This window comes from Babylonia areolata, chromosome 29 (genome assembly GCF_041734735.1).
Source record: "Babylonia areolata isolate BAREFJ2019XMU chromosome 29, ASM4173473v1, whole genome shotgun sequence".
NCBI lineage: Eukaryota > Metazoa > Mollusca > Gastropoda > Neogastropoda > Buccinidae > Babylonia > Babylonia areolata.
In genome coordinates, this window is record NC_134904.1 from 18,580,860 (window position 1) to 18,652,948 (window position 72,089).

At 42.6% G+C, this 72,089-nt stretch overlaps 2 protein-coding genes across 3 annotated transcripts; one reads left to right on the plus strand and one right to left on the minus strand.

Annotated features, from left to right (window-relative positions):
• Nucleotides 1–5,180: 5,180 nt before the first annotated feature.
• Nucleotides 5,181–21,012, minus strand: LOC143302348 (TBC1 domain family member 10A-like). The gene is made up of 9 exons (XM_076616986.1): nucleotides 20,536–21,012; nucleotides 18,119–18,218; nucleotides 17,319–17,426; nucleotides 16,726–16,832; nucleotides 15,942–16,122; nucleotides 15,451–15,525; nucleotides 13,513–13,627; nucleotides 7,483–7,643; nucleotides 5,181–6,246 (listed from the first exon to the last, which is right to left on the minus strand). Exons 1-9 carry the CDS (start codon nucleotides 20,706–20,708, stop codon nucleotides 6,130–6,132), a joined length of 1,137 nt encoding a protein of 378 aa, XP_076473101.1. The 5' UTR covers nucleotides 20,709–21,012; the 3' UTR covers nucleotides 5,181–6,129.
• Nucleotides 21,013–26,518: 5,506 nt separating this feature from the next.
• Nucleotides 26,519–57,673, plus strand: LOC143302279 (uncharacterized). 2 transcript variants are annotated; one of them, XM_076616878.1, is made up of 19 exons: nucleotides 26,519–26,831; nucleotides 32,266–32,323; nucleotides 32,527–32,604; nucleotides 33,600–33,671; nucleotides 35,331–35,469; nucleotides 36,541–36,716; nucleotides 37,708–37,796; nucleotides 38,025–38,231; nucleotides 45,004–45,314; nucleotides 45,867–46,400; nucleotides 47,981–48,254; nucleotides 49,172–49,214; nucleotides 49,640–49,859; nucleotides 50,378–50,532; nucleotides 51,617–51,722; nucleotides 54,019–54,416; nucleotides 55,401–55,614; nucleotides 56,122–56,241; nucleotides 57,526–57,673. In XM_076616878.1, exons 1-19 carry the CDS (start codon nucleotides 26,734–26,736, stop codon nucleotides 57,636–57,638), a joined length of 3,405 nt encoding a protein of 1,134 aa, XP_076472993.1. In that variant the 5' UTR covers nucleotides 26,519–26,733; the 3' UTR covers nucleotides 57,639–57,673. The 2 variants fall into 2 exon arrangements, with proteins under 2 accessions (XP_076472993.1, XP_076472994.1); XM_076616879.1 differs by having other exon boundaries at nucleotides 57,539–57,673.
• Nucleotides 57,674–72,089: the final 14,416 nt, after the last annotated feature.

Below are 72,089 nucleotides of genomic sequence, written 5' to 3' on the forward strand. Positions count from 1 at the left end.
AACTTGACTAGATATAAATTTGATCTCACACACAGGTGGTTTCATTGTATATGCTATACCAAATTCTTTTCTTCTTTTTTTAAATTTTTGTTCTGGTACTGAGAGAAAATTCATCTCTGTTCTTCAATGTTCACATTTTGGGGTGGTATGAATATTAAAAAGTAATATTATTTGATTTTCAAGACCTCTTTTGAAAAAAACAACAACAAAAACAGGTGAAAACTGGAACACACTGTAAACTCTCTCAAAGTCAAATCAACTGTAAAAGCAAATATGATAAAAAGGAATGAAAACATCATGTTGTTCACAATAAAATAGTTCGGCTTTCTAATAGCCTAGATATTTCGAATGAAATAGCTTTAGATATATGAACCAACATTAGTGTGTATTACACATGCACACTCACACACACACAAAGAAACAGATGACAACTCTCCATTCTTTCCCTCTGTATCTCTCACTGACTTTCGATATATATCACATATATACAAATGAAGTCTCTGCGCACTACACTAATGTCAGCATTATCATCAACCACCACAAAACATTACATTAGATATGTCAGCAACCTTGGTTCTGATTAGGAATGTGATTATGGTCAGTTATCAATAAAATGACGTTCTCCCACAGAGCAACAGTCATTTCATACAGTGCTGATTAGTGCATTGCATAATTAATGTGGATAAAATAAAGTTAAGGTCCCATAGCTTTATCAGCCATCTGGGCAGTGATTTGACATCCACTGGACAGGTCCCATCGCTTTATCAGCCACCCAGGCAGTGATTTGACATTCACTGGACAGGTCCCATCGCTTTATCAGCCACCCAGGCAGTGATTTGACATTCACTGGACAGGTCCCATCGCTTTATCAGCCACCCAGGCAGTGATTTGACATTCACTGGACAGGTCCCATCGCTTTATCAGCCACCCAGGCAGTGATTTGACATCCACTGGACAGGTCCCATCGCTTTATCAGCCACCCAGGCAGTGATTTGACATTCACTGGACAGGTCCCATCGCTTTATCAGCCACCCAGGCAGTGATTTGACATTCACTGGACAGGTCCCATCGCTTTATCAGCCACCCAGGCAGTGATCTGACATCCACTGGACAGGTTCCATCGCTTTATCAGCCACCCAGGCAGTGATCTGACATCCACTGGACAGGTCCCATCGCTTTATCAGCCACCCAGGCAGTGATCTGACATCCACTGGACAGGTCCCATACCTTTATCAGCCACCCAGGCAGTGATCTGACATCCACTGGACAGGTCCCATCGCTTTATCAGCCACCCAGGCAGTGATTTGACATCCACTGGACAGGTCCCATCGCTTTATCAGCCACCCAGGCAGTGATCTGACATCCACTGGATAGGTCCCATCGCTTTATCAGCCACCCAGGCAGTGATTTGACATCCACTGGATAGGTCCCATCGCTTTATCAGCCACCCAGGCAGTGATCTGACATCTGGCAGTGATCTGACAGTGTGTCCAGCAATCAGCATAGGAACATGGCGCCCAATCCTCTCCTTCCGCCGATTGAACCTTCCCAAACAAAGTTATGTACCCATTCCCACCAGGGTGGAGTGAGGAAAAGCAGAGTACAGCACCTTTCCCAAGGACACAACACCACGTTGAAACGGGGCCTTGACCCTGATCACTGGTGAACACCGCATCAGAAGTCCATCGCCTTACTGATCTGTCACGGTGCCAGCCCATAACTATGGTAACGACAAACCGTGAAACGTGTAGGGGACTCTTGGAAACAGTCTGAATGAAGACAAAGCCCATGAGTGCAGAACAAAGCCCAGGAGTGCAGAATGAAGTGCACAAAGAAAGTCAGTAGTCCATGCACATCACCGTGGAGCCCAGTTCACACACGTGACCAAAAAAAAAAAAAAAACCCAAACAAATCCATACTTTTTCCAGACCAGACTGAAAATGTTCCATACCCAAAACAAAGCTAAACCCAAGGAGAAATTCATCTGCTACACTTGCTGATCAAAGTGATCAGTGGATATCCTGATATTGATGTTCAATTTTCACTTTTTTAATTTTCCATTCTTTACTTATTTTTTATTATCATATATACATGTATATATTTTAATGCATTAAGCTCTTTGAACAGCACTGGTCAAGACTTTTATTCGAATTCCAAGATTTTTCCAGACACTGAAGGGTAAGACTTTGTTCAAAGGCTTTTCCAGTCATGGAAATGGTTCTCTTTTCCCTCAGCCTTCCAGACTTCAGTGCCCACTGACACTGGGACAAGATGATTGTGGCTGGAACTCCACTGATGGACTTTACTCTGGCTTTTTTGGGGGTGTGTGCTAGATTCTGGTTAAGGAAAAAGGAAACAAATACCTTCAGAATGTGGGATGGAAATTAGAAATTATTATTTGCAAAAGAAAATCAAACATAATTTGTTGGGGTGTTTTGTTCATTTTTCTGAAGTATTTGTACTGGCAACACAGGAAAATGTGAAACAAAACAAGAAAGAGCTGTTTTGATCACTGAAACTAACAAAGTTGTTTTGATTACACTATGTATACTGTTTACATAAAAATGTGTCAAGTACCACTTCACATCACTCCCAACAACCAGTTAATTCCTGAAAGCACCCCAACCAAAACCCTCTCTACTTTCTTGCTTTTGTGTTTTTTGCAGGTGTTGTTTTTCTGTTGTTGTTTTTTTTGGTTTGTTTGTTTGTTTGTTTTTTTATTAAATGAGAGATAAACTGCCTGTTCTTCATTGTGGCAATTTTTGTTTTCCAGGTGAATCAATTCTGAAGCCAGCAGCAAGAAGCAAGGTAAGCAGTTCAGACCTTCTACCTACATCTATTATCATTATCAGTACTTGGGGGGGAGGGGGAGAGAGAGAGAGAGAGAGAGAGAGAGAGAGAGCCAACTCAAATCAAATTATGGTGTTTAGAGTCTCGCCGACCACAAAGGCCATCTCAAGACTATCCCTTCATTAGAGAGAGAGATTGAGAGAGAGAGATTTTCATTTAAAAATGGTCAAAAGAGGATGTGGGAAACACAACGATAACAAGAGAAACCTGCTTCCCATCACCACAGTGCATCTATTAATTGTAACAACAGCAAAAATAACCGTATCCACATTTTCAAGCACTTATTTTAGTAACAATTAAAAAAAGACATGGAGCTATCGAAAAAAATATAAAATAAAATAAAATTTAAAAAAAAAAATTTTTTTTTTTTTTTTTTAAAAGGAAAGAAAAAGAGGTACTCTTCAAAATGTGAAATGTAACTAGATCTATCTGTACCATCAAATGCTTGCCTTCCAAGCTCCGTTTGAACTTTTACAGATTTACGCTAAAAAAAAAACTAAAAAAAACAACAACAAAAAAACCACATTCTTCCATTTACCCCGATTCTCATCCGTCCAGTCTCTCTCTCTCTTTTCCACAGGTAAATGCACAAAAACTGTCAAATAGGCTTACTGACATCTAACCACATCTATTTACAAAAGCATTGCTTTTCACCTACAAAATTTGTGCATCTTTTATATTGTTATATGTACACACACACTACACACAAGCGCACACACATAGGCACGCATATACATACATGCACACGTGCACACACACACACACACACAGTGATCAAGGTAAATGGACTAAATCACAAGTGTAACGTCCTTAAAGACGATGATGATCTGTTGATTTCTTTCTTCAGTGATGCATGATCATCAGATTCACTCACTGACCAGTTCTACTCATCATCTCTCACTCAGAAGCACACATGAAAGGAATGACTAATAACAACAATCAGTAGACACACAATAACTCCCACGTGTGTTTCTTGTCACAACGTTCTCCTTCGTTCATCACATTCAGTCCAGACCCACAAACACTGTGTGATAACCACACTCAGATATGTGTCAGGGAACATGCATGCATCACAACATTGCAGAACAGTTGTTTTGGGGTCTTGTTTGTTTCTTTTAACTCCAACCAGTCTACATGCGTTGCTACACCACTAAATCAATGCTAGACACTTTGTTGTAAACCCCATAACTACACCACTAAATCAATGCTAGACACTTTGTTGTAAACCTCATAACTACACCACTAAATCAATGCTAGACACTTTGTTGTAAACCCCATAACTGCGCTACTGACTCACATCATACGACATCAAAACACATGGGGCCGATGCCGACGTATGCTGTACGTCCAAACAGCACGCTCTGTTTCACTAAGCACAGCAGAAAAGTCCTCTGCTGGGCAAGAACGTGAAGAAGAATTAACTCCCTTGACCTTCCGTGGTGTGGGATGGTGGTGAAGTGTGTGTGTGGAGTGGGGGGTGTTTCACAGCGAGTGAAAGGGGGGAGGTGCACTGTGAGCTGTTGTTGTTTTTTTTTCTCTCTCTCTCTCTGTTGTCTGTATGTGTGTTGTAACCAACTTGAAGGGAGTACGTCATAATCAAATGTGTGTGAGTGGAAGTGTCCTGTTGTCTGTGTGTCTGTAATGTGTGTTGTAACCAACTTGAAGGGAGTACGTTATAATCAAATGTGTGTGAGTGGAAGTGTCTTTTCTAAGTTCCATTGTATGATGATTATTTCTAAAAACTTTGATGTAGGAATGTAACAAAGTGATATATACTTTATTCATACTATTGCCTTCAATAGTTTGGGTAATAGGACAGATGTTAAAAGTCTTATTAAGAATTTGTAAAGAGTGACATGCCCGTGTTGGGTCTGAAAGTCAATTTTTTCCCCATAAAATTACATTCAGTTACTTATAATATACCATGACCCAGTCCTGCAGGCAGGGGTCTGAATCTGTCCTGTACAACATAATTCTCTGCTCAGGCGTATAAATCAAAAACAGCTGCTATGGCCTCAAAAAATTACCAAGGTTTGTACAAGGTTTTAATTTTAACTCTTGGTATTACTAAAGGAGAAAAAACATCTTTTTGGTTAGCAAAAAAAATGAAGCTCAGCCGCAAAATATTCCAAGCCCTTAATAGACTATCAAATGTTTCTGAAAGGTGGTTGAATATTGTGATATAAAAAAAACAAACCTTGCATGAGCCATGGAATAGAATCAAGTCATCTCTTGGAACTCCTTACTGTTAGAGCTACAGCTTCCCAGCATGGACATTTTCTGTACATTGTAAGGAAGAAATTCTGTACAATGTCCCTTCACACACACTGGTGATTGTAGGCATCTAGTTAAAGTATTGTGTGATTGTAGGCATCTAGTGAAAGTACTGTGTGATTGTAGGCATCTAGTTAAAGTGTTGTGTGATTGTAGGCATCTAGTTAAAGTATTGTGTGAGTGTAGGCAGCTAGTTAAAGTACTGTGTGATTGTAGGCATCTAGTTTAAGTACACTGTGATTTCAGGCATCTATTTTAAGTATAATGTGATTGTAGGCACCTAGTTAAAAGTCTTATGAGATCGTAGGCATCTTGTTAAAGTATTGTCTGACCGTAGGCATCCAGTTAAAGTATGTGATTGCTGGCATCTACTTATTACGTAAATGTTGGGATCTAGTTACAGTATTATGTAATTGTAGGCATCTAGTTAAAATATTCATTATTTTCAGATGTGAGTGTTATCAGTTAAAAACATATATACATAAAAAGAGGGCAGAAGGCAGGAAGTTGTATGGCGAGTTAGGGGAAAACAGGATTGATGGAGAGTTGTCTAAATACCGTATCTATCTAAAATATTCAAAAGAACTTGATAGAAAAAATATAAATACATGTAAAACTAAAATACATTAAAAAAATAAAAAAAAGAAAAGAAAAGAAAGAAAAAATATCAACATGGTAAAATTTGCCCATAGTGAACAAAAATGACAATGAAATGAACGAACTACCTTTCATGATAAATGGTTTTTTTTGCTTTAGATCACTGGATGTTAACAATGCACTGCAGTACACTTTTTGAAACGGCACTGACACATAGTGCCTCGACAAACGCACACAGACTATAACAATGTCTGTGGATGGGTCTCTTTGATCCAGCAGCGTAAAAAACACTCCCTTCAGGAGCGTTCCCTTTCCGACACAGGTAGGAAGGAAGCTTGAAGCTGACTGATGGCTCTGGGGAATCTCCCCTTTTTGGGGGGGGGGGGGGGGTGTGGCGTGTGCATTTTGTCAAGTTTTCTTTTTCTTGTCGCTCTTGCCTCCCTTCTCCTTGGTGGACCGGCGTCGCAATATCTGCTTTTGATGCTCTCTGGCCATGTCTCGGTCCGTGAGGTTGATTCGTAGTGCCTGCAGAACGGACATGGAAAGCAAGAAGTCATTTCAAAGAAAAATAAACAAAAACAAAACAATATAGATAGATAGATAATGATCACCTCATCCTACTCCAGGTAAAAGTTAACTCATACCAAGGTTACTTCCCCTGTGGACCTGGAAGAGTATTCTCACACCAACACACTATTCTAATTTCATTTATTCTTGCTTGGTACAGTTGATGCTATAAACTGAGCTGTTTACAGATTCCGTGAAGCATGAAAACGAAGCTTTGACCAATTAAATCAACAATTCTCCACTGATTTTCACCATTTTAATGAACAACACTACTTCTGCAGTGGTCTCATGTAGTGTTGGTCCAGGAGAGTTGTAGCAGACATGTAGCTGTGGGGAAGAATGAGCTTAGTGCTCTTCTACAGCCCTGTTCCCTCGCACAGTGGCTCACAGCACTTCACAAATCAAATACAACACGAAAGAAAAAACAATTAAGTGCTCTTCTATAGCCCTGTTCCCTCGCACAGTGGCTCACAGCACTTCACAAATCAAATACAACACGAAAGAAAAAACAATTAAGTGCTCTTCTATAGCCCTGTTCCCTCGCACAGTGGCTCACAGCACTTCACATATCAAATACAACACGAAAGAAAAACAATTAAGTGCTCTTCTATAGCCCCGTTCCCTCGCACAGTGGCTCACAGCACTTCACAAATCAAATACAACACGAAAGAAAAACAATTAAGTGCTCTTCTATAGCCCTGTTCCCTCGCACAGTGGCTTACAGCACTTCACATATCAAATAACACGAAAGAAAAAACAATTAAGTGCTCTTCTACAGCCCTGTTCCCTCGCACAGTGGCTCACAGCACTTCACAAATCAAATAACACGAAAGAAAAGACAATTAAGTGCTCTTCTATAGCCCTGTTCCCTCGCACAGTGGCTCACAGCACTTCACAAATCAAGTACAACACGAAAGAAAAAACAATCAAGAAAATTCAAATAACAACCAATCACACTCATGGATATATCAATATGAATATCTCTATCAATATATATATATATCAAACACTGCTTAGAACGCTAAAAGCAGTCTAACAAGAATAACCCTATCAACTACCAAAATAATGAATACAACAGCACTCAACTGTCATACCTAAAACAAAAATATTTGCATGTTAACACTTCATCCTCATCCCTCCCCCCCCCCCCCACACCCCATGATCCCCAACCCTCACCCCCCATCAACCACCCACCTCCCTGGTGATGTACTCTTCATCCAGAAGTTCTGGAGGCATCTGTCGTAGCCGCAGTTTCTCCAGCGTCTCGTAGAAGGACGGGCACTCGGCCAACTTCTCAGATGTGCCCAGCACTGTGCGTAGAACCAGCAGGGCGGTGCGGAACAACACCTTGACCCCTGAACACACAGACAACACAGCGACGCTCACCACCTCTCATGTAGGAGAAAAAAACAACAAACAAAAAAATTAAAGTCTCCACCTGTGATTCAAAAACAACAACAAAAAACAAAACAAACTTGAGTTTCCACTTTTGATGTAAAAAAAACACACACCCCCCCACCCCCCCTTAACCCCCCACCACCCCCTTCCTAAAAAATGTCTCAAACTTTGTATACCCCCCACCCTGGCCCCCCTCCACACTCTTAACCTCTGATTCAGATTTACAACAACAAAAAACTAATTCGAAAACAAACAAGAAACCTGTCACTTTTCAGATTTTCTGACCACTATAACCAACATATGAGATATTGAATGCAAAAACAAACATAACAAGAGAGGCAAGGCCTTCAAGACTCACTTGTGATACACTTCGTTAAAATGTGTTCTGTATTTGTTATTATAAAGCTTCACATTTTAAAAAAAAAAGAAAAGAAAAAAAAGTCCTAACCAGATTCGAACCCCGCGTGTTTGGGTGAGAAGAAACTGCCTTATCCATTACACTATCGTGGCTCCTTAACTGACGTTCTGAAATTTAATATTTGATAAATCAATTGCGGTATTCGCAGTGAGAACGCTGTTTAAATCATATTATTCTGGTGTATCTTGGGCATTAAAAAAATCTTTAAGGGCAATTAAAAATTCTTTTTAATGGCTATCGCCGCAATCACACTGCAACATTTAGCCGTTTTCACTAGATCTAGATAGATGCACAAGTTTAGTTACACCCGCCAGGAATGTAGTACGACACGGTCGATTCAATTTCTCTTTTATGTTCATTCTAGTTTTATAGTTTTAAAGTTGATATGAAAATTTAGTATTTTGTTAAACTAATAACATGTAGAGCCAAGTACAAGTACTTCTAAATGTCATAAGAAGTGAAAAGGACTTCATTTTGAGAAGTCAGACTGGAAATTTTTTCGTTTCATCGTGATCAATTCAAGGGTATTAACTCGCATGATTTACAATTTTTAACTGTGAATTCCGACTGATTCTGTGAATATTTTTATGGCAGTTTGGGGCATAATCCAGTAAGTGATGAGGCGTTCACAAATCTTTCTCTGAATAAATATTTAACGGTCTCCTTCTCCAACTTTCCATCACATGTTATCGTGTATTGTCCATTGAATATAGGATTGAACGGGCAGGTCAACAACTTGAAACAAAATGGCGTCGTTCGCGTTCGCGAAGAATATGAGCAGGCGCTTTGAATGTGTATAAATATGTGTACACAACTGATTTTTGCCCATGACCTTTAGGGCTCAGCCAACAGATCTGTAAAGTCCACTCGTCGTATTGATTTTAGTATTTTCCGAAAAAGACCACTTGGGCGAATGAACATAGTGAAAGCCCTGTACACTGAGAGTAAAACACACAAGCTTTTTATGTATTGAGTATAATTTCAAAATGTAATGTTTAAGATAAGATCAGTTTAAAGCAAATTAAGTCCCCTAGCATTAATTACAGAGTAATTTCCCTTCTTTACTATCTGCACCAAAACGTTTGCAAAATAAATAAAACTTCCATGCTTAGCAAAAGAAGTTCCTGTTTGAACAAAAAATGATAATAATGACTGCTCTTGTTGTTGTGTCAGAATATCAGATCAAAGTGCCAAGTTTAGAGAATACAAAAAAATATAAATATAGCAGTAAAAGCAGTTTGCAAAAAATTAGGCTTCATTTCTTATTTTTTTGTGCCCATCCCAGAGGTGCAATATTGTTTTAAAAAAGATGTCTGGGAAAAAAAATGAATTTTTTTCTATTTTTATGCCTAATTTGGTGTCAACTGACAAAGTATTTGCAGAGAAAATGTCAATGTTAAAGTTTACCACGGACACACACACGCACATACACAGACAACTGAACACCGGGTTAAAACATAGGCTCACTTTGTTTACACAAGTGAGTCAAAAAAGAAAATGTCATTATAAATAAAGTAAGTAAATATGAAAATATATGGTTTGCACTTTGGTTTTGAATTAAAAACTTTTTTTTCGTTTCCACTGCTGACAAAAAATAGCATTGATTTTCCAACCACGACTTAATGAAACAAGAATCTGCCAAACATGATTTCCACTAAACCAGTGATAATTTGGAAACTATCTGAAAAAATATCACTGATCCAACAGTGGGTTGAATTTTTTTGTCTTTCTCTGATCCACAAAGGAAATTTAATTCTGAAAACTTAAAACATTGTATATAGCTAAGAAATATCACAGTGGTAAACTATTTCAACCACTTAGTTTCTCAAAATAAACTCCACATTAGCAACAAAACGATACAGAACGTACCAAGTTCAGACAGCAATGCGTTGCACACTTCTGACACACTAACAAAACGATACAGAACGTACCAAGTTCAGACAGCAATGCGTTGCACACTTCTGACACACTGACAAAACGATACAGAACGTACCAGGTTCAGATAGCAATGCGTTGCACACTTCTGACACACTAACAAAATGATACAGAACGTACCAGGTTCAGATAGCAATGCGTTGCACACTTCTTCCACACACTAAGATGATGCAATACAAAGTACACACATCTTCCAAAAACAAAGACGATACAGTACGTAGCATGTAAGAATGCAAAGCATGACACATCTTCCACACAATAAGACGATACAGTATGTAGCATATTTCAGGAAGCAATGCGCTGCACACTTACTCCAAACACTAAGATGATACAGTGCGTACTGTGTTCAAAATGCAAGACATCACGTCTTCCACACAATAAAACAATACAGAACGTACCATGTTAGAATGCCAAGCATGGCCCATCTTCCACACAGTAAGACGAAACAGTATGAAGCACTTTCAGAAAGCAAACTTATTCCAAAAACTAAGACAATAAGGTATGTACAAACTTCAGAAAGCAATGTGTCTCACACTTCTTTCACCTCAACCTCAACCTCAGGCCCATAACGACAAGTAGTCGTTGGGGGAAGCCTGAGGACCGCAGACGCAACCTCCCTTCTCCATCTGTCTCTGTCGGCAGCCGCTGGCAGCTGCTCACGTGTGTGGAGTCCGGTCCATTGTTTGATGTTCTCATGCCAGTTCTTCCGCTGTCTTCTTCTTCTTCTTCTCCCGCCCTCGATGGTGCCTTGCATGATTGTTTTGGACAAGCTGGTGTGTCGAGTGTTGTGTCCAAACCATATCAGCTTGCGTCTCTTCACAGTTGAAAGGAGAGGTTCCTGAGGCCCAGCAAGGTTCTCAATTCTGCTCCGTACATGTTCGTTGGTCCTGTGCTCAATCCAGGGAATTGGAAGGAGCTTCCTCAGGCATTTGTTCTCGAAGGCCTGGATCTTCCTTTCAGTTTCGGCTGTCAGTGTCCATGCATCGCAACCATACAGTACAATGGAGACTACCAGGGCTTTGTAGAGTTTGAATTTTGTGGAGAATCGGATGTTACTTTTCCACACTCTGTTCAGTTTGGTCATGGCTGCAGTGGCTGTGCCAATGCGAATTCTTATTTCTGCTTTGCTGCTTCTTTCACACACTAAGACAATAAGGTACATACTAAGTTCAGAATGCAATGCATCACACGTCTTCCACACACAGACAAGACAGTACACAATGAGTTCAGGAAACAATAACGTTACAAACTTCTACAACATACATAGACGAAACAGTGTGTATTTAGTTCAGGATGCAATACATAACACTTCCTCCACACTCTAACACGATACAGTCTGCACTTAGTTCAGAAAGAAAAGCGTCACACCTGTTCCACACACTAAAACGACAGTGCCTACCATGCTGAGAAAGCGTGTTAACTGGCCACCCCCACACTGAGTGACTGACTGACCCTCACAGAAGATGTCCCACAGACACAGCCCCACACTGACTGACTGACCCTCACAGAAGATGTCCCAGAGACACAGCACACACTGACTGAGTGACTCACCCTCACAGAAGATGTCCCAGAGAAACAGACACAGCCCCACATTGACTGACTGACTGACTCACCCTCACAGAAGATGTCCCACAGACGCAGCACACACTGACTGACTGACCATCACAGAAGATATCCCAGAGAAACAGACACAGCCCCACATTGACTGACTGACTGACTCACCCTCACAGAAGATGTCCCAGAGACACAGCACACACTGACTGACTCACCCTCACAAAAGAAGATGTCCCACAGACGCAGCACACACTGACTGACTCACCCTCACAAAAGAAGATGTCCCAGAGACGCAGCACACAGCACACACTGACTGACTCACCCTCACAGAAGATGTCCCAGAGAAACAGACACAGCCCCACATTGACTGACTGACTGACTCACCCTCACAGAAGATGTCCCACAGACGCAGCACACACTGACTGACTGACCATCACAGAAGATGTCCCAGAGAAACAGACACAGCCCCACATTGACTGACTGACTGACTCACCCTCACAGAAGATGTCCCACAGACGCAGCACACACTGACTGACTCACCCTCACAAAAGAAGATGTCCCACAGACGCAGCACACACTGACTGACTCACCTTCACAAAGAAGATGTCCCAGAGACGCAGCACACAGCACACACTGACTGACTCACCCTCACAGAAGATGTCCTACAGACACAGCACACACTGACTGACTCACCCTCACAAAAGATGTCCCACAGACCCAGCACACACTGACTGACTCACCCTCACAAAGAAGATGTCCCAGAGACACAGCACACACTGATTGACTCACCCTCACAAAGAAGATGTCCCAGAGACACAGCACACAGCACACACTGACTGACTCACCCTCACAGAAGATGTCCCAGAGACACAGCACACACTGACTGACTCACCCTCACAGAAGATGTCCCAGAGACACAGCACACACTGACTGACTCACCCTCACAGAAGATGTCCCAGAGACACAGCACACAGCACACACTGACTGACTGACCCTCACAGAAGATGTCCCAGAGAAACAGACACAGCCCCACATTGACTGACTGACTGACTCACCCTCACAGAAGATGTCCCACAGACGCAGCACACACTGACTGACTGACCATCACAGAAGATGTCCCAGAGAAACAGACACAGCCCCACATTGACTGACTGACTGACTCACCCTCACAGAAGATGTCCCACAGACACAGCACACACTGACTGACTCACCCTCACAAAAGAAGATGTCCCACAGACGCAGCACACACTGACTGACTCACCCTCACAAAAGAAGATGTCCCAGAGACACAGCACACACTGACTGACTCACCCTCACAAAGAAGATGTCCCAGAGACGCAGCACACAGCACACACTGACTGACTCACCCTCACAAAGAAGATGTCCCACAGACACAGCACACACTGACTGACTCACCCTCACAAAAGATGTCCCACAGACCCAGCACACACTGACTGACTCACCCTCACAAAGAAGATGTCCCAGAGACACAGCACACACTGATTGACTCACCCTCACAAAGAAGATGTCCCAGAGACACAGCACACAGCACACACTGACTGACTCACCCTCACAGAAGATGTCCCAGAGACACAGCACACACTGATTGACTCACCCTCACAAAGAAGATGTCCCAGAGACACAGCACACACTGATTGACTCACCCTCACAGAAGATGTCCCAGAGACACAGCACACACTGACTCACCCTCACAAAGAAGATGTCCCAGAGACGCAGCACACAGCACACACTGACTGACTCACCCTCACAAAAGAAGATGTCCCAGAGACACAGCACACACTGACTGACTCACCCTCACAAAGAAGATGTCCCAGAGACGCAGCACACACTGACTGACTCACCCTCACAAAAGAAGATGTCCCAGAGACGCAGCACACAGCACACACTGACTGACTCACCCTCACAGAAGAAGATGTCCCAGAGACGCAGCACACATCCCCAGGACAGGTTACGGGTGAAGAGACACATGAACCACTCTGTCATATACATGATAGGGTCCACACTCTGCTTTTTCTGAAACACACCACACTGAAACTGTTCACACCCCAGCTGCTTTCTCTCTCTCTCTCTCTCTGTCTGTCTGTCTGTCTGTCTCACCCCTGCTGCTTTCTCTCTCTCTGTGTCTGTCTCACCTCTGCTGCTTTCTCTCTCTCTCTCTGTCTCTGTCTCACCCCTGCTGCTTTCTCTCTCTCTCTGTCTGTCTGTCTGTCTCACCCCTGCTGCTTTCTCTCTCTCTCTGTCTGTCTCACCTCTGCTGCTTTCTCTCTCTGTCTGTCTGTCTGTCACCCCTGCTGCTTTCTCTCTCTCTCTCTCTCTCTCTCTGTCTCACCTCTGCTGCTTTCTCTCTCTCTCTCTCTTTCTCTCTCTGTCTCACCCCTGCTGCTTTCTCTCTCTCTCTCTCTCACCCCTGCTGCTTTCTCTCTCTCTCTCTCTCTCTCACCCCTGCTGCTTTCTCTCTCTCTCTCTCACCTCTGCTGCTTTCTCTCTCTCTCTCTCTTTCTCTCTCTCTGTCTCACCTCTGCTGCTTTCTCTCTCTCTCTCTCTCTCTGTGGTACCCTATTTATATAAATTCATGTATAAGATGTATTAGTTATTGGCTTAGTTAACGAGAATGAATGCGTCTAGATTACCGCACAAATCATATCGAACCTTGCTCGATCTGGATGCACGTGACAAAAGAAACTGGGTTTCGAACATCCGCTGTAAACTGTATATATCTGGATTTGGTTACGTTTGGTTAAACCAAGGCGTAGAGAGTAGTGACGAATTTCTTACAGTATTTAAAGAAAGGGTAGTTGCATGTAGATGGCAGGAATGGGATTTTCATATTAGTAATAGCGAGAGATTTAATGTTTACAGAACATTCTGCACCATACCGGGTGTCAAAACGTATTTATTTTTAAACATAGATCGACACTTAAAGTAATCAATGGCAAGATTTAGGCTTGTTATTTCTGATATTGCAGTACATTATTACCGATATAGAATATATAATGCAACTGATCTAAGGTGTAAACTTTGCAACAAGGAGGAAGAAAATGAAGTACATTTCGTCCTAACTTGTCCTGTCCTGCATGACTTAAGGACAAGGTATATAACATCCAAATTCTGTAAATTTCACAGTCAGCATAGATTAGCATTACTCATGGCTTCTCAGCATGAACAGACCATTTGCAATTTGTCAGTTTATTTGTTTAATCTTTAAAGCATTCAGACTGCGATCAACTCTGATGTCTTAGAATACTGAAGTTTGTTCTTGATGACATGACTGCTTATTTCTTGTTGTTTTTCTTACATGATCATGTGTATGTACCCCTTCATGAGGGGCAATGGCCTATACATGAATAAATTATCCGTATCTGTATATCTCTCTCTCTGTCTGTCTCACCCCTGCTGCTTTCTCTCTTTCTCTCTCTGTCTCACCTCTGCTGCTTTCTCTCGCTCTCTCTCTCTGTCTCAGCCCTGCTGCATTCTCTCTTTCTCTCTCTCTCTGTCTCAGCCCTGCTGCTTTCTCTCTCTCTATCTGTCTAAGCCCTGCTTTCTCTTTCTCTGTCTCACCCCTGCTGCTTTCTCTCTCTCACTCTGTGTCTCACCCCTGCTGCTTTCTCTCTCTCTCTCTCTCTGTCTGTCTCACCCCTGCTGCTTTCTCTCTCTCTCTCTCTCTCTCTGTCTCACCCCTGCTGCTTTCTCTCTCTCTCTCTCTCTCTCTCTCTGTGTCTGTCTCACCCCTGCTGCTCTCTCTCTCTCTCTGTCTCACCCCTGCTGCTTTCTCTCTCTCTCTGTCTCTCTTAACTGTTAGAACCTGTATTAACCAGGTGTGAGGAGTGCAGTCTCACCAAGTGTTTGTAGATGGCAGGGGATGTTTTCTTCACCAGACCAAACAGCACCTCCCCATCCAGCTGAATAGCTTCCTGCAGAGGAGGAAAAACACACATGAAAATTGACCTGTCTTTTTACCAAACACACACCAAAACATACCCTCTTTTCACTAAACACACATCAAAACATACCCATCTTTTTACAAAACACACATCAAAACACACCTGTCTTTTTACAAAACACACATGAAAACAGACCTGTCTTTTTAAATACAAAAACCCTACCAGATATTTGAGATACAGATTTAGAACATAATATATCTCTCTAATCCTCTTTCTCAAGTAATTATCTCAGTCAAATGATATTTTCTGATAGCAAAAAAAAAAAAAAAAAAAAAAGAAGAAGAAGAAGAAGGAAATAAGGAACATGTCAAACGATTATTTCTAAGAGATTTTTTTTTTTTTTTTTTTTTTTTTTTTTTTAATAAAGAAGAAGCTAAGTAACTCACAAGACCCGGGCTGAAATAGCCAGTGACGTATTTATCACAGATGGCAACTAGACACCAGAAGGCCTGCTCGGCTGGCATGTGCATCAGCAGCACAGCGGCGATGGGGGCCTGGGCTTGACAGTAGCCATCCTGGGGGTTGTGCAGCGTGTAGGCTTTCAGCACGCAGAACAGGTCGGTTTGGCTGCACAGGTACACACACACAGGTGCACACACAGGTCCACACACATAGGTGCACACACATAGGTGCACACACAGGTACACATATAGGTGCACACATAGGTGCACACATAGGTCCACGCACAGGTCCACACACTGGTACACACTATCGTCAACAAATGCCATCATTTGTTGTTTTTTATTGTGTCTTTTAGTTTTATTCGGATAAAAACTATGCTCAAGGTACAATGCTTGAGTTAAATAAGATTTTTAAAATAAAAAAAATAAGTGCATTATCTCAAATATTCATGAAGAGGTTGGTGTGTGTGTTGTGTTGTTGTTGTTGTTGTGTGTGTGTGTGTGTGTGTGTGTGTGTGTGTGTGTGCGCGCGCGTGTGTATTCACACACATGCCAGTATACCCACAAAACCTAACAAGAACAAATTTAAAGTGCAAAAATAAAGTAAGAGCTCAATCACCAAAAAAACTTGATAAAAAAAATTCACACAACTGTGTAAGCTTGGTATAAGTTTACTGACAGAGAGAGAGAGGGAGACAGAGGGGGGAAGAGAACACATGACTGGTAAAGGTATTATGGAAAAATATATCATAACATAATTCTCCCATACCCATATCCCCCTTTGGATAAGAACATCTCGTGGTTAGGAAACTGACGATGTAAATCCTTGGTGATGTCATCCAGATTTTTGGGATCTCCAGTCTGTCGAAGGTATTCCTGGAATGAAATGTAAGCAAAATTATTTTGAAAACTCTGATTCCTATTAGTATGAAGTTGAACTTAGAAAAAGAAGAAAATTTCTGAATCGATGCTACTATCACTGCTGCAAGTTGTGTGATTAATATAGATTCATTTGCTTTTAACACTTGTTCATCATTCTAAATGTAATGTGTATAAGGGGCTTCTGTAAGTGAGTGAGTGTGTGTATGGGTGTAGGTGTGTGTGTAAGCGTGTGTTACTGTGTTGTGTTTGTGTGTGTGTGTGTGTGTGCGCGTGCGCATGCACACACACTCAGATATATGTGTTTGTTATTCTCTGTGTGTGAATGTGTGTGTGTGTACACATGTATGCATGTGCATGTGTGCATGCATGCACATTTTGATCAGTTTATCTAGGAACATTTCAAACTGAGCCACAGAACAAGTCAATCAGAGTTCTAAAGGTGAAGTCTGAACAAGTTAGAATCACAGCAAGCTCTCTCACCTCATACTTTCCCGGATTAAGTTCCATCTGAAATTTGCCACCACATAAATACTGCCATGCTCTGGCCCGCACTGCTGGAGGGATCCCCTTTCGACAACGGTCTTTGACCTGAATATCATACAAATGGCAATGGATCATACTGTGTTACTGTTATTTTGTGTGTGTCATCTTTGTGTGTATGTGTGCCTGTGCATGTGTGTGTTCACTATACCATGAAGAAAAACTGAGAAAGAAAGGAACAGAGACTGAGACAAGACACTGATCTCTTATGTGTGCATGTGTGTGTGCATGTGTGTGTGTGTGTACGCTCGTGCTTGCTTTTGTGTTTGTTTACTTTACCTCAGAAGAAAAACTGAGAAAGAGAGGAACAAAGATTGAGACTGAGGGCTGATTTGCATGGCCATAATTTGCAAGAATAGTCTCTGAAGATCACTGATAATAAGCCTGTCACATATCTATACTGTATTCATGAATGTATTTATAATTAAAAACATACACCTCTTTCCTGCTTGGACTCCTGACTACTGTGACTTTTTACTTCTCATTCAAGTTATGTTATGTGTAATTATAATAGGATTATCATCCTGCTGAATTTGACTCCTCTGCCACAAACAATAACTGAAGAAATCGTTTGCCAGTATCAAGAATTTACCTCGTGTACTCACACACAGAGGTCTGCGGCACATAGACAACCAAGATGGGTGATTACGTCATCAGAATCACTTTGTTTTTCACATACAGGAGTAAAAAAAACAAACAAACAAAAAATAAGATCAGAAAACAAAACATCACGGTCTCACCTTCTTGAAGCGTTTACTCATCCATTTCTCCCAGTTTTCAAACATGTCCAGCCATTTGATTTCACGCTTTCTTAAAATTTCAGGTGGCACCCGTTTGTCTCTGAAACCAGATTGTCATTAAATTTACACAATAACATACAATGTTGTATATATATCTAGTCATTCTATAGATTATCTGTATTGTCTGAAAATACACACTAATTGATGGACAGAAGCGTTTTGGTCTTTGGTTATATATAAAGCAAAGGGATTGCAGATCTGAAAATAATAAACACTTACTCAGTGGGTTTTTTTTGTTTTGTTTTTTTTGTTTCGTTTGATTGGCTAAGAGCAGACCAGGCAAGACGGCTCGTCTTTTCACTGTTCGCCGTGCGAAATTTGGCCAAGCAGAGCAAACCAATAGGCCTAGTTTGCATCAGTTTGACATGGTACAGTATATGACACCAAAACAACAGTTGTCTGACAGCACATTTTTCTTCCATCATCATGTTTTGTTTAGATCAATTTGCTGTCTCTGAAGATTTATTATTATTTATCCCCCTCAGCTTTCTCCTGCCATTCCTCCTCGCTTTATTTGTTCATCTCATTTTCCTTTATTTTTTGTCTAAAAAGAAAAAGTAATAAACATTTGCAAAGACTTTATTTTTAATCCTGAGTTGTTTGGTCACATGCATTTTTTTCCCCATCCTATCATTGTATCAACTATCAAAGTTGTTGTGTGGTGTGGGAGGGGTGATAATTCTTGTTTTCATCCTTAACTTTGTCTCTTTGTGATAGAATAGAATAGAATAGAATGTCTTTATTACCAAGTGTACCGGGGTCACAAGTAATATTGGGGGGGATAGTACATAACAAGGTATGAACATAAATTGAAAATCATACACAGACACAAATACAGTAGAGATTAGGATACATACAAGTGCATATCAATATAAAAACTTGTGCATACTCACACATGCACACTCTCTCTCTCTCTCTCTCTCTCACACACACACACACTCACATATTTGAACAGAAGCCGCATATTACATGTGGATGGGGCTGATGACTAGAACCTCAGGTAGATGGTTGTTGACTGCACAATTCTAGTTATTATACTGGGTTTGTTCAAGAGACAGGGCATTGAATGCTTTCGGGAAGAAGCTATTGGTGAAGCGACTGGTTTTCGTCCTTATACTTCTGTACCATCGACCAGAGGGGAGCATCTCAAAAATCCCAAAAGCTGGATGTGATTGGTCCTGGCTGATTGATTTTGCTTTTTTGAGCAGCCGTTTATATGTCTTCTAGAGAAGGTAGATCAGCCCCGGTAATCTTGGTGGCAGTTTTCACTATTCTGTTCAGGGCTGCGATTTCTGCCTTGGAAATGTTTCCGTACCAAACAGTAATAGCAAAGTAATATAAAGTAAAGTGATAAAGTAACGTGGTGTTTTTGTGTTTTTGCATTTGAAATACATGCATGGATTCATCTGAGCATTGGAACTGGATGCTATACCAACAGACAGCTGGAGAGTTTCGTGCTTAAATGACCATAAAGGCGCATCACATGATATGTGCTCTCGAAGTTAATTCGTTCTCTGAAATTCTAAGCAACAAAGTTTCAATACAAAGGTGATCGAGAGAGGCAGAGCATGTGAAACAGCAGGCTTCTTTTTTCAACTTTTTTGCTCTTTTTTGTGTGTGCATAAAATCATTACAATGGCACTTCAATGACCAGAGTTTGGTTGTAGCAATGGAGCCTATCAACTGAAGAAATGAGGACAGCACATATTTGCAACTTTTGTCTATGTCAATTGCCTTTGGCACTGCTCAAATTTCAAGTACAAATTTGATCAGTTTGACTCCTGGTTGGACTTTTTTGCTGCTCTGAAGACTTGTACCGACCTGTTCTATAAGTAATTAGTGAATATAAAAATTAAAAATAAATCCAAAGGCAGAATTTGCCACTAAAATGCTTAAGAAATCCTATTCTTCTGGGGGCCTTTGTCCCCCAGAAAGCTTGGGTCTGGACCCCAACCTAATGTTTCAGAATTTTTCATGATTGCCTGTCCCCATTTCTGATGAGTACATAGACCAAGTTTGTTTACACATGTGAGCCCAAAATGAATCTTTGTTAATGCAAAAAGTGTAATGGGCTAAAATGTACAAGACATTGGTCTGTGTGTGTGTCTGTGTGTGTGTGTGTGTGTGTTATGATTTTGTGTTTCTTATGCATTCAAGTAATTTGCCTGTTTTGTAACATAGCAGGTGTGTGTGTATGTGTGCGTGTACATCACTACATGCATATGTGTGTGTGTGTGTGAGAGAGAGAGAGAGAGAGAGAGAGAGAGAGAGAGAGCCAAGAACCTCACTCGCCCTAGTCTAAGGCAAAGGATGAGACAAGGTGTTTCTATCTGATATTATTTGAAAACAGAACTTACTCCTCAGGATCTGTGAACTGTCGGCCTCCTAAAAAACCGTATCGATCAGTCGCCGGAACGGGTAATGAAAGGCCGTTTGCCGAATTTTTGCTATCATTAGGGGTGTGGCCTTCGGAATCAGACATCTCCTCTTCATAGTCTCTTGCCCGCCGTTCAGGCTGTGCGTCAGCCATTGACACAGAACACTCACACACCAAACCTGAATAACATTAACACTTCACACATCCGGCTCAAGAAAAGGAACTGATGTAAAATAGTTTCCACTTTTTCCACTTTCTCCAGTCACCCTTCCTCTCACAAGCAGCCCAACAAAAGTGCTTAAAGTTCCGTCTCAAAGAGCTCCTTCACAAGAACTAGGTCATAAACATATGATATGGTAACATCGCACTTTGTCCTTATCATTCAGTGAAGGTATTAATGTTGCTATGGTAAGAAACAATTCATTAACTCTCCCCACTGTTGATCATCCGAGAAAGTTTTCTGCTCCATTCTACCGGAAGTGTAATCACGGAAGTGATAGGTGGGGGTTTGATCATTGTTGCTTATGTTTACAAACGCTATGCATTAAAAAGGTGACAGTATTTGGGGACTGCCAGAAGGTGTGTGTGTGTGTGTGTGTGTGTGTGTGTGTGTGTGTGTCATCGAGCTCAATTGTATCTCAGTGGTGTGTGTGTGTGTACAGAGAGAAGAGAGAGAGCCTTGACTCAGTGACGATTAGGACTGACGCCCAAATTAAAATCTTTAGTTCAGTAGCTTGGACAACGATCGAAGGGCGTTCCCTTGTATGAAAAATAATGCTCGTTCTCTCATCGATTTACTTTATCTCAGTTGTCGCCATAGGTCTTGTGTTACTCGCAAAGAATTGTGGAAAGGATCGAGGTCCGTGTTCAGTCATGCTCTTTGACTAGGGGCGATGCCGGAAAACGTCAGTAATGCTTTTGTCGTTCTTTAACAGTTTCAGTGTGCTTCCTTCTCCTTTATCAGTAGTGGTGCGCAACTGGTTTTAAACTGCACCTCACGCACGCACACACGCACGCATAAACACACACACACACACACACACACACACACACACACACACACACACACACACACACACACACACACACACACACACACACACACACTGACACACACACCGTGACCCTCACACACACACACACACACACACACACACACACACACACTGACACACCCCCTCACACACACACACACACACACACACACACACACACACACACACACACCGGCGTCACTGTGACCAGGCAAACACGCGCGCGTGCGCGCACTGACACACACACACACACACACACACACACACACACACCGTGACGATGCGCCGCCCCGGCGGTGGTTTGCTTTGACTGAATAACGTTTCAACCGGCTGTGTAAAGTCCACAAATGATACTGGCTGAATGATTTCCGGCGCAATAAGTTCGCATCGAGTCATTCATACATCCCATAAAAGAATTTGGCAACACCATTCAATCAGTTAGGCCTATTTTGTTTGACTGTTTTTTCTCAGTCTTCCCCAGTCTATGGCCGTTTCTCTTTCTGCCTATACCTCATCCCCTCCATGCTTATCTGTCCAGAACAACCAAAGACAAAATCAATCCCAGATGACAGGCGGTCAACACATGATTTTTTGAATATGTAACATGGCCTGACAGCGATTAAAAAAAATAAACAAAACCAAAATTAGGAAAGAGGGTACCGTCATTCATCAACCAACCATTGCAAGCATTGAACTGAAGAATGTACCGTGACTTGAACTGGGTTTATTCGGACTTTGAACAAACTGTCAGTGCTGGTGTGACTGATGTAGCTTTAGAGGTGGCAAGAAGAAATAACTTGAGTGATATTGGGATATGCAGACCTCTCTCTCTCTCTCTCTCTCTCTCTCTCTCTCTCTCTCTCACAGACACACACACACACACACACGGCACACACACACACACACACACTGACACACTCGCGCGCGCGCACACACACACACACACGCACACACATACACACACTCATACATACATACATACGCACATACACAAGTTTTTGTTACGGACCAGCTATCACTCAAAGTATAATGACTTTATATTTTCATAAAATTAATGTTTAAAAAAATCGGTTGATGTGGCTTAAGTTATGCATGCTGTAGGTATATAATATAGCCTCGGGCACACAACTGAAACGGCTATTTCAAGCATATGTGCACAAAGAACAGTTTGAAAAATGCGTTTGAAAAATCGATGTTTCGGCCAATAATTGACAGTTGTTAGTGGTTTGTAAACATAACCTTTTTTTGTAATAAATGCCCGTGATGTCCATGAGAAAACACCTGGTTATGAGTGGTGCTCATTACCTTGGCAACACACATCGCTGTTCGCTGAAATTTCCAAAGAGAGAGAGAGAGAGAGAGAGATGAAAAACAAACACATTAATCTGTCAAATATTCCAAATTTTCGGCACGATCACGTTCCTTCCTCAAGGGATATATATATATATATATATATATATATATATATATATATATATATATATATATAACACAAAAACAACTGAAAACAAGTACGCGAAATGAATCGCGAGATTTTCAAGTGATCCATCGCGTCACAAAACCCAAGTGTTTTAAGTTTAATCAAGTAGTATGCTTAGGACGAAATCGAGATGAAGTCTGAATGCATGGCCCATCACGTGTTATTGCGACAGCAACTGAATTGCAAAGAAAAACAAGAAACAAACACAAACAACAACAAAACAACAACATCATCAGAAACAAAACCGAAAACTCGCGGTTATCAGTGGAGTGATCGCCGTGTTACCAGTACTGCAAATTCAGTCAACTCATTTATTTATTTGTTTATTTGACTCACCATCAGATCTCTCTCTCTCTCTCTCTCTCTCTCTCTCTCTCTCTCTCTGTGTGTGTGTGTGTGTGTGTGTGTGTGTGTGTGTGTGTGTGCTGAGCATACTACCGTTTTCTTTTCATATGATGATTGATGCCTGCATACACATGAGTAGCTATAAGGGATGTGTGTATGGGTTATCTATCTTCATTTTATTCATGTCTTAAATGTTACGATTAACTTTCTGAATATTTTCCTTTTATATCAATGAAATGTTTCACTATATCTTAAAATGTAATTTTGTTTTTTAACTGAATGTTTTCATTTTACATTATAATTCATAATTATGTGCGCTGTGATCAAGGAGCCGCGCCAGTTGCTCATTCGTTTTTCGGTTTTACTGATTTGTTGATTGACGAGCATTTGTCTTTTTAAATGTGATGATAATTATCTTACTGAATTTTTTTTCTTTTTATAATTGATTGAAAACCGTTGTACACATCATGTACGCGCGCGCACACATGCGCGTGCACACACTCAGTCTCACACACGCAGGCACCCGGCGGCACACACTGACCGTGCGCACCGTGATTCACACACACGTGCGCCGCGCGCGTACGCGCGCGCACGCACACACACACGCACGCACGCACGCACACACGGCAACACCCCACAGTTGTTTCACTTTGAATTATAATGTTGTTCAGTACCCAAATGTTTTTCCGTCTTTTTACATGATAACTGATGTGTGTGTGTAGTGATCAGTGAAGGGTGTTTCACGGTTTTTCGTTGTTCTTTGATATTTGCTGACGGGCATGATGCAAGCCGAAAGATAATTTTCTGTTTTGGTTGAAGCAGACAATAAAGTATTCTGAATTGAACTGAATTGAATTGATCAGTAATGTAACATTCATTTTTACATATTAGTATGTCTTTTTACTCATAGTTTGTTTTTAAACAGGCACTGACGCAGTTTGATGCGGTTTTAAGCCAGTATACGCCGGTCGTGTCACAGTGTATGCCATGAGTTTGTTCATGAACTATTTGCTTGCAATATGATAATCTCGCAAAATCTCGTCAATGACCATAGTGATCAAGATAAATATATTTTTCTTTTATTCTGTTCAGGTTTATTTAGGAGTTGTTTATTCAGATTTTGGTTTCGTTATAGGTATGATGGGTATCATATAGGTATCATAGACACTGATACCGGCCGTGACCGGGCAGTAAATCACTATGCTACAGTGTACACATGGGCAAAAAAGGAATCGCCTTCATTGAAGGGAAAAAAGGGGGGAAAAAAGAAGAAAAAAAGAGAGTAAAAAAGGTGACCTCACTGACACGTCGTATGAAAATTAATAACAATGAAGGTGACAAATCAGGAAAACATTCGCCCGAAAACATAACCATGAAATATGTGCAGCTCAGTTTTGGAAACGTAAGCTAGACATCAATATAAGCGACTACTTCAAATTAGCATATGAATGTACGAAAGAATCACGACTGAGGTTACTTCACTTCAAATTCATACACAATATTTACCCAACGAATATTCTGCTTGCTAAAATGGGTGTAACTGACACAAACAGATGTAACTGGTGCCAAGAAACCGATTACATTGAACATGCCTTTTACTCCTGCCCCAAACTTTCCTCCTTTTTTGGAAACATGTGAAACAACTCATTCTCACACGTTACGATACGCTGATTCCCATGGATGAAAAAGTAGCTCTGTTTGGTACAACAAAAATGGACATTCCAACTGATGAAAAACGAAAGGAAATCAATACGATAGTGTTAATAGCAAAACTGTCCATCTCCAAATTTAAATACGGCAAGTGCAAAAATCTTGACCTTATCTTTGAATCAGAACTCAGCCTACGTAACCTACGATCAGTATCCGTTAAGATACCAGAACACTAAGTCAGGCCCACAAAAAATCCTGAGGATAGTATTCAGCGTGCACATACATATTATTGTACTTAGGTGTAGAGCTTGTGGAGAGGGAAGGGATTAGTGAGTAAAGGGGACAGAGAGAGAGAGAGAGAGAAAGAGAGAGAGAGAGAGGGTGTGTGTGTGTATGTATACCATGCTTCTCTTTCAGGGAATATGATTTTGTGTGAAGCCATCATGTATGTGTAATATATGTTGCATGGTCTTGTAAGTGTTTGAACATGCCATTGGGAAGAAGACAGATTAAAAACATGAGGAAAGAAAAAAAGAAAAGATAACAGAAAGGAGAAAAATGATGATGGAAGGAACAAACAAACAAACAAAACAAAAAAAAAAAAAAAAAAAAAAAAAAAAAGAAAGAAAAAAAAAGAAGAAAAAAAAGAGAGACAAAAAGATACAAAAAAAAAAAAAAAAAAAAAAAAGAAAAGAAAAAAGGAACCTTCCAGAGATGCTGAAACTATCCTGCTCACTTGCAGAACTTTTAGGCATCCACTGATTTCTTAAAAAAAAAAAAAAAAAAAAAAAAAAATGAAGGTGATCGCTTTGACGTCAGTGACGAGTGAGGCTTCTTTCCTACGATATCTTCGTTCCAAAAAGAAAAAAAAAAGACTGATAAAGGCAACACAAATCACCAATCAGGAACAAAAGCAAACGTTTTCGTTAACTTGAGAAGGGGCATTAAAGCCGAGAGCCCCATGACAGTCCTTGCCACTGCTACAACTGGGCGAAGAATTTATACGAACGACGACCGCAAAATGAACAGTGTCTGTATGTATAGACATCAGACGGCATTGTTCGAGATACCTATTTCTCTTATAACTGTTATTGATTGTATATGAAAAAACGTTCAAACTCTCTAACTTGACTCATTATCTACAGTCAAATGATACTAAAATGTTCGAGTATTTATTCATCTTAATTCTTGATCATATGGTCATTGGCGAGATTTTGCGGGATTATCATATTACAAGAAAATAGTTCATGAGTCATACATTGTAACTATCATTAAAACAGATAAAGTGCGTGTTTGTTCCAAGACGAAATAATACAAATATTAAGACATATGGCTATATATATAATTGGAGGTTATATTACTGGACCGCTCGTACAGTTTTGATGAGTATGTAGCCGTATTGCATTTACATCCGCTGAATGTTCATGAGATAATAATATTCTTGCGCGGAAACTTGGATTTCGCCTCAAAATGATGCGGACATGTTTGTCAGTGCAAAACATTTATGTGCGTTCTACTTAGCTTTCAAGAATTTGTGAATTTATTTGTTGCAAAAGAGGCCTTTATGGCCCAGACGACTGCATGTTAATCTGAGCAGTTTATATTGTGTGCAATCAACAGACAGAAAACCTAATTTGGACAGACGGTCAGTAGCCTGGCCGAAGCCAACATGGCGACACAAATGGCTGCCAATACAACTTACCGAGGTGATAGACGACCTGTACAACAAAACAGGCATGGTGGAAGGAACAGTTTCAACGCTCCAAGGTAAACAACAAACATAGGTAAAAGTTAAAGTCGCAAATTTTTGGATGTGTGTTTGTCGATTGGTTTGTATGCATGTGAACACGGCGACTGCTGGGACTGTCGAGTGCTTGTCGGAAAGTCAGCTACTAGTTTACATCGCCAGCATACATCACATTGAACACGAAGTGACCCTAAATCTTTTATCCTTGTTAATGTGGTGTGTTGCTGCCAAATGTGATTTTAGAAAACTCCCCTTCAGTTTGGTTTGTGGATGATTTATGGTCAACGCTGGATGATTATAACAACAGAGTGAAGTCGTGGATAACATGGAGTCGTCCGCCATTTTGCAGATCGAAGTATATTCTGTGCGACTTAGTAAGCAAACTTACTGTATCTTACTTTTAGGTAGTTGATCAGTGTGGCTGTGATAATTGCAATTGATAGTTGAATAAATGTTTCTTCAAATGTGTATATATACGTCTGTGTTGATAGTTGAATAAATGTTTATTCAAATGTGTATGTATATGTCTTATGTGCAAGGTAGCAGCAACTTGCTACTGAAATATAGGACAGTGATCCAGAAAGAATTATCTGTCAAGCAATAAGAGGAATTTGGGATGATGATTAGAATCCATAATGATACATTGCACTAATTGGTAGTATTCACATTATTATTGATACATTGTATTATTGATATTATAGTGATAAACTCAAGGGAGAGCTGGACAGCACAAGGTCTTCAGAGAAGCCCCCCTCAGTTAAGTGTTTCGGCCCTGAACTCCTTACACTTGAAGGGGGCCGGGCCGGGCTGCACCCAGGTCCTGACTCCTGGATGCCTTTGTATTGCCACCTTTTCGTTCGTTTTTTTCCCCTGGTCTTCAGCAGGTTCGAACCCACGCCTCCAGGGTGGTCGCCACTTAGGACTGAGTCACCTTTTCTGGCAGATGTTTTAACCACTGAGCCATTGTATGCCTAGTTTGAGTAGGGAAGTTTAATCCTTATGGAGTTTACTTTCATTCTTCCTCGACCAGATCCAGCTGGAACTCTTTTCTGCTGCTTCTGCCATTGCCTTGGGAGCCCATGTCCTCTCTCTGCGAGAAATCGACAGCTGTTTCATGAGGCTGTGGGCAGATGCACCCACAAAACCTCTTGCATCAATCTCTATGGCAAGGACTTTGGCTTGGAAGCCATATTCTCTCAGGTTGCTGGCTAGGCTAGCATACTTTTCGGTCTTGTAGATGTGGGCTTCCTTGATTCTACTTTCGTATGGCACAGTGAACTCAGAATCACTTGCTTTGTTGCCTTGGAGTGGAGTACTATGTCAGGTCTCATGCTGCTCTTGCTGATATTTCCGGGTGCTACTTCCCCTCTGGTAGGTCAGCTGTGCATTCCCAATCATCAGCACCATCAAGCAACCCACATTTCCATGCTTTGGAAACTTTGGATGCTGTTCCTGGCCAGACTTTATTGTCTTCTGGTGAGCGGAACTCTACTGGAACTTCTCGTGGGGTTGGTGCACCTTGGACAGTGCTCACCATGTGTGCAATTTCTTTAAGCACTTGGTTGTGCCTCCATGTGTACCGTCCTTGGCTCAGTGCTGCTTTGCATGAGCAGAGGACATGTTCCACTGTTTGTTTGCCATGGCCAAGTGGGCACGCAGGGTCATCTGCTTTCCCCCATTTCACCAAGTTTGTATTCGAGGGAAGGAGGTCATACACAGATCTTGGGATGAAGCTGATCCTCAGAGGGGCCATGTTCCACATGTCGCTCCAGCTGAGGCTTTGAAAGCCTGCTGATCCAGCCCAGCTACGCTGGACAGGACACGTCTGCATGACAGACAGCAGGATCCTGAAGATGCTCTTGTATGGCCAGCTGAAGGAAGGCCATTGCGAACTTGGAAGACCCTGCAAGCGCTTCAAGGACACCTTAAGACAAACCTCAAAGCCTGTGACATAGACATCGCTTCCTGGGAAACTGATGCCCTTGACCACTCTCACTGGAGGATGCTGTGCTCTAGTGGCATAAAGACGTTTGAAAACAAGAGAACGCTTGCCATTAAGGAGGAGCGTGAGCGAAGGAAGCAGGGCTCAACTTCTGGAGACGTTTTCCCTTGCAGCACCTGTGGGAAGTGTTGCGCATCCAGAATTGGCCTCTTCTCCCATATGAGAACACACACTGACAGATAAGCCTGCCTGCCGTCTGTCCGACGGGAGACTCCAACAGCCATGACAGAGAAGATGATTTGCCCTTCGACATTCAGGAGCGATATTGGTCTGAACTGGCCAATGGTACTTGAATTCTGCTCTTTCGGGATGCACACGCCATCAGCTTCCATTCACTGGTTGCTGATCTTCAGGTTCCTCCATGCTGATCTTATCACTCTGTGGAGCCACTGAAGGACTTCGGGACATTTCTTGTACAGCAGGTATGGTATTCCGTTTGGCCCTGGTGATGATTTGGCCCTGGCTTTGACTACTTTCTGTACTTCTTCAAGGGTTGGTGGTTTATTGCTGAACTTCTCTGGATTCCTGGGATGAACCAAACCCTTGATCTAGTGGTTTCTTGCTTTGCGGATCAGAATTCGTTTTCCTGAGGTGCATTATAGATATAACCAGTTAGGTGATTGAACCCACCTCAGTTCTGTAGAACCATTCCCAGTCACTTTGCATGTGTACCAATCCAGTCATAGATTGGAATTTTGATATATTCTTCATTTTGATTTGTTGAAAATCTATGGCTGTATCCACATTTGATCCGCCTTTTCTGTGTGACTGGTGGAGTGAATGCCCACAACTCACTGTGAACAATACTCTTTCCCTCATCGGGGGAAAAAGTGTGGATATTGCCAAATCCATGACTTTTGTCATGCTGTATTCTGTTAGTGATTAAAAGGTTGTACTCTCCCACCCATGATCAGTTGTTAGAACTGTTGTACTGTTGTGTGCCAGCAGCGTTATTTAGCATATCTGAGACAATCCTGTTTTATCAAGTGGTTGTTTAATCGGCAATGTCCATGTTTCTACCCATATAGCTTTTCGTTCATCATAATAATAATAATAATGGGTATTTATGGCGCTTAATCTTACCAAAGCCCTAAGCGCTTACAACAAGAATACATGTAGGACAAGTATACTGGGATGAAACAGCATAGGCATCAAGGGACAGTCACCACTTCCACCATGATTTTGCCATTCTCTTATCACGCACACAACAGACGCACACGAAGAAGGGACACACAAACTGGAGAGGAATGAAATAGAGATGCCAATCAGGATGTGAAAAGAGTAGTTTTAAGAGGAGATTTGAAGGATGACAGAGAAACCGAACTGCAGAGGGAAAGAGGGAGCTTGTTCCGCGAGGACAGGGCCTGGAAAGAGAATGAGCGTTGGCCAGCAGTCTTGGTATTAAAGCGCGGGATATGGAGAAGGTGAGTGTCAGATGAGGAGCGCTACTGTCGCGATGGAGTGTACAGATGTAGAAGATCGGTAAGATAAGGAGCGAGACTGTTCAGGGATTTAAAGCACATCAGAGACAGTTTATATTCAGTTCATTTCTTGACAGGGAGCCATTGAAGAGAACAAAGCAAGGGAGTGATATGGGCAGATTTAGAGCATCTCATGACTAAAAGAGCAGCATTGTTCTGCACCTTCTGAAGTCAAACGAGAAGATTCTGAGGACAGCCAGCAAGGAGAGAATTACAATAATCCAGTCTTGAGAGAACAAATGCAGAAACAAGAGTTTTGGTGGCCTCTTCAGAAAGATGATGATGAACAGAACCAATGCGGAGGAGATCCAAGTAGCACACACGACATACAGAGGAAACATGATGGTGAAACGACAGTGTCTGATCAAGTGTGACACTCAGGTTTTGTACAGTCGTAGATGTCTGAAGAGGCAGTTATCCAATTTAATAGAAAAACTTAAGTTGGTTTATGATATTGTAATATATACTCTATACATTTCTTCTTCATCACTCTTTGACTGACTTTCTTTACGTCTTTTGACAGGGTAAGAAATGTAGAGAATATATTACAATGAATGTTATTTAAACAAATTTATTATTTTCCCGTCTAAAGAGCAAAACTGAATGGAAAGAACATACGGGAAGAAATTTGGATATTGCCATTTAATCTGTGGCACTTCATCGTCAGAGCAAAGGGAATCTAGTTCCTGTTTGCTGTATGCATTGATGTAGGTTTTCACATGCTCTGAAAGGGAGCAGGCTGAATATTACTATGGTTGAGACTTGGATTGGCTAACATGTTGGCCACCATCTAGATGCTTTCAGCGAGTTTGAGACTACGTTTAGTTTGGAACAGACAGGCAATGCGGAAACTTAAAGCAGAGAGAAAAATAGTGGAACCTTTTAAGTGCGAGTTTCTGTTTGTTGCCGATTGCTGCAGCCTATATACCCTTTGCCGTTAATCTGCTAGCTTGGGTAAGATAAGAATTTTTTATTAAGATGGTATGTACCAGTCTGCCTCTCTATGAAATAACTGGTTAGCAGATCAGGGGAGTGGAAAAGTTCTGCTTTGGCTGGTCAGGCATCTGCTTGGAAGATATGGTGTAGTGTATATGGATTTGTCCGAATGCAGTGACGCCTTCTTGAGCTACTGAAACTGAAACTGATCTGCTTTGGCAGCACACTGTGCAACAATAAAAGGATGATTTATTGGATGCTGAAGTTAACTAACACATCACCAAAACCAGCATCCCCTTTGGCAGGTGGGCTTTGTGACTGGCAGGAACTGGGCAGAGAATTGTCAACCAAGATAGCAGTGTAATATGGCAGTGGTCCATACCACCACTCCTCTATAACTACCACTTCCCTACAACTGTGGAACCAGGACATGGTACGCCATTACATCCAGTAGCTGGAAAAGTTCCATCAATGCTGTCTATGCAGAATACCTGATAAGAAAAGTGATAGGACAAAGATACAAATGTAGTGGTCCTGTTGCCATTTGCCCCAAAGCCACCTGTTGTGTTCAGGTCATGTCGTCTTCATGGAAGACATCATAATCATGGAAATGTTGCTCTGTGACCAGCTGCAGGATGAAACACATGACTGAGGATGATCATTTAGAAGGTACAAGACACCTTGAAGACCAGTCTGAGGGGCTGTAATATTGATCCCTCAACCAGGGAACTAATTGGCAAAGACCGACCAATGGAGAATGGAAAATTGTGTGGGTGTTAGCACGACATTCTGATTTCTTTTGAATGCCCAAGGGGATATGTATAATTCCAGAATACAGCTTTCGTTTCAACAACAAAAATGTATCTATGTATGACAGCTTACTTTCTCTCCAGAAAAGAAAAAAACACTAACAAAAAACATGCACACACACATGCAAAAATTAAAAAAACCACAGTAACCCCCAATAACGCCCCCCACACACACCCCCCCCACTCCCCTCCCCCCAGCATCTAACAAGATTTTGGTTTGTTCCAGGCAAAATATGAGAAGGACTCCAAATTTACAGCATCATCAATCCCAGCCCATCCATCAGGTATATGAAGAGATTGTACTTGTCTGTCAGTAGTCTGTGGTTAAATTCCGTTAATCTGAACTTTGGCACTGACTGGGCATCAACTAATTTGGAACCCTGCACTGGCGTGCCAGTTGTAATGAAGGCAGATTCATAGATTGCTATAAACTTCATAGATTGCTATAAACTTTGACTCATGAGTAACCCATTTTTCTTCTTTACAGGCACAAGCAATGCCCCCACCACCAGACAAGAATTTCTACAAGAGTGAGAGATGTGTACGAGCTCTTATGAATATGATTGTAAGTAGTCCTGGACTTCAGCTGAGGTCTGCAGTCATTGATTCCATACTGACTGCTTGTGTGATTTTGATGTGGTGTGGATGTATAGGTAATGTCAGTAGTTGTGTTTATGTTGAAAATAATTTTAATATGGTCCTGAATTTGGGTTGAAGGTTGAGGACTTCGTCCACCCCTACTCCCTCTCCCATGAAGATGATTGGAGCTCTTTGGCTGTAACTAGTTTTTTCACTTTGTGGAAACTGTACTGTATGTCCTAACAACCATGTTGACATGCTCAGCATCTTTTTGCTGTAGAAAACCTTCAAAGATGCGTCATAATCCAGTCAGAATTTGTTGAGAAATTGCTTTAAAAACACTGGAAGGCAGTTGCCATTTGCAAAAACTTGGCCACTGCGACTTTCATTTTCTCCACATAGGTGGGTAGTAGTTTGCACAGGACAGGAATGCACAAGTTGGTCATGGTAAATATGTTAGATTAATGTAATTTTAGGAAGAAAATTTCCTGCATTATGTGATGACCCTTGAACTGAGGTTGATAGGCTCGACACTTGGTTGAACCTGTGAACAGGGTTGCTTCCCTTTAGTTTACTAAGAATTTGTTGAATTGGCATGAATTAGATACACAGGCACACAACCTACCCTAAACCAGCTACATATGGCATGTGTTGGAGACACTCTAGAGTGTTAAATCATGACAAAAATGTGTGCAGTAGTAATGTGTGTGTATTTATTATTGTATGTTGGTTTTCTTTCTGAACAAAAATTTTGTGGTTGATCTATGAAATAAGAAATAAGAATTGAAAGTAAGCATGGAAGGATTTGTTTAGTTCTTCATCAGAATTCAGCCACTTGAAGTAGTTAAAACAACCAGACAGTTTCATTGGAAAAGACTTATAACAGGCAGACTGTGTTTGAGAAGGTGATTATGTAGTTTTGAAGTAGAGTGTCTTTGAGAGTTTGTACTTTTGAAATAAAGTCAATTAATCTTGTTCCAGGGCTGTGTTGTGGAGCTAGTCACTTCCAATCAAGCTGAATATGTGGGGATCTTGGCTGCAGTAAGCCCTGGGGTGAGCATGTTATCAGATCATGTGGTGTAGAAGAAATATGTGGTAGAATTAGTGCTCTTCATACCCATGTTAATACTTTGTAATGATACCAAAGTGGGGTTACTGAAGTCTCTTTCAGTATAAACAATATTCCCACCAACTGGAAATTCTGAAAAAGAAATTTTATGTTTTCTGTCACACTCTTTATTTCTGGCTTTTCTCTTTTCATCTTGCTGTCTTTTCTCTTCTGTATTGCTGGTCTGTTCACCCATTTTATTTTTGTCTTTTTCTGGACTTGATAATTGGGCACTCTTTTATGTTTTTGTGCCCAGGATGTGCGTCTGATTTTCTTTACCAAGTTTCTTTTTTTCTTTTTTTCACAGGATTGATATTTGTTTACAATTTTTCAGCCCTTAGGCCCTGTGTGATCAGCTGGGCTATTAGCAACAAAGATAAATGACTAATAGAAGCTTACAAGAAACAGTTTTTGGACTGTCACTGTGTGTGTGTGTGTGTGTGTGTGTGTGTGTGTGTGTGTGTGAGTGAGATTATAAGTATGTGACTCGTTAGAGAGTGAGTGAGTGCATATGGTTTCACATATTGTCGTGTGTCACTGAATGTCGGAGGTTTGTACATGTCAACAAATTACCCAGGTTTGTAAAAGTTTTTGAAGTTTGGCTCTTTTTATAGAAAAATGAAAAATATTTTTTGTGAAAGAAAAATAAGGGAAACAGCCTTTCTAACCGAAATTAGAATTCTGCTTATGTTGCTGATGATGATTCATGTGAGGTGCTCATGATGAATCATGCAAGGGGCATGAGCTATCACACCAAACACTGTCCCTTTCGTGCAGGTTCGGGACTTCTTTGTTGAAGAGTGCGTATTGAAACAAAGCTTGGTTTCACAGACGAGGTTTGGTGGATAATTATAAAAGGACAAGAAAATAAGTGGAAAGTTATCTGCTCATTCTACAAAAAAAAGACATTTTTTCAGTGGGAGCTAGTCCATGCAAAAGATTAAGTATGTTGAAATATAGGAAATGAAATATCTTTTTAAAAACTTCATTAATTTTAGTTTTCATCTATTTTTTGAATATTGCACAGCAAATGAAGTGAGTGGGAAAGGGGAATGGAAGAATTGAAGCTGGGTTGAGGTTGGCTAGGAAGAGGGAGTGAGAGGGAAGCTCAAAACGAGACCAGGAATATGCATGTTGGCCAATCTTTTAAACGAGTCTTCCGGATTGACATGAGTGCAGATCTGTTGTTGACTTGTCTCCATGAAAACATACATGATGAAGATCTTTATATGCACAGTTTAATTGTATTTGATTGACAAAAAACAACAAAAGAACCCTGTAATCAGTGTCAACGTTAGGTGAGTGGTTCTAACAAAACACACTTGGCATATGCCAGCCTCTAAAGGAGGTGTTTGGTTGTCTAAACGATGGACAAGAAATTGTCATACACAAGAAAGGCCACAACTCCGGGCTGGGTCAGGTAGATATATAGATAATAGAGGGCATATGTTGTTGGAAAAAGCCCATGGTCTTGGGTTTTTTGTGGGTCTTTTTGAGTTTGTGTGTGTGTGTGTGTGTGTGCACAAATTGTGTAATTCAGGTTTTTAGTTAAGTGGGGGTATTTGATGTGAGTACTAAAGGCTTTGCCTCTGTGTGTCTTCCAGATGGACGTTGAGTTGAAGGAAGCTCGAAATACTAAGACTCCAGACGGGAAACCAGGGAGTAGGAATCAGGTGGACTCCCTCCTGATCCGAGCCTGCCATATTGCATGTTGCACAGCAAGAAATCTTGACATGAATCGTGGTAAGTCTGTTATCAGTGTTAGAAATGTAGATATGAATCGTGGTAACACTGTAAGTCTGTTAACAGTGTTAGAAATATAGATATGAATCTTGGTAAGTCTGTTAACAGTGTTAGAAATGTAGATATGAATCGTGGTAAGTCTGATAACAGTGTTAGAAATGTAGATATGAATCGTGGTAAGTGTCAGCAGTGTTGAGAAATGTAGATATGAATCGTAAGTCTGTCAACAGTGTTGAGAAATGTAGATATGAACTGTGGAAAGTCTTAACAGTGTTAGGTATGTAGTTATGAATTGTGGTGAGTCTGTCAGCAGTGTTTAGAAATGTAGTTATGAATCGTAAGTCTGTTAACAGTGTTAGAAATGTAGATATGAATCGTGGTAAGTCTGTTAAGTGTTAGAAATGTAGATATGAATCGTAAGTCTGTTAAGTGTTAGAAATGTCAATATGAATCATGGTAAATCTGTTAACAGTGTTGATGCACCTTGTAGGTGGGGGCACAGGTATAGGGTTTGGCTGGTCTGTCGCTAGGTCTGCTTGGGTAATGTTGGGAACAGACTCTGGTGCCGGACTCCACGCCATTTTGGGGACTGTTGGTAGCAGACTGGAAGTGACTGGACAGTGTCTATTTAGGGACTGTTGAGAGTAGACTGTTGTGTTTGACTGCACAGTGTATGTTTTGGCTACAATTGACTGCAGACTTACATGTCTTCACACAGTTCCCAATACTTCCGGATTTGTAAAAGTTTTCAACAGAGTACTTCATTTCTTTGCATGAGTTTGTATGTGTTTTACATGTATATATGGGTGCATTTTAACCCCCACTGCTGACGACAAGCATGCTTCTCAGTGAGGGGTGTGTCCTCTCACTGTGAGAAACATTGAGCCTGCAGATCAGAATAATAATCACCATTCTTTTTTGGACTTTCAATTTTTGGGAGTGTACAAAAGATCAGAATAATAGTCTACATCTTTTTTTGACTTCCTACCTTTGTGAGTGTACTCCATTTGTTCAGCAAATTCACTTGCAACACTTCTTCCATTTGGAACGCACTTCTTTCCTTGTTTGCAGCAAACTCCGCTCCCAGAGGTGAAAAGTCAGAATTCCTGACAGACACTGCCATAAGTGGAACGAATGGCACAGAACGGGAGATCAGGTTCAAGAATCTGGTGCATTGGTCGGAAGGAGACGATCCAGCGCTTGCGTTAGCAACTGCCAACGTGGCACTGGAGTCCATGGATGGCAGTGTGAGTATTGCATGGAGCGGATGAAACATAAGGACAATAGTGATGGTGATAATAATGTCATTTGTTTAGCGCTTTCTCTCAGTTAAATTTAAAGTGCACTGGCAGCTTTCCATTGACACATAGCCATGCCGAAGATGACAGACTCAACCAAGTAAGCAGGCACCTGTGTGCAGAAAAGGTGGAGAAAAATGGCAAAATGCCCCACAGATCACAATATCTTGCTTGTCTTCACTTTTGTGTTTTTTCTGTTAAAGATTTGTTTTTTGTTTTTTTGTTTTTTGAAACAAAATATAAACAGGGTGTGTGAATAGCCTTTTATCTAAAGTTGATAGTGTGTGTGTGTGTGGGTTTTTTTTTTCAGTTTGTCTGTCAATGGGAGTGATGTTAGATGAAAAAGATAAAACTGTATAAAGGTTGTGTGTGTGTGTGTGCGTGCGTGCTTGCTTGAGAGAGAGAGAGATTAGGATCCTGCAATGATAACATGATTAGAAAATGATAGGTTTCTTTACCACAAACATTGTCATGTCATCAATCAGTGAATCTTAGAACAAGACCGTGGAATTCAAGGACACATAACGGATCCTGTAAATATAACAAAGTTTAGTGGGATGGTATTCATGAATAACAACCTTTCCAGTTTTCGAATGAGAGGTTATAGGTGGGGTTGTTAGTTGACAAAATGCAAGTTGACAGAACTGGTGTCTCCTCCAGACTTGGTGTAGTGACTGGCATGGTGACAATATGATTTGATGAAAGGAATCTGAGGTCAAGGGTCACAAAAAGGGGATAGTTTGTGCGTACTAGAGCAGTGAGTTATGATTATATATATATAGAGAGAGAGATACATATATATATATATATATATATATAGATAGATAGATAGATAGATATATAAAGGTCGTTTCATGTTATTTCCATTTAATTTATTTTTGCCATTTCATTCATTGTTTGCCATGTCTTTTTATGTCGTCAGATTGATTGCTTGTTTCAGGGAGGTTGGGCCGCCGAAGAGATGTTTCGTACTAACAAGGAGAGATACGATGTCAAGAGCAGCTATTCTGATAGCTTAGAGCAATATACGTAAGTGTTGAAGGCATCTTTTTAACTGTGCTTGTCTGAGGAAAATGTATTGCATACTTCACTTCAGTTTTTGTTTATTGCGAACCTTTGATTTTTTAGTTTATAAGCCATGAATTGATAGTTTGTAATGTTGATCTTCTGTTGAGTTGTTTGAATTATTGTTTTGTCAAGAATATGCCTGTTTATGAAATAGTATTTGGGTGATCCTCTTAGCTTTGGCTTTTTCAGGACGCCGATGCCAAGATTCAAAACGAAGGAAGAACAGCAGGCGGCAGAAGCACGTGCCGCGCAAGCTGCCAGAGAAATTGAGAACTCTGAGGGTTACAGAAGCAGAATGGGTGCTGAGAACAGCACTGAAAACGACGATGAGGAATCCAAATACAGCGCCGTCGTTCGCAGCCAGTCAGCCAGTCAGCCAGAGACTGGCTCATCAAGGTATGTTCAGTGTAACTCTGTGGGATTGGAGAAGACACGGCGAGTAAATTGTACAGAATGGCACAGATAAAATTACTGGGGCATGTTATACTTGAAAGTTACATTTTTATAGACTATTCAGCTTTGAATTAACCACAAGTGTAGAAAATGAAGTTAGTGGAGATAAGTATAACAAATGTTTGCAACTAAGCGATATGACATCTCGCCATTAGACTGCCATCTGCTAGCCAATGAAATGCCATTTCTGGCAGGCGGTAAACAATCATTCTCAATGGCCGCCATTTTTCAGATAAGTGACATCATCAGTTTGCTCTGTCGTTGCCAACCTTTTATGCATTAGAAATGTTATTTTGGTGTCATATACTGTACCATGTCAAACTGATGCAAACTAGGCCTATCGGTTTGCTCTGCTTGGCCAAATTTTGCTCGGCTAACAGTGAAAAGACGAGCCGTCTTGCCCGGTCCGCTCTTAGCCAGTCAAACGCCTCTAAAAGCTATAAGGGCTGAATCATTCCTTTGGCCAAGGCTCTCCACGCCATCTTGTCAGGTTTACTCTCTGTCTCGTCTTACGCTTTTTTTTGGCTATTAACCCTTTCGCTGCCAGGAAAATAAGATTTAAGTGAAATCTATTTGCCAGGGTTTTTTCACAAAAAACGGGTATAAATTTTCAAAAAATTCTGTGCACTTTGTTATTGGAGAAAGACCCATAAAAGTATATATTTTCTGAAAGGGAAATGAATAAAGAATACAAAACACATGATGTTTTCCCATTTTATATATTTTAAGTGACATGCTGTTGTTTTGAAATAAGTGTTTTGTTTTTTGTCACATTTTCAACTTGTTCATTACAAACATTAGTCAGGTAATTTGCACAAAAATATCATTTTCTGGACAAATTGATATCAGCACACACAAAATCATACTAGAACAACCACAATATAAAAAAAACTGAAAAAGAAATAGATGCATTGTGACTTCTGCAAGTGATAATATGGATGTGAGGCCACGCCCCCTCAGTCTTCACCCCCCTCCTCTTCACCCCTCTCACACGGTCACTTCATCCAGTTCTCATCAGACCGCGTTGGCTGAGTGCCAAGAAAATAGCTCATATGGTGTCCTGCTAAAAATTCGGTGACCTGTTGTCTGCTAGAGTTGAACAGCCGGCATAACTCACTCATAGTCGTATCTTGGCCACTCTCTTGATTGCTCCCTTTATTTTCATCAAATTGTCCTATAAATGTTCACCACTGTCTTCTCCTTCGAATTTATGCTCCAATTCTTTCTGAGCATCAGCTAAAGAAAGTAATCTTGGTTGATTTAGTTCGCCACGAGCGCATGTCTTGAGCACGTCATCAGTCCGACATTTTGTTGAGCGAGCGAGGAGAGGAGCCAGGCAAAGACTGCGGCCAGTAACCCAACCAAAACGTTCAAATAAAGGACTGCCTTATGACGCAGATGGTGTTTATAGCAATGAATAGAATCTAGAAAGATTCACCAAGCTAAAGCTACCAGCATTTTTGTCAACGAACTGAATGCAAAGCAGGGAAAAGTCAGGATATTTTGATGACGAGTTATCTCGTCATTGTGGCAGCCTAGGGGTTAAGCGTATTCATTTGGCCTTACTTTGCTGCATGCGGCTTGTCTGTATTGTATTCTTACATTCTGTGTACTCGATTCGACTTGGCCCCCTCGATTCGTTCGTTTTTCTCTACCTCGAAGTCGATCCCGTCTTTCCTTTCTCTGTTGGGGGTCGGATTTTAGCTGGGTGCCTAAGCGTGGGTACCATGCCTCGTATGCCATACCACGAAGGCAGGGATCATGACGCTGGGATTGAGACTTGGCAAGACTCTCTCAGGCCCGGAGCTCATGATTCCTCCCGATACGGACCGTGGCGATGCGTCTTTAGACGCTGATCGCGGAGGTGACTTTCATACCAGTAAAACGGTCATGACGGGGACCGGGGGGAAAGGGGTACGAGTGTCGCCTCCCGAGGTGTCCCAGCATGAGGCAGGGAGAACGGGGAGTGGAAAGTCCTTTTAATTACACATGCTTAACTGTGACCCACTGGTACAGACTCCAGCAGGGGTCTGGATTCCTGTCCTGTCCAAACTACTATGTTTTCAATCCGGATACACGACTGTGTCGATGATTTGGGTGCTCAGCCCAAAATTAAGCCCAGATCGACCTTGATCAGTGCACAGGCAGTCCCCATACCATGGGCACTGCCAATACCACGGCCTTGGCTCTACCACCTGGACACATGGGGGGACACACATCCCACGGCAAGCTGACAGACTTGCCCCCCCTCACATCCCCCCCCCCCCCCCCCTCTCAATATTCATCACATGACGTCCACGGCCACAGATTGCAGCTCCGTCATGTGGCATGCCCTCGACCGTCTTGCGTTCAGTGGCGACCGATTCAGTTCAGGGAAGCCCTCCCTCTACTCAGAGAGGAAGGTGGTCTGCTAATGGGACATGCAACTCAAAAACTTGCACCTCCTCTAAGCATTGACCACGGCACCAAGGGATGTTATTATTACCTCCCTTGCAACCCACTTCACCTGTGTCGGTTATGGTGGCAGCCAACCATGGACTTCCACACATGGCATGACATTCCTCCCTCTACAGCGAGGAAGTGTCACAAAAGGAGGATATGTGCTGTAAAGACCTCCATTTTGCTGATTTTCTGCGCCAAGGGAGGCAACTCCGCTTTTGTAACCTGGGCAGTTGGCAACGCAGTTACTTCCCTTGCACTTACACAGCAAGCACTCGAGCCCCCTTTACTGACCACAAGCGATGTTCATTTCCATTCTCCTTGAAAATTGCTGCCCATCTGAGGGCTTTATGCAGCAGCTTCTCTCAGCTGCTGTCAACCCCTCTTTTCCTTTGTTTCTCAGGCTATGTGCCACTCTACGTTTTGGGCTCTTCACCACCCAGCTCTTGCAGACATATAATGCTCTGCAAGGAACTGATCCACTTACCATTCTTTTCTTGATATACTCAATAGCATGAAATAAAACAGACATAATTATACAGTTATTATTATTGATGTTTCATATTTAAAAAAAAAAAAAAAGGAAAAAGTTATGATAAAAATTAGAAAAAAGAACAAAAAATATACAAGGACACGCGCGCAAATCCATGCATGTTCATTTCTCTCTATATATAATATGTGCGTGTGTTTCTGGGAAACGTTTGTACATGTTTATAAACATGTACAATTACACTTCCATCTCTATACATTGAGATTCTCTAACGAAGCAATATATCAGCACATATATTGTTGCACACTTCTGTACCGGAGGCTCAGGACTGTGTGTCTACATACAGGCACAATATTCATATGTGTATGTACATATCTGTTAGATCTTTTTGCATTACTTTTTTCAGTACACATACCCATTTACTTGAGCATATCCATGTATGCTACATGTATGCTTGTGTATGTGTCCTTTTTCGTGTATTGATATACAGGCATGGCCACATTCCCTGACATTCACTCATTGAAGTCTACTTACATCCTATGTACATACTGGTACACATCTTCGTATATAGTTTCCTCGCTCCTTTTTGGAGGACTACTGCATACATAGACACAGCTGTATGTCTCGTGCAAGCTTGAACATATGCTCCTGGCCACATCATCATCTCTGCTGTAGCTGGCCCCAAGGCACCCACACACACTCCCTCCCCACCACAGGGCTCAAGATGCCCTAACTTGTACAACGAGTGATGAGGCAGTCCAACTTAGGCGTGTCACTCCGGACGCACATGCCCTTCGTTCCTTCCAGGTTTGTAAGGCATCCTTTCTTCCCTCCCTTGCCTACAACAACCCTTGGTTTACACCACTGTGGTTGTGACAACAGCTTCACATGGGCCCTACATCCTTGCTGGCCCTTCCATGAATGGGTGTATGTCTTTGCCTTACAAGTTTTATCAGGCTCAAAAACTGCCCACTGGGCAGGAGACAGTCGGGGTCCCGCGCCTCCTCACTAATAGCAGAAGGCCCGGGTAATAATTGCCTTCCTCTATGCTCAGGAGAAAAAGCTTATTTATTCCCCCCAGGGAAGTACCTCATTAGACAGAGAAGACAAGACAAATGAAAAGGACTCTTTCATGGGTGCGGTTGGGTCCTTGTTCATCCCCGTTCACACAGCCTCTAAAGTGTGGTGACCTCTTGGGTGGGACAGGGGGCTTGTCCCATGAAGCCTTCCCTCCCATACCTTGGCCATTCTTTTGTATATAATGGCTGGCTGACGGGGACAAATAGGCTGGTCAGTGCCTGCTACATGTTTCCTCGGTGTTATGCCTTGGCTGCTTTCCCTCGCAGGGCCAATCACGTGTGGGATGAGCGTGGACTTCTGGGAGGTTCAGAGTTATCTTCTCCTGAACCTCATTAACTTCTTCAGCCATCTACGGCTGACTACTTTGGGTGACAGAGTGGCTGCATGCCTGACAGTTAACTCTATGGAGATGCAGTTAAATAATTTAGTTCATGTAGTTTTGCTGTGACGGGTTATTTTGGTACCGTCATTTTTGAAAAATCCAACACATTTTCACACAAAGACATACAAATTATATATCACAGAAATTTTACTATCTCTTTTAAGATTTTAAAACAGTTATTTCATTACATGCTGCTAAATATAAAAAAAAGAAGTAAATAGGTCACTAAATAGTGAAAAACAGAAAAATTTGATAAATAGGTATAATGTACTCATCAGGCATGTCATATCCATCAGCTAATCACACAGAAGAATAAGATGAATTTTTCACACAGTTAAGTTCCCTGATTCTCATGAATCAATTTGAAGTCATATATTGCACAACAAACTGTTAAAAAAAATAAAAGATCACATCACTGGAAAAACAGAAAACGCAAAACCCAACAAAACCATCATTTGACAGGCATGAGATTTTTCCGACTGGAGTCGGATTTCCGACCGAAAACTGGCTCCAGAGGCCATTTTTGAGATATGTGTAAATCCATTGAGAAAATCGGGGGTGGGGGTGGGGGGAGGGTGAGGTTTTTTCCGACCAACGATGGTTGTACGAACATTGTCTGACCGATCAGCAAGACAGACTGACAGCGTTTGCTAAAATGCCCCATGTTTGGATAAGCGAACCAATCGAGAATAAGTGTTCCATTGCTCTTCTGTCATCATTCAGCTTATCTGTATTCGGTCGGGATTACAAAACTTTCACTCGTGGGCTTCATGCTTACAAAGATACCTGATTTTGTTGATCAGTGACAAAATGAGAAAACTCAGGATAAGATTTTTGCAGCAGAGATCGATAAAGGAGTGAAAAATAAGTGGAACTGGGCCTGGCAAGATGAGATCATGAAAACAGAAGTGAAGAACAAAAAATAACTTTATGGATAGGCGACGCCATTCACAAAATCGACACCGCGGGCAAGGCCAAGTGCGATTGATGTCAGATTGTATGGGTGCAACTGTTCAGTCTAGGCAAAGAAATCTGTTTTCAGATTTACATGAAAAACAGAGTGTCTGTTTTCTGGAAGAAAAAAAAAAGCCGATGGGCCATTCTGTATCATTTACCAATGATCTGTCAAAAATGAAAACGAATGCTCTTTCGAAAGCGTTGTTTGTTGACCCCTTGAGAGTTGAGAGGCGATCCAGTGACTTGTCAGATCACCAAGGGGCAGTACTGTACCAACCTAGGCAGGCGCTCGCAGCAGGTTCAAGAGCGTCCTCCGCTTGGGGGACCCTTCACAAGGACACCCTGCAAAGGGTGTGGCATTATGCTCTCCACAGAAGGGGGTTCTCTTTACCACAGTTCTGTCGAGGACCCCTGATCCCTGTCACACTGGTTTCAGACACGGAATCGTGGGCAGCACATTTTTTCTCTGGACTGGAGCAAGCTGACCGCTTATGCCTTTCCTTACTTCCCGATCCTGCCCTAGATGGTTGGGAAGCCGGGTTGGAATGCCTACACATCGGAACCTTAGGCATTTTCAGTTCCGTTAATGCAGGATTCTGAGATCTCTGGAGGCTCGCACTGTTGCCACTTAAGCTACCTTTCAGCACTCTGTGCCTCTTTGCCGGATTTGCAGGGGGCCTTCTGCCGTTCAGAGATTTCCTTCATCGATTTCCTCCTCAGGCAAGTCATGTATGCTCACGGCATATGGTTCTTAGGGGTTTCCTTTGTTGCGGCTAACTCAGCTGTCACGGTTTCAAGGGCTCCCCATGTGAACCAGAAAGCAATGCCCTCCTCCATTTGCTTTGAATTCTGCATCAGTTTGACATGGTACAGTAAATGACACAAAAATGGGGAGTTCGTATTATACTTGCAGTTTGGTTAAATATACGTAACATGTCAAACTCAAATGCCCGCCTGTCCATCCCCACGGTTCTTGCCGTGCTTCACATAGGACGTTTCTTTGCTGGCCATTGGAATGATTGTTTACCTACTGCCGGAAATGGCATTTCATTGGATAGCAGACACGGTCTAATGGTGAGATGTCGTATCACTGAGTTGCCGCAATAAATTTTGACCGAGAAGGGCAAACAGATAAGCCTGGTTTGCATCAGTTTGACATGGTAAGTATATTTAACCAAACTGGGAGTATGATATGAACACTCATTTTCCTTCCATTCTAAGCAAATGTGAGAATTAAAAAAGAAGAAGGAAAAAAAAAAAGGATTTGGTGAGTAAATAGCTGTAGGTACTTGATGAAGGGGAGAAAAGCAACAGATGTCATTGAGAGTGAAAAGAAGGATTTAACCCATGGATCACTGACTGTGCAGACAACCCTACGTCCCCCCAGGCCGCAGGCAACAGGAGGGCCACAGTGCCCAGCTCAACCAGCGAGGGGCAGCACCGGGTTTGAACCCCCATGGGCCCCCCCTGCCCCAGCGTGAACGCCGGGCGGACCGTGACCGAGGCGACAGAAGGCAGGAGGACCATCGAGGAGGTGGAGGAGGGGGTGAGCGCGACAAGATGTTGGCTCCCTCCATGAGGAATCCCCACGCTGTCCCATCCTCCCAACAGTCACAGCAGGGCCCACCGCCTGCTGCCCCGCAGCCGTCCAAAGAGACGATGGAAAGACTGAGCGCAGGTGTGTGTGTGTAGTGTGGATGGAGGGTGGATCACATCTCAAGATTGGGTGAAAGCAAATACACTGGTTTAAAAAAGTTTAAAGGTCTCATAGCTTTTTGTGGCCATTGGGGGCAGTGGATTCATATCCACTGTGGTGTCTTGGCCCCCCCACACCCCCTGCTGCCCACACCCAACACCCAGTCTCTATATTTTTCTTTAGAACTAAACGCAGACACAGGTGCTGGTTCAATCCCCCCCCGCCCCCCACATCCTCCTAATCTGGGAAGTAAATAAGTTGCCTCAGTGCTGCCAGTGATAGGTCCTCCAGTTCATGCCACACTTAGGCTTGTCTGCCTTTATTCAAGTACTAGTTCTGGATTTTTTTCGTACTGAATGATGGAGTACTGTATGACATGAACATAGGCTTTGGCCTCTCCATTGTGCTGAGTGAATCCTTAATGCATCATGTGACTGTAGGACTTAACACCTAGTTGTCTGGTGAAATTCATTGTATTGTGACATTTTGAAATTGAGTGCTGTTTTGAACCAGATGGCTTTGTTGTGGTTGCAGGGGAAGACCGGAAGCCGGAGGGACCAGGACTCGAGGCTGGTTACCCTCACCCTCCCCGACCCAATCACCAGGAGGGACCACCCCCTCCACCCCACCACAGCATGCACCAACCGCCGCATCCTGTCAGTCAGGGGCCAGCACCTGGTCCACAAAACTCCTCTCTACCCCTGGCCCTGCCCAACCACCACGGTAGTTACAGCAACCACGGGCCACCGTCGTCGGTCTCTGGGCCCCCACCCCCAGCCGCTGCCAGTGGCAGCAGCCTACCCCCACAGGGTCCCCCATCTCATCTTCCCCCCAGCTCCCTGCCCCCCCTGGCCCAGATACAGGCCAGCAGATCCAACCCCCCACCCCCTCCTCCCTCTCATGTGACCTCAGCGTCAGTAGTACCTCACACGTTCCCCACAGAGGCAAGAGAGGGACCACCGCCCTCAGTGCCATCCACTTGTCAGCAGCAGCAGCACCAGCCAACAGCGCCCACTGCTGCCCCAGCTAACATGACCACATTGGTTGGAGATAAAAAGTCCCCCCGAGGTGAGGCTTCCACACTCGTGCATGGGATATGCAGTTTTGTTTTTCTGCTGTATGCAAAAAATGATAGATTCCTACCAGTGATGTGTTTGCTGGTAAAGCAGGTGTAGCAGTATGTGTCACATAGTTTTTGGTGTATATAGATACACACGTGGTTTTTTTTTTCATATGCGGAGATTTGTTATTATATGTTATTGTACATGTATTGTTTCATGTGAGGCGCGAAGAGCACATACGTGGAGTTTGCGCCATATAAGTACTGTCTAGTAGTGGTAGTATGGGTAATTAAAAGGATTTTTTCCCTCCTGAAATTACATTTAATCTAACTTAATGTGACCCATATTAAAAACCCTTTCATCCTCTTTGCTTCTCTTTTCTGTATGCTGCACGGCTCATAGTGAAATGCCGTCAGAAGAGTGCACTCTAAAGGCACACACAGGGGAGGTAATATGATGGGGTGGGTGGGTGTGGGGGGTTAAATAGTTGCATCTACTTTCCATTTTCTCCCCTTCAATGGGGTGATAGTTTGCGCCATTGGGTCACGTTAAGCATGCTAGATTAATTTGTTCAGTGCCAGACTTTTGTATTAAAAATGTGTCTGCTGTGCATCCAGTCTGTTTTCTCTACAAAGAATTTGGTCAACTGATCAAAGACAAAAAGCATGAACCCCCCCCCCCCCCCACCCCCCCAACAAAAAAAACCAATTTGATTCTCGTCTATCATCTGTCAGCTCTGGGTGTGCCCATTGTCTGGTCTTTGACCTATCATCTTACACCACTCCTTTGTCTCTCCTCACCCACGTATCAAATTACATGAAAGTACCTTCACTGATCAGTCATGGTCACCTGCTCAAAAATGATGTCCTGATTGGATAGATGGACTGAATGTGTCGAATGTTGCTGTCAGCTTTTTCACTGTCATCATCATGTTCGAGTTTGTATGACTCAGAAGGCAAGATAGATCCATCTCTCACTGTTAAACATTATGATCTGCAGCTTGAAAAGTTGTGTTAATCCGCTGATAGGACCACTGTCTTCAGTAAAGAAAGCATCCTATGCCTCTTTGGCATGTGATGCAAACCCTCTTTCCATGCATCCTCCACACGGTCCAGTTAGCACATCTTTATTGAGAAAGGGGTCTTCCACATTACGAATGCTCATTTAATATTATTGTTTATAATTCAGACACATTAAACTAACAAGTCTGAGTACTATGTTCATTGTATCAAACTCATATGAATGAAAAAAATATAAAAAGTTGCAGGACATCAGACGATGTTTTTTTGCTCTATGGCAACACTTTGAAGTAGGATGTCAGCTGACGTCTTATTGGCACTGAAGGTGTTATTACCGTTAACTGTAATTTTAGGCAGAAAATGTCCTGTAGCTGCTGAGAACAGCCTTTTTCCTGTTACTGTACAGCAGAAAATGTTCTGTAGCTGCTTAGAACAGCCTTTTTCCTGCTATACTGTACAGCAGAAAATGTCCTGTAGCTGCTGAGAACAGCCTTTTTCCTGCTATACTGTACAGCAGAAAATGTCATGTAGCTGCTGAGAACAGCCTTTTCCCTGCTATACTGTACAGCGGAAAGGGAGAGGCAGGAGCAGCAGGTCGCACGTTTAAAGGAGTTCAAGAACAAGTTTGTCGTGACCCTAGCAGAGGACGGCGCTCCCCAGAAGGACTCCGAGCGGCCACAGGAAAAGAAAGAGAATGAGGAGAGGGGACAGGGTGGGTCAGGACCCACGGCTGTGTCGTCTCCCACTCAAGGAGCGTCCATCACTGCTGTTTCGACTCAGGGAAGTTCTAGCCACCCTACCTCCACCAGCCAGGGAACCACTGCCAGCGACAGTGTCACAAGGTGAATGAATGAATGCATGGTGTATTCATCCATGTGCCATTGGCCCTCATAAAGGGGTGTGAGTGAAAAAAAAAAAAAAAAAGAAGACAAATATCATACTTTATCCAGAGATACATGCTCAGCTATGTAGTGTACAGTACAGATAAATAACACTGCATATTTAATAGCACTCAGGAAAGTTATACATGTGACACCAGAAGCAGCACAAGCTTAATAAGGATGGTTTGTTAGTGTGTAGATAAGTAGTGACAATCAAAACTGACCATGTCAATGGATTGTACTGTACTCTCAAGTCATACAGGACAGGATAGAACAAAGTGCATTTCATTTTCTTTCCCTTTCTTATGATACATAGTGTCACTAAGTGAGAGAGAGGGTTGTGGTGGTGGAGGGCTCAAGTACTGTGTTTTAGGTTTGTTTTATTTTATCTATGGTCTGGTTTCAGATTTCTAGCTTAAAAGACATCCGTCACATATTTTGGATGCACAAGATATTCATGTCCAGTCCTGTTTATCTACAACTGTGGTGTATTGTGACATATTACTAATAGAAATGCTGTTGAAACTGAGTGCCATGTCATCTTTGTGTGGCCGTCAGCATCTTTTCTTGATCTCTTTGAGTGTCTTTGCTTTTTTCTATCTTCTGTTTGTGTTTTTGTATGTCTTCTATGAAAGATCATGTCAGCAGTGGGTGTGGAAAGATGCATCAGTCTTGTGGGAAAGCTTTTCTTCTTTTATTTATAACTTTTTGAATGGAAGAATGTGTGTGTGTGCATGTTGCTTACATATGCGTCTTATTCAAGCAGACTTCTTACTTGCCAGTTGTGTCACATCAACACCTTTAAAAAAAAATTTTTTTTTTAACTTCATATATTGTTTGCAGTATTACATTTAGTTTTGTGTGTGATTTTGTTGCAGGACGAGTACATTGAATCCTTTTGCATTGGAGTTCAAGCCGAGGGTATGTATGCTCTTTGCAAATGATATAGATTTATTTATGCGAACTTCTGGAGCAGAAAAGGTAAACATTTTGTCAGTGCAGGTTGACTTAGTTTCTTTGACTGTGGCCTCCCTTCCTGATTGGGTTCATCTGTTCTGATTGTATACACCCTCCACCTTTTAACTCCTAAACTACCTTTCAGAAATTTCATATGCATATAATATTGCAGTTTTTACAGCGGAAATGATGTGCTAGGTCAGACGTTTTGAAAAACATTATGTGAAACCAAAAGATAAAATGGTTCAGAATGGATACAGCACAAGGGAACACATTGATGAACACATGAGAACACTGATCAATAAAGGGACTGGATGGGGGAGTGGGCTGGGGTGGGGTCCAGTTGCGTGGCCTGTAAGTGACATATCTGCCATGTTTTCGTTTGACAGCAGCAACAGCAGCCTCAGCCTCAGCCCACATCCGTTCTTCAGCAGATCAGCAGTCCAGCTCCCTCTGGCACCCCGCCTTCCCAGGGTCCTCGCCAGTCGCCGGGCATCATGTCCCAGCAGCCTCTGATGCCCTACAACCACCACGGGTTTCTGCAGCATAAGATGGTGCCTGTACCCAACCAGTCCCAGACACAGGCCAAGGCGGCATTCCCAAAGAGAGGCAAGTCTTGTGTTAGTTGAAGGGGTTGTGGGATTGTCACCCCCTTGTTGTCAGGATTTATGTCTATTTTCTTTGGTGTTTTTGAAAACTGGTGAATGCTTTTTTGAGGGGGGGGAGGGTACTCAATTGAAACTGCACAAATATGTCGATCATTCATTGCAAGGGAATCACAGGAATATACTACACATGTGCCTCACCACATCACGTGCATGCTTTGCAGAAATGGAAAGCATAGGATGTGTAGTCAAAAACTCTTAAGAAAAATCTTTATCAACCATGTCATAAAACCCTGAAGATTAAGCTTTTTCTCATTTTGCTTTTGTCTGTAAAAGGACAGGAAAATAAACTAAGGTTGTTGTTTTTTTAGAAAGCAACTTTGATTAAATCTGAAAAAGATGCGTTGTCTGGGGAGACAAGAGTGTTACTTATGAAATTAGTGAAAGGATTACAATGCCAGATGTGCTGACAGTGCAGTTCCCTAGTCGATGTTAACGCTGAATGAAATGTGTGCATTGCAGCGGTGGTGTCGGTGGATCCAGTGCAACTGGCCCACTCGGCAACAGGTCAGCCTTTGACGCTAGGAGCTCAGGCTGCTACTATGCAGCAGCCGGGCTTCGTATTTGGACCGGGCACAGTACTACCAAGTACTGTGATACAACAGCAGTACCACCCAGTATGTACTGTGTCTTTGTGATCATTTTTTGTGTGTGTGATCAATGCATGATTGGTAAGCGCATCTTGACAATTTGCTGTGTGTTAGATTTTTTTTTTTTTTTTTTTTTTTGCTGCCCCATCATCTGCACCGTTCGATTCCCCCATACATGGCCACACCCGAGTTCATTCGTTACAATTCCAGCGTCAGCAGTACGCAGGGAACCATCAATGTTAGGTCGCCAGGAGGCCACACACCAGAGTCTCTTCGGTGGTGTTCAGTGGTGCCTGTTCTGATTTAACGTACTTCTGTTCTGATTCAACGTACTTAGGACACCACCTACTAAGCCCCATACTAACGACAATAATGGCTTAGTCACGGAGCCAGACTGAGTGAGCAGCCCTCCCAGAGTGGAGACCGCCACCACGTCCCCCAAACAGCTGCCCATGAAACAGCGGACACTGAAGACATTGACAGGACTCAACCCAAGCATGGAAGTGGAGGGGTATCGAAACTGAGGTCACCATGAGAGCAGGGCATGAAAGGCCACAGACTTCAAGACTGTTTTGTTTATATTGATGATGATGATGATGATGATGATGATGATGATGATGATGATGATGATGATGATGATGATGATGATGATGATGATGATGGAGGAGGAGGAGGAGGAGGAGGAGGACGACGATGACGATGTTGCTATGGAGATCCATTTTGGTTTGGGACTGCTTGACAAGGCTGTACTCTACGCTTCCTGTCATAATGATAACTCGGCGTTAACCAGGCCAGAGAGATAAGACACTTGCAGTGTTGGTCAGGTAATTAGAGCAACACTTCCAAAGATGCATCTGTGAAGTGGATGACACTCGACTGTGTGGTCCCAGCCTCCCTGTTTAAGCCCATATCACACTCAACTCTGGGTAGGAGCTGGCCACGAGCTGAAAAACCCACCACCGCTGGGATTCGAACCTGCGTCCTCCCAGCCGTCAGTCCGCGACACTAACCACTTCGCCACGGCGGCTGGTGTGTGTTAGATTTTTAATCGTTTTTGCTGGCTGTGCTGCAGAGTTGAGAGAGGATGTACAACAAAGGTATGGTGTTTCAGGTGCACCAAATGCGGGTCATGCAGCAATTACCACAGGGTGCTGGAATGGATCCAGCCTTAGGAGCCACAGGGCAGCAACCTCATCCGGTTGCTCAGCCGTTTATCAGTAAGTATCTGTTCCATCATTATCACTTGTGATTAGTTTGTATTGATCTTCACTTGTCACTTTCCCCACATGGGATGCTGGGGGTATTTCAGTATAAATAGCAATCTAGAAATTTTGTGTTAGAAATTTCCTCTTTTCTGTTGCCCTCTTAATTCCTGCCTTTTTCTTCCTTTACCGTTTCCTAATCCATTCACATTTCTTTTTTCGAGCAAGTCTTGACACAGTTTTCTCTTTTCCGCAGTCTATGATATACTGTCTGTGCTGAGCCTGTTTTGCTCTGGTGACATGATAGTGAAATCATAAGCATGGGTTGGGCACTAGCTGTCCATTCTGCAGTGGTTTTTTTTTTTTTTTTTTTTGGTTGTTGTTTTGCCTATAAGGCCATTTTATGTGTTTTTTGTTTGACTTCGAAGTTTTCTTTTCTACCTGTACAATATTTTGTAATCTGGAGATGATAAATAAGTGAAAGGGCTGATGTCCTCTGCACGGCCTAGTTATTTGCTTTGAGGAGCTAAATGGTTAACCTTCTTACCCCCAGGTCGCTCAGCACTAATCACTCCTGAAATCCCATGCCAAGGCAAATAACTCTTGCGATTTTCGATCGTGGGTAATTAATTATGAACATTGATTAAAAATATAATTACCTTCTTTTGTTGCACATGTTTATTTTTTCCTGCATTCTACACATAATAAAATTTGGAGAAGAATTTTTGTTTCGAGGCTCATGTTGCTGTGTATTTACACACAAAAAAATATATGTATCGAATTTGATGGTCAACTTTGAAAAAAAATCTTTTAATTACAGTATGATTTTCTTTGAAATAAGTTTATCTGGTCTGCATTGACTTATAACACATCCTTTTTTTTTTATTTTTTATTATTCTTAATCAGCTTGAATTCCAACAATGAACATGCTGATTTTTATGTTTTCATTTTGAGGGATGGTGTGTTTTCCTATCGTGGTCGGGAGAAAAACAGCAAACAAACCAAAACAAACAGCAAACCTACCTCACATGTATTTTCTCCATCATGAAAGGAAAAATACAATCCATTTAACTAGCAAAATCAGGAAGATTGTGCAGAATGCCAATAAGTATCAGTGCAATCAACGACTGACAGTATCGATTCCGATGGTCTGGCGATCAGTTTGATTTCGGAGGTCCGGCAATTGATTCACGATTTTGGAGGTCTGGTGATTGATTCATGATTTCAGAAGTCTGGTGATTGATTCACACACAAGTACCATCTACACTCTCTGTATCGGTAAAACTCAGTCAGTAAATGTCTAGGTCACTCAGTACAATCAACTTCTACAAAATTCTCATGCAGAATTCATCTTCAGAATAGTCGTTTGGATTACACTACTATGATTGACAGTTGTCGAACTCATCTTGCAACTTTGAAACTTCAAAACTTTGGCAAAACTTTACCAAATCAGTAGTATATTCCATTGAACAAGCACATTCAGGAAGATCGTGCAGAACGCCAATAAATATCAGTGAAATCAAGACTAACTCACTGACAGTATCAATTTTGGAGGTCCAGCGATCGATTCACATTCAAGTGACCATCTTCACTCTCATTGTCGGCAAAACTCAGTCAGTATCTAGGTCACTCCGTTCAATCAATTTTTACAAGATTCCCATGCAAAAATGGTTCAAAGTCATCTTCATAATTGGCGTTCAGATTATGCTAAAGCTCTCAGTAATCATCAGACTCATCTTGCAAATTTAAAAATTCACAACTTTGTCAGAATTCAAGCAAATCGGACTCTGAAAAGTGCAAAATGCATGGCAGGAAGTGCCGAAAACGAGACTGTGAATCTCGCAAGAGTCTTGTTTATGTAAATAACAATGGCTGCGTCCATAGTAAGCATGTGTTTAGACGACGGTACCGGGCGAGTTACAGTGTTACACTGCAAGCCGATATTGGGCGAGTTAGGTGTATAATGGTTAAGATAATGTGTCATGAACTGTGTTTTGTAGGTTTATCATAATTTGTGTATGTGTTGGAAATTTCTGCAGTTGGGCAGTACTGATATGGCCCTGTGTGGTCTGCTGGACTAATGGCAACAGTAACAGTAATGATAGCTTGTCATGTTTTGATCCAGGTAACTCATAGGGCAGTTTAATGTATTATCTATGTATATCATAGTCTGATCTGAAATGGATAATGGTGAGATTGTTGCACGAAACATTGGCCTTTAGTTGTGGTGGCGGTGTGTTTCAAGTGGTGTGTGTGTGTCACCTGTGATAGGTGCGTAGGGCATCAGCTGAAGTGTGTCTTGCTGTTCCAGTGGCACAGCAGCCCATGCCTGCACACATGCCAGCGGCGCAGGCCTTGACACAGGGCGTGCCACAGCCGGCGCACACTATGCACCAGCATATGTCTCAGCACACAATGCCTCCACACCAATCCAACATGCCCCCGGCCTCGCAAAACAACCCTCTTCCTGCCGGGTCTCCGGTGCCACACCTGGGGGGTAACGGGCACAGCCACGGGCCACCCCAGATCAACCATACGCAGGGAGCCCCGCCCACTTCCAACACGCCACAGAGCATGATGTTCCAGCACCAGATGCCGGGCATCCTGCCTCCCCAGGGTGCTGCAGGCCATGCCATGCCGGCCCACACTGCACAGGGGCCCACGCAGACCCTCCAGTTCCTGCACCCCGGCGGCCCCCACCAGCTGCCTGTGAGTTGTAGTCAATGGATGCCTCTTGGCTTGGGTTCTGTTAAGAGGGTCTGGTCTGGTCTGGTCTTGTCTTGTCTCCTCAATGTATGTTAAGAAACAAGTCACTGGCTGTGGTTCTGTTAGAGGGTCTTGTCTCCTCAATGTATGTTAAGAAATAAGTCACTGTCTGTGGCTCTGTTAGAGGGTCTTGTCTCCTCATTGTATGTTAAGAAATAAGTCACTGGCTGTGGCTCTGAAAGAGGGTCTTGTCTTGTCTTGGTCTTGGCATGTTTGTTGTTGGGAAAGATGGAATAGGTCATGATTCAGATTGTGTGCAGTTATTTTAACAGTGACATTGGATATGAATCATACTAAGCCCATAATTGTAGATGTTGGTGGGAAGGAATGCCAGTGTATCTGGGATCAAAACTGGAAGCAGTTAAGACCAGCTCTGTGTTGTTCAGACAGAAGACACTGTAATTCAGGATGTCCTTGAGAAAACAACAGAATGGAGCAAATAGCAGTCTTTAGTAGGAGACCAGAATTTTTGTATGTTTTAAAGTTGACAAAGGTAATGATAAACTGAGGGATCTCACTAGCCACACCTGATTTCTTCGTTTGAGTGAGGATATAAACCAGACCCCTACCCGAGTCTGCACTGATGGGTCATGGAAAATGCTTTTGGGAGAAAAGATTTCCTTTACAGGTAATTGTTGGCAGAACATAACCTCTGGCTGGCTCAGAATTGTTACGCAGTAGAAGCTAACCTCTGATGGGTGCAGTATGTGTGCTTTGAGGGGAAAACTGTTCCAGTAAAATGTTGAAGAATAGAACCTAACCTGACTGGCACAGTATGTGGGCTGTGAAAATTGTTCCAATAAAATGTTAAAGAATAGAACCTGACTTGCACAGTATGTGTGCTTTGAGGGGGGGAAATTGCTGCAAATAAAATGTTGGACTAATGAGAAACCTAACCTCTGACTGTCCCAGTATGTGTGCATGCAGGGGGTGAGCTTCACCCAGTCGGGGGCCACGGGGGCCAGCGGTCCGGCCCCGGCCCATGTACAGCAGTCAGGGCACGTGAACCAGACTCACCACGTGGTGGTGATGCCGCACCCTCCGGCCCAGGCCATCAACCAGGCCCCCATGAACAACCAGCCCCACCAGCAGCATCAACAACATGCCACTGCTGCTGCTCAGTTCCAGCAGCAGCTACAGGGTACGTGGTTCAAACCTCGCCTTTTTTGCTGCCATTCGGCTCTCCCTGTTTGTTTGTTTTTGTTGTGAGGGGCCTTGTGGTCTGTTGGGATGTGAAAATGTGATGTCTGTGTTGTCTTCCTTCGTTCTCACTTGTGATTTATATCTGGATTTCTCTTTCTCTCTCTCTCTCTCTCTCTTTCGCTGTCATTCACCCTTGTAAACTCGCTTCAACACATAGTTTCATTCAGTCTCTCTCGCAACACTCGGTGGGCTTACACACACACACACACTCACACTCACATTCATGCATCAGTCTCTCTCTCAACACTTGTATACACACACACATACACACACACACACACACACACACACATACACATACACACATATGCTCATACATGCTCACATTCACGCACTCTGACACCCACATTTACGCACACTCACACCCACCCACACATTCATGCATTCTCACACACACACACACACACACACAATATGCAGTAAAAGTGACAGTGTTGTTCAACAGGAGCCAACAACCAGCTGCATGGACCCGTGGGGCCTAACCAGCACCTGCTGCAGGGCAACGTGCCAGCTGCCGGCAGTGGGATGGGAATGCACCACATGCATCATTACCTGCAGCCCGGCAGTAAGTTGCCTCATAAGTTGTTTTTTTTTGTTGGGGGTGGGGGGGGGGGGGGGGGGGCTTAGGTTTTCAGGGGTTCAAGGAATGTCAGGGGCTTAATTAAAAGTTCAAAAAGGTTAAAAGAAACAAAACAAAACAAAACAAAAAAAAAACCCCGGTCGGACAATATATTGACAGTAGGGAGGGTTTGCAGACACGCTTTTGTGGGGGACCTTTCGTCACTTGCAGGTAGAGAAGTAGGTCATATGACGTCATGGGCAGGCAACCACTGTAACTTGCTATTCTGAATTTGCTCACTGCCTTTGGACAACTTTTGGTAATAACGTAGAAGACTAAATCAAATATAAGATGTAATCATAAGATCAAATATATCTTGTAGACTTGTAAATGTATAATAGTTACTGAAATTGTTCAAAATCCTTTCATCTGGACAGCAATTTCCACAATCATGTTTTAGCCTTTTAGTGATCAGGAATAAACAGGAAATGGAGATGCGCATACGCACATGGTTCTTGCTAAAAATTACTAGGGAAATCTCCACAAATCAGAGGAAACCCTCCCTAGTAATAGCTTTATCTTCCTTAATGTAGCTTCAGGTGTAGTGAATTGTGTGATGGGAGTACAGAATAGGAGTCCTCTTAATGGTAGCATTTCTGTTCATTTGAATGGGTGTTTTAATTAGTCTTGCATATCCATTTACTACATTCCTGTGAGTACCGAGAATATTGGTTGATTACCTGAACCTCAGCTTGAATCAATACCGTTCTTTTGGCATGAAATGTATAGAGGGTTTTGGGTTGCATCCAAAATAAAGCTTCCATGTTTTTTTGTTCTAAAGATTAGTTTTCGGTTTGTAATTTCTATGTGTGGTAAACAGTATGAGTCTATGTAAGCACCATGATTCACTTGTGTGCATGTTGAACTTTAAAACAGAATGAGTCTATGTATCATAATCACCATGCTTATTTGTTTACTTCTAACATAGATATTTCCTGGCAATCGTAGGTGCTATAGAAATAAAAAATTGGCAGAATAATTAATAATGACACATTGGCAAGACATTCATTTTTTAACACAGAGTTTGAATGTGAAAATATTTCAGTACATTTCTCAGAGAATGTCATGAATGTTACTGATATGTTCTTTGTGTGGTGATAGAGGTTAACTGTTCTTGTGTGATTTGATATATGAAGAAATGATCAGTGTGATAAAGAATGATGAAAGATGTGATGTGTCGTGTGGAATGACTGCTTTCTAATCTACAACCCCATCTGGAAAATGATCCAGTTTTATATAATAGCGGTGCAGGGTTCCCACACCCACCACCACAATCACAGCGGCGCCCACGGCCACGGCCACACGCACACCCACAGTCACTTCCAAGGCCAGTGAGGAAGTGAGTCACCATCACTGCCTTGCTAGCAACACATTCGCGGTGAGTCATGATGCTTTGCCCTTTCCCTCACGCTTTTTGCCCTCATGACTTGAAAAGAAAAAAACTTTTGGTGGGGTGTTCTTGTACTCTCAGATACCCATGCTGATGTTTTTATAACCTGTGTTTGGCTGTTAAATGTTTGAGAACCTTTGTAGTGGGTTGTTTGGCTTGAGGAAACTTTTTGAAGGCTAGTTTGCTTTTAGAATTTTGAATGGGAAAGATTTACATGTGTTTCCATTGTGTTACAACTAACACAGCTAAGTTGTGATTGGTAGTGATCAAGATGTTTTGTTGCAAATATTTCCTCCCTCTCTTCTCCCCCCCCCCACCCCCCCATGCCCCCTCCATCTCCCTCTTAACGTGAGTCCTTTTTTCCATACTCTTTCCCCCAGGGATGAATTTCTGTCAGGCTAGCTGATGAATGTCAGAAGACAGTACATTAAGATGTAGCAAGTGGCCCCTGTAAGGTTGGTTGGGCTGAAGCAACATGATTGGGTTTTGGGTCTGGCAGCTGTCAGTTGGGCTGTAGAAATGTGGCAGACTGGGGAGAACAAGTGTCCCACGTTCCAAATAACAGGCATGATGAATAATCTGGATTCTGAAGGTGTATGTGCTCAGTGGTCCTACCTTTGTGTTTCAGATAAAAAACAACAACACAACAACAACAACAACAACAAAAAACACAACCAAACAAGCACAGCCAAGGATGCAGTGGAGGGAGGACACAAGCACAGCCAAGTGGCAAAATGGAAACATGAATGTTGGCATACTTCAGAGTGACATTATGTGCCAGCAGATGATGCAGGAATGGGTGCATGGTTGGGTTGTAAGAGTGTGTGTGTGTGTGTGTGTAAAGAAAGTGGAGGACCCGCCAAGTGTGATGATCAGCACGTGGATGGCAGAGGAGCTGAGGTGTGATGGCATCGGAGGCTGAAGTGAGTGGAAGTGATGGACTTCCTGCAACTGCTGCTGAAAGATGCAAATTTTAAGAGGGCAGCAGTGCTCATGTTTTGTAGGGGGACTGAATCCGTAGGGGGACTGAATCCATGATTTTTTTCCCCCTTGGGATGGGGGTGTGGGGGAGGGGAAGGGTTGGTGGGTAGGTGGGTGACAGTTAATGTCACCTAGTGATGATTATGAAGAAATGAACGTGAAAAACACGCGAGGTGTGAAATTGCGACTGGTGTGCACAAAATCATCATGTGACTGGCTGGAGTGAGGTGTGCCATGGCCTGGGAAGTGTCAACAGCCTGAAGTGTCAGCAGCCTGTGAAGCGTCACAGCAGAGTCCAGGCAGCAGCCGATGGGGTCTGAGGGAGACGAGAAAGGAGGCATGTGTGTATGCCCACACACTGACTAGTCATGACAGAGAGGACTGGAGATATACATGTGACTGCAGTCTGTGTGTGGACACAGCGGCCAAGGACTGGCCATGTGCTTGTAATGGCCCAAGCGGCCAAGGATGGCTTTGTGCTTGTAATGGCCCAAGGGGCCAGTGACTGGCCATGTGCTTGTAATGGCCCAAGTGGCTAAGTACTGGCCATGTGTTTATGTTGGCCAAAGCAGCCAAAGACTGGCCATGGGCTACAGTGTTTGCCCAAGCGGCCAAGAACAGATTGTGTTGGCCAAAGCAGCTGGTTGTGGCAGATGATTTGTTGTGCCACCAAAGAGTTCGACCATCAAAATGTGGCCCAAGGAAAGAACAATCAGAAAACGTTATTTGGGTATGTTTTGATTGTCATCTTTCCTCTATATGTTCCCTTGGGGTGGGGGAGTGTGTCATTAAGTGCAGCGCCACGTATGGTTTTTTTTTTTTTTTTTTTTTTTTTTAATTTTTTTTTTATACTATTTTCTTCCTGGTAAAGCAGTGCTGTCTGTATTTTTTCTTTTTTTTTTCTTTTAAATAGTTTTCTTGGTTTTGAGATTTTATCCCTTTGACTGCTGGGAAAAAAATAATTGAGTCTTTATTTAACTCATGTTTCAGGATAGAGAACAATCAGCCAAAAACAGAAAATGTGTGAATTTTCCCTTCTGATGGTGTCATCAGTTAGGTCACTATGATGTCATCAGTAAGGTCACCATTGACTAAGTGCTGCATGCTCAGGCAGTCAGGGGGTGAAGTAGATCTTGTGTATTCTGTTTGCTGTGTTGTTTGTGAATTTTGTTTTTCTCCTTTACCATGAAAATTTTGTTTTAAATAATGGATGCAAGTGAGAAAGGCACATACCTTTTTTTTTTTCTTTTTTTTTTTTTAAACCCGACAGTCAGTTCTGTGGTCAATCAGAAATCACAAAAGAGAGGGAGAAAAAAAATGTTTTCAAACTAGATTTGCGATTTGAAAGTTTTGGAAAGAGGGGGCTTTTTGCAGGTCAGCAGGCAGTGAGCTTGAGACAGTTGGAGTTGAGACACTAAATGATTGGTGACCAAGTGTTTTCAGATTAGTGCTTGGCACTGGAAGTAACCTTTCAGCTGAAGATCAAAGTGATGGGAAAGACTGTAAGTTGTTAGTGAAGACAAGAGATGCTGCGGGAGTGTGCCATCAAAAAGTGGTTTGCAAAATGACAATTTGTAACTGAATGTGGACTTAACCGGAAGCCAGTGCAGCTCCTTGCGCAAAGGTGTCACATGCTTAGGTTTAGATTTCTGCATCACAAGATCAGCAGCACTGTTCTGAACTTCTGCAAATGACTGATCTGATCAGTAAGTTGGAAGATCCACAAGTATGGAATTGCAGTAATCCAGATGCTAGGTAACAGTGGAGGAGAAATGTCTATTTGACCAACCAGCCCTGAATTAGAAAGAAAAAGAAAAAAAGAAAAAAAGAAATTGGGGTGGGAAAGAAATATAGCAGCCAGTTTACACACCCCTCATTCACAGTACTTTTGGGGGTGGGAGTTGTTTTGTATTTCTTTGCAATAGAAGGACTGTTAAAGAAAGGTTGATCCTGTCTTTATCCTCACACTTTTTTCTCTCTCTTTCAAAAATTTTGAATACTTAGTAAAGCCTGCTTGTGCTTGCATCCATTATGAAGATTGAAATTTTATAACTCTTAAGCTTCTTAGATGAATGTGAAACATGAGGCAGTTAGCTCTCTTTTTTTCTTTTTTTTTGTATGTTTTGAATGTCATCTTTCCAGTACCATGTTCCTTTGGACTATGCTGACAGCAAGACATCTATGGAGAGAGAAAGGTCTGTGACATGAACAGGAGCCTGTGTCGTATTGCATAAAACGTTTGTGGCTGGAGTTTGACAGTGAAAATGGAATTGTCCCTGACAGTGAAAATGGGCAGTGTCTCTTCAGAAATTTTGCTACTTCTGGAGGATATAGTGCTACTTCTGGAGGATATTTTTTGTCCTCTCCTGTTTTGTTGGTATCTGTGAGTGGATTTTTACCTGTATGGCCAGTTTTTACCCCACCATTTAAGCAGCCCTTGTCTCCATATTCATCAGTGTTTGGTATGTTAGTTTTTCCATAGCCCACTGAACAATGACATGGATTTCGTATTCGATTTCTGCATATAGTATTGTATTTCTCTTTTTGTCACAACAGGTGATTTGAAATTGGGGCTGCTCTCCCCAGGGAGAGCACCTTGCTACACTGAGAGCACCATCCTTTTATATATATATATATATATATATATATATATATATGTTTTGCTACCTGCAATTTGTTGTCCTATTGAAGTGGATTTTTCTACAGAATATGGTCAGGGACAAACCTGTTGTTGCCATGGCTTCTTTTACGTGCTAGAAGTGCTTGGTGTACATGGGAGCTCGGTTTATCGTCTCGTCCGAATGACTAGTGTCCAGGCCACCACTCGGTGTCTAGTGGAGGGGGAGAAAATACTGGTGACTGGGATTCAAACCAGTGCGCTCAAGTTTCTCTCACTTCTGAGGTGGACGCATTACCGCTAGGCCAACACATAAGAAATCTCCACATTTTACCTTCCCTCCCGATGCAGCTGGCATTTACGGCCATAGCCCAAGGATAGGAATTCCAGTTCTATAACTCACTATGCCCATTCTACTGATTGAGTGTATTCAGAACAGTGTAGAAATTAGTTGCCAAGTGGTGAGCATACAGGCAGATTTTTGTTTTATCTTTTGGTTTTTAAGGTGGGGGTTGAGGGTGCAATAGGAAGTTGGAAGACGGGGACCATACTGTCATTTGCCATCCACTTTAAGAATGGATCTTCCGGAATGATTCTTTGAGTCATCATTGGGAGTGTTGGTCTTGTTAGTATGAACTAATGGGAGAGTTGCGGTCTAATTTCATGACCAACATTGTACTTTTAAGTTTCTTTATCTCACAGGTCTGCGTCAAGCCAGAATATATTATGAAAGGAAGCATTGAGCACAGCCTTTCACATAGTCTCAAACCTCAATAGACCTCCCAAGTCCAGAGTAGCAATCTCAAACCTAAATAGACCTCCCAAAGTCCAGAGTAGCAATGTTCCCATAATCTCTTGGCTTTTATGGTCTCTCATGACTACATTTTTGGTATTCCCACCACTCTGTGAGCTTGTGGCATTTTCCTTGCAGGTTCTGTTGGTAATGTTGGCAGCAGAGTCATGAGGATTGTTGGCATTTGGAGGAAAAGGATAAGGAGCCGAGTAATAAGACACAGGGCCTTGATTTGACATGCAGCGGTAATTATAAATCATGATATTGGTTGTTGCATCCCAGTCTCGACTTTCGCTTTTGCTTTTCAGGGCTGGTTCAAAGGACATGGTGTAATGGATTCGTGTAACCTTGCTTGGTTTCTTTTATGTTATAAATGTTTATCACTTTTTTTTCTTTCTTCTTTTTTGATTTTTAAATTTAGACTTCATTTTTTCCCCATTGCTTATACTTATTCTGGTTGTGTTTTGTGTCATTGTTGATAGCACTCCATTCTGTTGTGAAATGACTATATTTCACAAGTCAGCAAACTTGCATTCTGAAGGTGTCCACTGTAAGATCAGTTGGAATTCAAGGAAATAGCAAGGTGGAAACCTATAGTTTTCTGTTGTGATCATTCTGTCATTCATTCATTCATCATATTAGCATATCTTTGTCATGAACTAGCTCTCAGATTTTTTTTTTTCACCAGAAAAACTCTGCCAAATAACACTTCTGGAAAGGGATTTTATTAGATATGCCAGTTTAAAAGGTTAGTAATCATATCAAAATATTGTTTTATCTAGTTTATTTTATTACTTTTAAAGACAAGTCTGTGGGAAGAGGGAAGCAATAAGAAGAGTAATATTTTTGTGTTTGACACCGTAAATGCTGCAGATTAGTTTCAGAGTTTATTAATAATCTGATGATTTGTTCTTGAAAGAGTTTTCCCCCTGATTTTTTAGTTTGTTTTTATTTTACCAGTGATGAGTGGAAGTTGATGTTTTTAAGAGGAATGCAAGTCATTTTGTGTCTGATTTTTATAGAGAATGAGTGGGTGTCTGATTTTTATAGAGAATGAGTGGGAGTTCATTGAGGATAGATGATGATCATGCATTTTATTGAAGGGCGCATCATTAGTTTCCTTTGCCCCTCAGAGGATACTTCAGTTGGTAGGCTAGGTGATCATGCAGTGCTTATGGGTTTATTTGTATTCTGTCATCCACAACCTGAATGTGGAGTTTTTGTTATGAGACTGGAGAGACAGTAGTTGAGTATAGTTTAGCTGGAGTAGATGTTTGTGAAAATGTATCAGATAGTGAGAAAAGATAGTTGTGACTTAGTGAATGATCAAACACCAAGCTTTGTGATCCCTTAAGTATGGATGTGTGTGGATTTTGGTGTTTTGTTTTTAAAAGTGGTTTATCGCCAGGGCTGTGAGGAGGATGGATGGACACAGGTCATGATGTGATAATGATGATGATAATGATGACGATGATGATGATATATAATGTTTCTTGAATGTTTTTATCCAAAATGTTGACGTTTTGATCACCTGTTTCGATGTGATCAGAAATGTCGTTTGTTCTTAAATTTAAAAGAAGACATGTCCACCCCCCTGCCCCCACTTCTCTCTCTCTTTCTGCTCCCCATGTCAGCGCTCACAGATGATGGATTTATACTTTGGAAAAGTTCAGAGTGCTGCTGACAACTATGGACCCCCACCCCCAATCTGCCGCTCTTCTCTCCAGCCCCCACACCCAGCAGCAAAGACTTATTTGAAATGCCTTTTATGCTTTAATTTTTTTTTTTTTTTTTTTTAATTGAAATAATGTCTTTATTTGATTGCATTGTGCTATTTATATGAAATGAAAACTTCACGCATGTCATGAAATTCAGAAGAAAAAAAAGGGGGGGAGAAGGAAAACTGGTCTGTCATGTATGTATATCCTGTCGGTTTCAGATGTGGAGGAGAAAGGAAAAAAACAGAGGAATGTTGATAATCAAAGTATGAGGTTTCTATTTTGGAAACAAAGTGGTTGGGGGGGTAGGGGGAGGGGCACTTAGGACTACATTGATGGGTAGTTAGTGTGTCACTCAGATGATTAATGTTGACTGAATGTGGGCAGTGACTATTGAGTCCTGACTGACTTGAGTGATGACTAACAAAGAAAAAACAGTGACACAAAGCCAGTTTGCCTTATACAGCTCTTTATTTGAGTGTTTTTTTTCTTGTTTTTTTTTTTTCCTTTCTTTTTTTTCCCCATGAAAAAAGTCCATAAAAAAACTAAAAAACGCGAAAAAAATAAAAAAGACTTTTTGAAAAAAGTGGTGTGATATTGTATTGAAACTCGCTTGCTCTGCATGTCTGTCTGTCTCTTCCATATTCACATGCTCTTTCTTGCTCTCTTTCAGTCTTGGTGCTTTTCAGATATATATTATCTCACTGTCATTCTGTGTGTGTTAACAATTCATCTGTCATGTTTAGGAAGCGTGTATGGTGACGTGCATGTGTCGTGTGGAAAGGTGAGGGAATGAAAATTGAGAATTCATATTTTAGGATGAATTGAATGTAGAATGTGAGAAGCGCATTCAAGGAAATATTCCCTTTTATGAGAAATCAGGGCCTTCAGTTAGCTGATGTTGGTTGTTGTTTTTACTGGGATTTTTTATGTAAAAGTCTCTTGGGTCTGAAAGGTCTATGAAAATAAGTGATCTCAGTGTTGTAGAGAACCAAAAGGCAGAATAGACTCTGCAGAGTTGGCGTCTTCCCCTTCTGTCACATGCTGTGGGTCATGAAATAGTGATATGTAGCTTCGAGAATTCTGCCTGAAGTCAGTAGACATTGACGGTCTGTTAAAATAATCCAGGATATGCTTTCAACAGATCAGTGACAATGTACAATCTAAGATATATTGTCTGACATATTCCACACACACATCGATTTGATTGTTATGAGGTCTTGTCACTGTGGGACACTTGACAAACAGGGGTTTGAACTCTGAATTTCACTAAGTTCTCATGTGATTCACACGTATAGCTTGCACTCACATGCACACATGTAAGAATGGCTTCCAACTCTGAATTTCACTTTTTAGTTACACATACTTTTCCATGACCTGTTCGTGCAGACTCTAGGAGGGGTTATACTCCTGTCCTGTCCAAACTACTAGTCCACTATGTGGAGAAATCAAAAGAAGGCGTGGCAAATAGCCTTCCTTAGTAGTTACCTCCCTCGTGTTAGCGGACATTAAAAGTAATTCTCATTTTAATTGCACATGCTTTACAGTGACCCACTGTTGCAGACTCCGGCAGGGGTCTGATTCCCTTTCCTGTGCAAACTACTACCCCTGAGAAGGGGAGAAAACGAATGTACATGCTGCTAGTTACCTCCCCCTTATAACTTACCTCCCTTGTGCATGCCTTCAGAGTGCCCTCTTCTGACGACAGCCATCTTCCATCCTGTTCCTGTGCTTTCCAGCAGCTAAGTCTTTTTGCAATATTTATCGATCTCTAGATACTTTTTTCGTTCTTGTTTACGCGTATGGTCATGTCTTCCAACAGATCACAGGACTACATCACTCGTTTGGGCGCTCGGGCAAAAATTATTCCCAGATTGCTCTGGACAGGGGGGCACGCAGGTCCGGCTCTTTGACTTTCAGCCACAACTGGCGTCTTTTCTGCTCCCCCACTCCCACTTTCCACACCACCCCTACCTCCAACACCTTGTCACCAACAAGGTCTCCGTCCACTCGGGTCAGTTCGGAGGTAAGTTCGATTGTACCGGCTTCAGTTGGTTTGTCCGTGGTCAGGTGGCATGTCACTAACTCTACTCGACTGCCAGTGGGCAGAGATCGGGCCATCTCCCTCTTATCACTCTTCCGTCACACACCACACGCTCGGTACCCCCTTCGACCGCTTATAACGAAAGTTGGACCCCCATCCATCATTCAGCATGCCGATGGACTTGCTGCCCCCTTACCACTCGTCTGCGAGGCCGGGCATGTTGACAGACACTGGCCCCCATGTGCGGCATGCCTGACCCGATAGGGCTATACATCACTTGGGTGGGGTTTCCTTTCTGCTACGCAGGGCAGGCGACGTCCCACGAAGGGACAGGTGCCAGTTCAAAAACGCACCTTCTCTCTCAAGCGCATACAGCACAGACTAGCACCCACTAGGGGACAGGCGCTGCTTCGCAGCTGCACCTCTCCTTGATCCACCGCTGGGGACAGGTGCCGTGTATACGTCGCACCTTTCCTCAGCTGCACATATGGCGCAGTGTGGCACGTCCCCGCCCCTGCAACCTGCTCCGGTTGCTGGCGCAATCTCTGTATTCCTCCCCTCGCCAACAATTTTCAATTAAAGGGAAGCAACTCCGCTCACGCAACCTCTGGCGGTCCCGGGAGCGGTTAACTCTCTTGGACCCGTTTCGCCTGCTGCTGCATCCGCGAGCATCGTTCCCTCCCTCACACACGGGCCTTTCCACCCCACTACAGCTCCCATGGATGGCACACTATCCATGCAGCAAGACTTTGCTTGGCTGCAGAACCTATGTGCCACCACCTTCCCTAAGGCCTCTCCTCCCACACCTCCTACCTTGGTCCAATCCAGGCCTCAGGATTCGACCGAAGGTTCCACCCAGCACCCACCTACACTGGCCTTCTCTTCTGATGACAGGCCCATCCCACAACAGGGCCACTCTTTTGCAGAGGAAACAACCTATGCAGATGACATGTCCATGGACGAGTCACCTGGCACTGATTTGCTCCCACCAGAAGACACCAATGTGTTGTCCTATCAGGACACATTGGAGCTCCTTGCTTCTGTGATGCCTGCGCGAGTGACCAATTTCCAGCAACAAAACATGCCAACTGTTTGTGAAGCTAGGGATATTCTGGGAGCCAGCCATTTAAGGACATCCCATCTGGCTTGGTCCCTAGTTTCCCGGGTGCATACTCTACGGGGAAGCTCATGAAAGCCCCGTCCCACAGACAAAACCAAACTCCTTTCCTTGCCCCAGGCCCTCTCCGCAGGCAACACTCCCAGTCACCAGGGAGGATCTCCTACTTCTCTAAGAGAGCCTACGTCCCAGCCATAGGAACTTCACTGTGCACGTGTCAGACAGGCAACTTCTAGACGCGGAGGAACTGGCCAGAAGCACTTTGGAGTCCATTGCAGTCATGGAAAGTTTTCTGGCTGGCTTAGCAACGTCCATTTCGGACACGCCAGACCACCCCGCAGGCCCTGACTTTGCCATTCTGGGGTCCTTTGTCAAGGCTATAGCCAGCCAAATCGAGTGGGCTGCTGACCTCAAGTCATGGGCATACCTAAATGCCGTATGACCAGGAGAGTCTTAATTCTCACCTCCTCCTGCATCTTGAAATCACAATCAGATCTGGACTCCCTTAGGGTGCTCCCACCCACAGAAGGATCTCTTTTCAGGGATTGGGAAGGTGCCCCTCGCATCAACTGCCAGCCAGATCGGAAGAACTCCTCCTCTGGTGCGAGAGTCGCAACACCCGCCTCACAGCACGCCACGTCCCTGGCAAGCTGAATATTCTGGCGGACTACATCAGCAGACCTCACAGTCCTCCAGACAGAATGGAGTCTCTCGCACTCAACACTCCAACCAATCTGGGACCTATGGCACAGACCACACGTCGACCTCTTTGCCACCAGATTCAGCTTCAGTATCCAAACGTACGCCTCCACAATCCCAGACTCTCGAGCATGGGCCGTGGACGCACTCTCAATCAGTTGGAGCAACCTCACAGGGTATGCCTTCCCTCCACTCCCCATCATGGGAAAAGTTCTCAGAAAGACAAGGCTAGATCGCGCCGCCTTGGTTCTTATCGTGCCTCTCTGGCCAGCTCAGCCTTGGTTCCCAGACCTTCACCTCACACACCACCTCTCCGTCTTCACTTGGAAAGACGGTCACTAGTCCAGCACTGCTCAGGCATTCCTCACAGAAACCTACAGGTCCTCAACCTACACACTTGGCTTCTGTGCAGGAATCTCTGTGGGGACTAAGCGCCTCTGACCTGACCACTGATCTTGTCTGTAGGTCCCACCGCAAAGGGACACAAGGCGTCTACTCATTTTACTGGAAACAATGGCTCTCTTGGTGCTCATCGCACTCCATAGATCGCAAAAACCGTTCCAGCATGGACCTTGCAAACTTCCTTGCTTTTCTTTCTTCCTCCGAGGGCCTCTCTGCGTCAGCAGTCAGAGGTCACGCAGTCAGAGGTCACCGGGCCGCAGTCAGATGGACCCTCGAACAACTGGGTGTCCCTTCTTTCTCTGACGACCCCCTCATTAGGGCAGTAATACGTGGGGCCGCCATAAAAAAAATTACCAATCCACATAGGACGCCGTTATGGGACGTTTACCTTGTCCTCCAATACCTACGCAAAGATCCCTTCGAACCTCTTCCCATTGCCTGCTTCAAACTTGTTGCAATGAAATCGCTCTTCCTCATCGCTCTAGCGTCTGGCAGAAGATGTGGTGAGGTCCACGCTCTTAGCGGCCTCTCACAAGACATTGCCTTTGAACAGGACGGTTCTGTCTCCCTCAGCTTCCTCCCTGACTTCCTAGCCAAAAACCAAAGCCCAGACTCACCATCTCACATTATTTTCAGAAAGCCTCTGACCTCCATCCTTGCTCCTGACGACGAGGACCGCATCCTCTGCCCCGTCAGGGCCCTGCGTGTCTACCTCAAGAGGTCGCGACCTTTCCGCTCGTCCAAACGACGCCTGTTCATTAGTTGGAACCTTGACCAATCTCGCGACATCGCCAAGACGTCTGTCTCGATGGATCGTAAATGCAACTAGAGGCGCTTACGCACACGCAGGACTGGAACTGGATACCTCTTCAGCCAGAGCTTACGAAATCAGGGCCTGGTCCTCCTCTCTAGCCTTCGCACACTCAGGCGGCTCCAGGACATTATGGACGCTGCCTACTGGAAAAACCCAGCTACCTTTATCAGTTTCTACCTGAGGGATGTATCACGTCTACGGGACGGACGGATCCAGAGGTATCACCTCAGCAGAAAGAACTAAGAAAGGAAAAAGAGAGAGAGAGAATGTGGAAAAGATAAGAGTACTAAATGTAAAATGGAGAGGGCGAGTGTCAGCGATTGGAGAAAGAAAAAACATAATATTGGAAGGGTGTGTGTGAGAGAGGGGGCATGGGGGAAGCGGGATTAGGACAAAAAATTAATCGATAATCAAATATCGTATGCACTACTTCTGTAGATTATTATTTTAAAAGAGGTTCATGTGGGGACCCATAATAAACAACTGGACTATTCAACACATGACTAGCTGACTTTAATAAGGAACAGTTTGAAATATAGTAACTTTTTCAAAAAAATATTAACATTTGAAACTGATAACACGTGTTCAGAATTTCCTGGAGGCAAAAAAGGTTTCATTTCTAAACAGCGGGTTAAAACGTCCCTTGCAAATGCATTCAATATTTTCACAATATTTTGTGTATTGGGCATTTAGTAATAACCTAAATGGCATGCTCTTAACAGCCCTGCCAGTTCTTTTAGCATTTAATAAGGCAAAAGTGTTAACTTCTAAAGACCGAAAGGAATTTAGCGTATTTCTTTCAACAATATTACACATTTCAGATGATGATAAACGATGAGGAAGTTCAACTGCATTTCAAGCGTTTTTATCTCCAAGGTTTGCAAGATGATCTGCACGTTCATTAGAAAAAAGCCCACAGTGTGAGGGAATCCAGGAGATTTCAATATTAGTTCCTCTCATTTGAATACAGTGAATCAAAAATCTTATATCAAAAATTATGTTATGATTAATGTTTGTACAACCTGATTTGCACTGATTTTGAATCGAAACAAAATAAAACATTAATCAAGTTTAGGGGTAGATCACTTAGATATGTTAATGCCATAAGAACGGCAATTAATTCAGCTGTAAAAATTGAGAAGCCCTCTCCAATATGATATTACTTTTCAATTTTCAAAGCAAGAATTATATATCCAGAACCAGAAAACTGAATTTCCAGAACAGAACCGTCTGTATATATTTAAGTGGTGGGGGTATGTTTCAGACAAGTGTGATTTGACTCTGGGCTTAAAGCCGTCAGAAGAAGGCACTCAAAGGCATGCACAGGGGAGATAACATATAGGGGGGGTAACTAGCCGCATGTACTTGTACTTTCGTTTTCTCCCCTTCCCAGAGTTTGTAGTTTTCACAGGACAAGGAATCAGACCCCTGCCGGAGTCTGCACCAGTGGGTCATGGTAAGTATGTTAGAATTAACATAATTTTAGGAAGAATATTTCCTGTGATACACACATATAATTATATATAGATATATTTTGCTTGCATTTTCATGCACACATTTAATCAGGGATTCCAACATAGAATTCCACTTCTCATTTGATACACGTGTGGTTCGTCCGTCGGGATCGACGAGGACCATCTAGTCATCCTGGGAGGCGGCGGGTGGGGGCAGGGGGTTTGGGGGGGGCGAGGGGGGGGGGAGGGGGGGGGGGGGGTTGGGCTCTGTGGGTTCGCAGATGACTGGTCAGGCCAATCCGCGCCCGGAAGCTGTGTGGACAGGGGATGATGGCGGCTGTCGGGGATTTGCTGGCACGGCTTTTCCTGGCCTGTCTGCGTTGCTCTGCTGCAGCGATTCTGTTGGCCTCACAGGATTTGGCGCCTTTGTGGACAGCTGAACGCCACTTTGGTCTGTCCATTGCATTCAGCTCCCATGTGTCGTGGCTGATGTTGAAGGCCTTCAGAGAAGCTTTCAGAGTGTCTTTGAAGCGCTTCTTTTGGCCTCCATGGGAGCGCTTGCCATGTTGGAGTTCGCCGTACATCAGTTTCTTGGGGAGCCGGTGGTCTGGCATGCGAACTACTCGTACATGGCCTGCATGTACACATAATGTACATGTAAGCATGAAACAGGATTTGTACAGTCATGGAATTCTGGAAAGGTCTTGGAAAACTAGAACAATTTGAAGGGCTGGAAAAGTCTTGCCGGGAAAAATGTTTGTCCTTCAAGATCAAGAAAAGCCTTAGAATTGTAATAAAAATCTGGAACCAGTACCATTTATCAAAGAGCTTAATGTATAAAAACAAACAAAAAGATGAAAAATTGAACATTGATACCAGGAGGGGGAGATAGTGAAAAAGCAAAAGAAAAACGGACTGACAATATTTCAGAATGGACGGGAAATCCATTTGCAGACCTGTGCTCTTTGACACACAACCAAAAGATCTGCTGCTTCCTAAGTTGTATTTTAATATGGGCACACTTATGCAGATTTTCTTGGATGTCAGCTGATCAGTTATAAAGCATTGCTTTTTTCGACACTTTTCTGTTAGAATTTTTCCAAAACCATCCACAAAATAAAATGAGTGGAAACCTCTATTCATTCCATTTCGTGCCACCTGCAGAAGGCCTTCAAGCTGAAGGAATAAAAGGGAGAAAACTACACCAATATTTCAAGTTTATAAGGCATTGTTTCCCTTCCTTCATGTTAACAGAACTTCTCAATACGAAACCGTTTCTGAGAAATACACGCAACAAAACTTAATCTAGGGTGAGATGAGAAGAAAATGCATAACTTTATCATAAACATAGAATATTTACACTGCAACAGCGCGAACACAAGACAGTCAAACTCAAGATTAGAATATGACTTGTAAAACACCAAGCCTTCCGGCAATGAGAGGGGGAAAAAATCAGCGATTCGAATGTAACATGAACATTGCACAGTTTTTAAATTCAATACATCGCTATTAGAAGAATTGACAAACTGAAGCATAATTATGTTTAAGACACGAAAAGGTGGTGGACACTGTGTCATATCTTTACATAATTATGTTCACGACACGAAAAGGTGGTGAACATTGTGTCATATCTTTACATAATTATGTTCAAGACACGAAAAGGTGGTGAACATTGTGTCATATCTTTACATAATTATGTTCAAGACACGAAATGGTGGTGAACATTGTGTCATATCTTTACATAATTATGTTCAAGACACGAAAT

Coding starts and splice junctions, on each gene's coding strand:
- LOC143302348 (XM_076616986.1), bottom strand. CDS start 20,708: ATGGCTGACGCACAGCCTGAACGGCGGGCAAGAGACTATGAAGAGGAG. Junction 18,219..20,535: donor CAGTTCACAGATCCTGAGGA/GTAAGTTCTGTT, acceptor ATCTGGTTTCAG/AGACAAACGGGTGCCACCTG. Junction 17,427..18,118: donor TGAGTAAACGCTTCAAGAAG/GTGAGACCGTGA, acceptor TATGATATTCAG/GTCAAAGACCGTTGTCGAAA.
- LOC143302279 (XM_076616878.1), top strand. CDS start 26,734: ATGGCGACACAAATGGCTGCCAATACAACTTACCGAGGTGATAGACGA. Junction 26,832..32,265: donor AACAGTTTCAACGCTCCAAG/GTAAACAACAAA, acceptor GGTTTGTTCCAG/GCAAAATATGAGAAGGACTC. Junction 32,324..32,526: donor AATCCCAGCCCATCCATCAG/GTATATGAAGAG, acceptor TCTTCTTTACAG/GCACAAGCAATGCCCCCACC.